We start from the raw sequence: 72,089 nt of genomic DNA on the forward strand, positions 1-72,089 counted from the left end.
TCCCCACCACTAGGCTGAGGAACATCAATAGCAAGCAGCAGTGGGGTCCTGCCAGGGGAGCTGGAAGAGAAAGACTCTCACCGACGCACAGCAGGAAGGACAGGTCTAGACCTGAAATTCAGAGAGACATGAATTAGAACTCTGAAAAACCAACCCCCTACTCTGAACACAAGATATACCTAGATGTCTTGAAGCCTGTGGTATGCTGAGGGTAACCATCCCAATAACAAACCTGAAACCCAGGCCAGCTCCTGACCGGGAGCTAACAAAAAACCCAGCACTGAAGGCCTAGCAGAAGAAAAGGCATGCCCCTTTCCCAGTGTGAAGACTGCTTTCTTCAGTGTGTACTTACTGACACGGTTATCTGACCTGCAATAACAAGAGCAGCAACGAAACCTATAAGGCAGAGACTCAGGGCTGTGGTCTCTGCCACACAGCTGTTGGGGCCGCTAATCACCATGCCCAGAAGAGCCCAGTGTGCTTCTCTTTCCTGTGTTTTCACCCAGGATTCCATCCAGGATACCTCATTACATTTAGTTGTCATGTCTCCTTGCAGAATCCGAATTGTAAATTTTCAAAGTCATCAGTCTGATCCCAGCGTGCCTTCTGAGATACCCCAGGTGGGTCAGGGGTCTGCAGAGTACCCCCACCTCTCAGAGGCTCTGAGGCTTTTCATACAGTCAGTAGGTATCTTTAATGTGTGTGGCGTTCATATTTTAATTTGAAAATTTGTAAAATACATTTTAAAAATAAATGCTAACCCAAAAGTTTGGAACCTATGAAAAACTGTAGAGTTCCATGGAACAGAGTCTGAAAACCTCAGAGCTGTAGAATCTCTCTTATTTCCAATTCTCACATTCTAGAATTCTAAGACATCAGGTAGGGGGATGTAGGTTTTCTCAACAAATGTTTATATTACAGCCACATTTGGTAGAATAAAATGATTCCAAAAGCAAAAGGAACTCAAAGTAATCCAACTGCAAGGTGTATGAACACTTATCCCCCTAGATATTCTTTTTTTTTTTTTTTTAATTATTTATTTATTTCTGGCTGTGTTGGGTCTTCATTACTGTGTGAGGGCTTTCTCCAGTTGCGGAGGGCGGGGGCCACTCTTCATTGCGGTGCGCAGGCCTCTCACTGTTGCGGCCTCTCACTGTTGCGGCCTCTCTTGTTGTGGAGCACAGGCTCCAGACGCGCAGGCTCAGTAGTTGTGGCGCACGGGCTTAGTTGCTCCGCGGCATGTGGGATCTTCCCAGACCAGGGATCGAACCCGTGTCCCCTGCATTGGCAGGCGGATTCTTAACCACTGCGCCACCAGGGAAACCCCCCCCTAGATATTCTGATTTCGAGTTTGTGAAACAAACCAAGGAGTGAGGCAAGCCTTTGCAGCTGCATTCTCAGTAAGCGTTTGCTGCAGTTGCTGTTCAAGGTTTTGATCTTGCCTTTTTCTATGGAGCCCGAGAGCATTATCCTTACAAATAAGGTAGAAAGTTCTGCCTGTTAGAAGTAGGTAAAGAGATTACATGCTTATCTCTATGATATCTCAGCACCCTACAAGTTGGGGAATTGAATACATCCCTGTTCAAACAAACAGTTTGCTCTACTTCTCCACTCACTTTATTCTTTTCTCAAAAATTAAATTGTAATAGACTTTCTAACAAATATAGTGGTTGCTCAGATTAGTATTTTACTGATTCTTGGAGAGTAGATTGTAATCAAGCAAGTCCTTCTTTGATGTTAACAAAGAGGGCAAGGAGAGCACAAAAACTCATTGAAAGAAAAAGTATTCAATCTTCCGTTATGACTACAATTATAAAGTTGGATGGTTATTAATAAACAGCCCTTGGGGAAATTTTCTGTGTTCATTTAGGTTATCTTTTTTTTCAAACTAACCATGCAGTAACTCACTATGAAAGGGTGACATATATCTCTTGTGAATTATGAAACCTCAAACATGCTGATTGAGAAAAACTCCCTTAATGATTCCTGCATGTATTTAATTGTGTATACCTGTAGTTTTTCTTTTAAAATTTTGATTGATAAGATTCTTGTCTTGTGGAATCACATGACACCTTTTCAGGAAAAATGGAATAAGTCCACCATGTTCTTTTGCCTGTTTGTATAGGATGTAGAAACTTTAGGGATGGTCCTTTAGCCAGGACTTTGTCCCTGCTGTTTTCAAGTTTACAAAGTGTGGTCGTCTGGTTATTCATGGCTATATAACAAATTGCCTCAAAACTCAGTGGATTAAATAACTATATTATTTTTGGTCAGGAATCAGGAAAGTTGTAGAAAGCAACAGTACTTACTTAGTGTTTCTCTTAGGCTGCCAATGTTTTGTTCCCTAAGCCTACCATCAACTGAAGGCTTGGCTGGGCTGAAACATTCAAGATGACTCACTCCCATAGCTGGCAGTGAATGGCCGGCTGTTGGTTGGAGCACCTATATAGGACTGCTCCATGTGTAATGAGCATATCACAGCATGAATGTTTGGTTCCCAGAGAGGTGGTCCCAAGGGGGAGAATCTAGAAAACAAGGTGATTCACTCAAGCTTTTATGGAACACTGTGTTCTGTGGCAAAGGGGAGAAACAATAAAACGTATATCAGTATCTGAGTTCAGACACCATTTAAAACTCTTTTACCCCAGCCCCCTGAAAACAAAGGTAATGATGCTTCATTGTACTTGATTTCGATGAACCAATATTCTAAGCGAGGATTAATTTTAATGTATAGCGAGCTTCGAATATGAAGGGGGCAGAATAAGACCAACTGACTTACACGCGCAGAAACCAGTTTGGAAGGGGGGAGACTATGTGAGATTTTTTTTATATCAGAACCATCTGTTTTATAGTCAATATATTTCTGTTGGATCCACAAGGTACTTCCAGTTATTTCTAGGAATAATATTTTGTCCTAATAATTAATAATTAAAAACATTTTCATGCATTCAGGGTCAACTAAGTAATGCATGAAACCCAGTGCAAAATGAAAATGCAGATCTTGTTTAAAAAAGCAAGTAAAAGTGCCATTAAAGCCACTAAAATATAAAGATTTTTTTCCTTTCTTTTGTGGTCTCTCTTATCTTGTCACAGTTATTTGATATTTTAGTGTCTATATAAAGAAAAATTAAAATTTTAAATTATTAGCATGATTTTACCTTTCATCTTTATATTGGGCAGTGCTAGTTATAAATGAAAATATAGGAGTATTTAATTCATAGGTGGACAGATCAAAATTACACAGTTCATATTTTCTAGCTCATATATGCATATGTATTTCATTCTTTTTTTTTTTTTTTTTGTTAATTATTTTATTTATTTATTTATTTTTGGCTGTGTTGGGTCTTCGTTTCTGTGCTAGGGCTTTCTCCAGCCGCGGCGAGCAGGGGCCACTCTTCATCGCGGTGCGCGGGCCTCTCACTATCGCGGCCTCTCTTGTTGCGGAGCACAGGCTCCAGACGCGCAGGCTCAGTAATTGTGGCTCACGGGCCCAGTTGCTCCGCGGCATGTGGGATCTTCCCAGACCAGGGCTCGAACCCGTGTCCCCTGCATTGGCAGGCAGATTCTTAACCACTGCGCCACCAGGGAAGCCCTGTATTTCATTCTTAACAGAAGAACAGAAGCACTACACAAAACTAACTCAACATTCTTTACTTATTTTTTTGATTTGTGCACATTGTACCAACATTATTTTTAACTTAGAGTGAGTAATGGGGGCGGAGAAAAGAAAATAAACTATGGGTTGCCCTATGTTTCCATTTCCTTCTGCGTCACCATTTTTGCATAAGTAGTTGGCTGGCACAGGAAGAAAATATATGATAGGAATCCTTAGCTGTTTGTGTTTCGTAGAATGCTGTTGCCTTTTTATCTTCAAAGCATGTTCCGGTTTGAACAGAAAGTGTAGTCTGTCAGAGCTGTCAGCACCCCACTTACTCAATCATAGAAGGAACATGCTTACGTTGTACTACCTTCAAGTCTCCCTGAGTTCCCACATATCACGGATCCATCAGAATTTTGTGTTTATGGGGCATCAGCACCACGGATGGCAAGGAATAGCAGCGGACAGGCATATTGTGTGTATCTCCTCTGCTCATGTCATCTTCTCATTGTCCCATCAGCCTCACTCACAAAACACAAGTGTAGAGAAAAAATCATTAATAATTTCAAGACAGCAACAACAAAACTTTAAATCAAGAGTGAGGCCCGTCTGAGGGCGGCTGCCCAGTTCGCACACTCATGAAGTCACCTCTGTCTACATCTTACTCTTGTTTTCTGGAGCAAATCTAACTCAAGAGTGGATGGTGGGGGAAAAAGAATGAAACAACCTGACCCCAGATTTACGTCTCATGTCAGGATTTTTAAATAATGTGGACACATTCATCCACTTCTAGAGATAATTTCATATTCAACCAAACATTACTTTGGTGAAAATCTGTCTTATCCTGGAGAAGAATAAATAAATAGAAAGAGCTAGTTAGAAAATACACTGTGCATAAACAGATGTTGCCTAAGTGGGAAAGTTAAAAAAATCATCACAGAAGGATATCAGATGGTTTCTAAGTTATAAATCCAAATTCAGATTGTGTTTAAGATATTTTACTTTTTTCTCTCCTCTTTATTAAATTCCTGGATCCTAAAAAATAATAACCATGTGCCATAAATCCTGACTCACAAACCTTCTCCTATCCTAGATATGAATTATGGTTTACTTAGAAGCTTTGCTCACTGAATGAGGGAAGGTGGCAGGAAACATGTTTAGAGCCATGAATGTCTAGACAGATTGTTCCAGCTTACTTTGGGCATCTCTGACCTATGATTCTGAAAACATAGTAACCCAGAAATAGATTTGTACCTTTTACACCTCATTAGCTTACATTCTCCCTGCCTGTCTGGCAGGGCAAAGATTTATGATTCAGGAATTCTCTGCTTCACTGCTTCTCTTTCCCACCTGGGATTGCATATTTATTTACACCTTCCACCTTTGACCATTGAATTTGACTCAGTGAACCATGTATGACGATGACTGTTAGTACTACAGTTGTATATTGCTCCATTGATATACGATCTTTAAAGGGTTAAAGTGGCAATATGAAAATTAAATGGCATAACACAACCAGGTCAATAAAGCTGGGAATTTTCTGTTCTTCAGAGATATATCAGTGCATTTTGGAGAATTTATCTTTGTCTGTGAAATCAAAGCTGGTGAAATGCAGGTGCCTGGATGGATAATGGGATAGGTCTTAAATTTCAAACACTTAGGCAATTTTTACATATTTCACTTCAGGGGATGTCAGTTTTCTTAGCTCACTGAAAATGATAAACTATTCTAAATAACTTTACTTCTTAAATTTTTAAGTGAAACTTGAGGTAGGAGAATTTGTATCCAATCTTTATATGAAATATTTATTAAATGCAGTAAAATTCTTTGTTGCATTTGCCGTAGTTGAATAGCCAAAGGAGCTTGACCTTGTTTATTGCCATTTTTTTTTAAGCTACAGTGTAATGACCAGGGAATAGGGTATGTGAAGTTCGAGACAATGTTTGAGTCACAGAGAGTCGTTATACTGCATCAATCTTTCAGAGCCTCAGTGCCCTTGCCTGTAAAATGCTCATCATAATTTACACCTTGGTTGTGAAGGCTGAAGAAAAATTGTTGGACGCTGAACTTTGAAAGAGATAGAGCCTCTGGCATCTGCACTCAACCGTCCTTGTGGACTATAAGTGGTCTATGCAGAAACGCGTTTGATCCTCACAGCCATCCAGTGAGTCTGGCTCAGTGTGTTTGACCTCCCGTTCAAAAGGAGACTAAAGTACAGAGAAGTTTAGTAAGTTTCCCAAGTTCACACAAATAGGAAATGACGAGATTGAGTCTGAAGGACTGATTATTTGATTCCAGAGTCTGTAATCATGCCTTTCATATTAGAAAAAAATTAAGTACTTAATTTTGTTTTCAAATCTTCAGAAGTAATTTTGTACTCGTTCCAAGGAAATAGCAGTTATGTGTTTCATGGGCATTCACTAGTCATTTCCCTCAATAAAACATGACCATAACATAATTTATGTGTTGAAAAACCACAAGTGGGAGGTCAGGATAATGCAGTAAATTAAGATTCCAAACACAGCAGAATACTAATTACAACCAAATTGCTAGTTGTTTATCTATACACATTTAAGATTCAGTATAATTTCAGGAACACAGTTTTTGGTTTGTTCATAGATGTGGTGACATTTTAGATTGGCTTTCTCACTTATAAAAACAGCCCTGAAAATAGGCAAACACAGTATTCCAAAATAACTTGATCAAGCTTAAGCCATTTATTCACACAGGTGCAAATTCCTTTGAAGACCGTGTAAAAATAAATGTTGGCAGTTATTTTAGAGCTGAAGTTCAATGGTTAGAAAGGACTCAATTAATGTGAATATATTTTCAATGTCAACGAACAGTGGTAATACGTCATTTAGTTCAAACTAATGTCAAATATCATGACATAAGACATAGTTTGCCTAACAGACTAAAATAAAACCTCCAGGAGAATTTTTGAGAAGTATTTTCCTGGAGAATAAATATGATTACTCATATTTTGGCATATTTATTTTAGCATAGTATTATAGTGGGCTGTAAGAGAGGCTTTAGAAACAAGAAAGCTCACTTGAATTCTGTTGCTTTTATCTATCATTGTCAATGGCAGGTCATTCATTTAGCAAATTAATAAATATTTATTGAGCCATGTGTGTGCCAGACTCTACACCAGAAAATGACTAATAAAATGGTGAACCAAGTGGACATGGTCTTAGTCAGTGATGTTTTGTCAGGGGGGCCTGATAGGCAGTGGGAATAGCTCACCCAGATGCAGGCAGTAAGTAAATGCACTGCATATAGAGAATTTAAAAACAAGAATAAAATGGAATAAAGTTGGTCTGCTTTTTTATCATTATATTCTAGCAATGCTAAACACTGTCAGTCTTAACATAGCCCTCCGTTTTGGGGCAGACTTTTCTATGCACTTTGCCTCCTTTTTATAAAAGGATATTGAGAGCTTTACTCGAAAATTGCAACAGCCTCAGTATCAAATAAGAAGAATGTTCACAGAATGAAATACTACTCAGTAATAAAAAAGAACAAATTAATATCACATCCAACAATATGGATAAACCTGAAAAATAACATGAACTGAAAGAAAACTTACACAGGAATACCTTCTGTATGATGCCATTTATATTAAAGATCAAGAAGAGGAAAACTAGTGTACGGTGGAAAGTGATTACAGTAACAGTTGCCTCTGGAGCAGCTGGGTGGAATTTGATTAGAAGGAGATATGAGAAATCTTTCTTGGATGCTGGTCATGTTCTGTATCTTAATAGGGTTTCACGTTACAGAGATATATGCATTTGTCAGAGTGCAACATATGGATGTTATTGTATGTAAATTTTATGTCAAAAGAAGAAAACTGTAATCAAATACTTAGTTCAGTTATATGAATGTGTATGGCAAAATCCTTTGACCTCTGAAATTAACTTTGAAATGCATACAAATAAGATGGATTGATGAATAGATAGGAGAATGAGTAGATAGTAAAGTAATAAGATATTAGTGTTAGAATGTAGGTGGTGGGCATACAAGTTTACTATAAAATTCTTTCAATTCTTTTATGATTGATAAGTTTGACAATACAATGTTAAAAAAATAGATGATTCATAGATGATAGATAGATAGATACCTAGATGATAGATACATTTAAAAAATTACCTAGCATTCTGGCCAGGTGAATTCCATGTACTGATTATTTAAGGACCTGAACTTACAATTTCCAAAGGGGACGACTTACATTCACTGGTCTAGGGCAACTGTTACCCGCTCCAGAAACTGAGGATCATATTCTGCCAGTGCCCACTGCAGTCCGCTTCATTTCTGAAAACATTTTCATCGTCTGTTTGTGGCTTATTTTGTCTGCCTTTAGCAGCAACCACTGTTCACCTCCAAACCCAGGATACAGAAGGATGCTGATCTTGGTTATCTCCATTTGTAAGCTGAGGTCCAGGTTTTTAGGCCATAGGTCTTTATGCCAGGATCATTCCTTGAACTGAATGGGTCCTCTAAAGCTGCTGGTTCTCCACCTTGCCTTTCAACTCACTGAGTTGGGCTGCCTCTGGGGCATGGAGTAGAAAGAATTTTCTACTTTTTCCTGAGTTCTGAGAGTGCCTTCACCAAGGTACCAGTCTGTGGTTTCCCTTTCAACATTTGTTGTATGTAGTTGGAGGTCTGGAATGGAAACTTTGCAATCTTCGACTCCGTAATGACCCCTTCCTGGCTTTTGTTAGTTCATAGAAATAAGCCTTGTCATTCAGCAAATCACATCTTACTGGCTGGACCAGGCAGGCTTCAGGATAAATAGATCTATTTGTTTCCTCAAGATGTCCTTTTGGTAGCACAGACTCTGAAATAAATGTCTCAGTACATTTCCAGCACCTGAAACCCCGAATTGCCTTTTGCTGGTTCACAGCAATATTTTAGAGTCTGCATGACATATTTGTTCCACATCTGAAAGCCTTACTAAATATAAACTACTTACTGACAATACACTTTTACTTCAGGAGAAGCTTTTGGGGAAAAAAAGAAATAAAGAAAATATACCTCTGCCATCCTTTTCTTAACAAGAAAGTTTTCTCTTGTATTGAAAAATAATTTCCTAAAGTAATGTAAAGGAGAACATAATTATGTCCCAGTATTTTCAGTGGACTGTGTATTCTTGTAAGGACACTAGGATCCTGCACTTAGCCCAGTCCTCCAATGGGCAGGAATGTGGAAATGAGGACAGAGAGAAAGTCTGATCTGCTATTCTGCTTATTGTGCCTACAGAGTTGAGGGCTGCAAAGTTTTATTTTTATTCATTTATTTATTAAATGAGTAAAACCTGTGGGCATCTGTCTGTTAACAAGATATCAACTGACCAATCCTTCATCACTTCAAATATGTCCTGCCACTCCCTTCTAGCTTGCAGAGTTTCTGCTGAAAGATCAGCTGTTAACCTTATGGGGATTCTCTTGTGTGTTATTTGTTGTTTTTCCCTTGCTGCTTTTAATATGTTTTCTTTGTATTTAATTTTTGATAGTTTGATTAATATGCGTCTTGGCGTGTTTCTCCTTGGGTTTATCCTGTATGGGACTCTCTGCGCTTCCTGGACTTGATTGACTATTTCCTTTCCCATGTTAGGGAAGTTTTCCAGTATAATCTCTTCAAATATTTTCTCAGTCCCTTTCTTTTTCTTTTCTTCTTTTGGGACTGCTATAATTCTACTGTTGGTGTGTTTAACGTTGTCCCAGAGGTCTCTGAGACTGTCCTCAATTCTTTTCATTCTTTTTTCTTTATTCTGCTCTGCCTTAGTTATTTCCACTATTTTATCTTCCAGGTCACTTACCTGTTCTTCTGCCTCAGTTATTCTGCTATTGTTTCCTTCTAGAGAATTTTTAATTTCATTTACTGTGTTGTTCATCATTGTTTGTTTGTTCTTCAGTTCTTCTAGGTCCTTGTTAAGCATTTCTTGTATTTTCTCCATTTTATTTCCAAGATTTTGGATCATCTTTACTATCATTACTCTGAATTCTTTTTCAGGTAGACTGCCTATTTCCTCTTCATTTGTTTGGTCTGGTGGGTTTTTACCTTGCTCCTTCTTCTGCTGTGTGTTTCTCTGTCTTCTCATTTTGCTTAACTTCCTGTGTTTGGGGTCTCCTTTTCACAGGCTGCAGGTTTGTAGTTCCCGTTGTTTTTGGTGTCTGCCCCCAGTGGCTAAGATTGGTTCAGTGGGTTGTGTAGGCTTCCTGGTGGAGGGGACTAGTGCCTGTGTTCTGGTGGATGAGGCTGGATCTTGTCTTTCTAGTGGGCTGGACTGCATTTGGTGGTGTGTTTTGGGGTGTCTGTGACCTTATTATGATTTTAGGAGGCCTCTCTGCTAATGGGTGGGGTTGTATTCCTGTCTTGCTAGTTGTTTGGAATAGGGTGTCCAGCACTGTAGCTTGGTGGTCGCTGAGTGGAGCTGGGTCTTAATATTGAGATGGAGATCTCCGGGAGAGCTTTCACTCTTTGATATTATATGGAGCCGGGAGGTCTCTGGTGGACCAATGTCCTGAAGTCGGCTTTGAACTCACCTCAGAGGCACAGGCCTGACACCCGGCCGGAGCACCAAGACCCTGTCAGGCACACGGCTCAAAAGAAAAGGGGGAAAATAAGAAAGAAAGAAAGAAAAAAATAAAATAAAATAATTCAAATAAAAAATAATTATTAAAAATAAAAAATTTAAAAGTTATTAAAAAGAAACGAAAAGAAAGAAAAGAGCAACCAAACCAAAAAACAAATCCACCAATGATAACAAGCGCTAAAAAGTATACTGAAAAAAAAGCAAACGGACAGACAGAACCCTAGGACAAATGGTAAAAGCAAAGCTTTACAGACAAAATCACAGAAAGAAGCATACACATACACACTCACAAAAGGAGAAAAAGGAAAAAAACATATATGTCTTTTGGGAAGTCTGACGTTTTCTGCCAGCATTCAGTAGGTGTTCTGTAAGAGTTGTTCCACATGTAGTTGTGTTTCTGAGGTTTTTTGGGGGGGAAGGTGATCTCCATGTCTCACTCCTCCGCCATCTTGAAGGTCTCTCTTCACTTATTCTTTGAGAGATTATGCCCAAATTATTAACTCTTCTGAGCCTCAGCTTCAATAGCTTTATCAAAGGAGTAATGCTAATATCTGCCACACAGTCTTCAGAGATGATTAAATGGGATTAAACATAAAACACAACGCCAGTAAATGTGTACTATTTTGTTTGGACACAGGAATTTGTTTAATTCACAGGAACATTGATCTTCAATTTGTGAAGATATACCTCTCCAGAATCTAACCTGACTAAATATCTAAGGATGCCGAGTTTTGAACTGGCATGGGAAAGAAAAGAAAGAAAACGATTAATTATTTTGCACCTCATTATATTTAGACATTATGCTGTACACTGAGGAATAGTCACCTCATTTCCTCATCATCACAACATTTTTGTCTCTAAGTGAAGGGATACGAGACACAGAGATGCTAAGGAACTTGCTCAAGGTCTCATATCTGATTAGAGGTAGAGTTTGTTTCATTCCACATCTATTTGATTCACAAATTCCTTCAAATAATGGGAACACTTCCTTTTCCAGGCATGCTAGTGATTTTGGAGAGATTATCCTAAGAAGTCACATGAACTTGAGGCAGTGACGCAGTGCAGTAGAATAGAGAAGTCCCAGGATAGAGAAGGGGGAAATAACTAGAATGAAGCTCTAAATAATAACATTATATCTACAGGAATGGTTCACCCCATCATTTCTCCCCTGGATGATGCTCATTTTATGTAGCCTCTGTCAGGGAGAGCTGGTGTACCAGTAGACTCTATGCCCCAACATGGAACAATGACAGTGCTTCAAAGGGGAACTTACTAGCTCCCACAAGGTCAGTATGAACCTCAAGTAGAAACCATGAAGCTAAATCTATCAGGACTTACATGGAACAGGGTGCCCCATTAGGAATATATCTTTAAGGTCATTCCCAATCCATGTTCCTAAGGGAGTAGGAGACTGAACAAGACTAAGGTGAGGGCTAATTATGATGCATTCAGGAGATAAGAAGTTTTCAATTGTCGTATTTCTGCATTTTCCTCTTGGGCCAATATGCTTTGTTATTTCTTATTTATCTCCAGGAGTAAGCCCAGGGTCTCTGTAGTAATTTGTTCCTGGTTGAAGTAGATTCCATTAGGAAAGAGACTTGGTTGACTACAGTCTGATCATTTAGTTACATGATTCAAGTCGCTAAATGAGTTCATTTGTGAGATGACATCATCTTATTATCAGGAGAAAACTGATTTTTGCCAAAATGTCTATTTCTATCCCAATTCTCAAGGCTTAATTTTTGGATTGAGTGCATGGATTGGTCCAGGGGACAATCACAACTATCTTTCTGGAATGGTAATTTTTCTTGAAGATTTGGAAGAAATTAATCTTCAGAATCAAACAAGTAGAGATATATCATGGAGTCAAATATAAAATTTACCTGCACTGTAGTAGTACAGCAGGCTGACATGGGTCTGTGCCCTCAAATGCTAGGGCTTGGTTTATTTCCATAGCTAAGGTTTACAGAGCATCTACTCTGTGCCAGAGAATAGTGAACGTTGATATTACCAGTACCCAGCACCTGTTATAAGCTTCAGTGGACATATTTAACAATTAGTGATTAAGAATGAAAGAGCATCTAGCTAAACAGGAAGTTTCATTTCAGGAAAGCCTGTGTGAAATTGATCTTTTAATTTCCAAAAGCTCAGTTGATACATTTTGTTTGTTTGTTTAGGCTTTAATAGGCTTACTGTGAGAATTAAAGAAAAACAGGGCATATTTCCTACTCCATCTCAAATATCAACTACCTGTTCTTTTAGGGTAAAGAAAAGTAATGGTGGCTCCAAAGGGTACTTCTTTTTCAGCAACTGAGATATACAGTGGTTTCTGGCTCATAACCAGTGCATTGCCTGTGCAAAGAGAATTTTATGGTATTTCTCACAGTGGGGAATTTCAGAGTTAAAATGTACTTGCTCTTATCAGTAGAGAGCTATTATTTCTGCTTTTTTCCCAAGTTAATTCTTTGTGCCCCTTGGTTTCAAATTTCATGCAATATCCTTGAAAGTCAAAGACCAGTAGTTAGCTCCTCTGTTTCAGAACTAACTATACTGTAATTTTCCAAATTATACATATGAGATCAAGGTGTGAAAACTTGCAATTGTCTCTTGAAAGTGGTTTGAGTCTCAGTTATCTCTGGGCAACAAAGCCACCTCTTTGGGTCTGCCTAGTGCTTCATCATTCATTAGGAGGCTTCAGGTATACTGTCTCATTCAGTACTCACAACAGCACGGGAGGTCTTTTATGATTATTCACATTTTGTGCATTCAGATAAGTTAACAGGCAGCTAGGAAGTAGAGGAGGCACTCCCCAGACCAGGTCTTCTGATTCCAGGTCTGATCTTCCCCCTTAATCACTTCTCTCTGCCATTGCTCTTTCCACCTAATAGAAGCTGACAAGGTGCATTGTGTGATAAATGCTGTGAGTGATGAACAGGCTCCTTCTGAGCCTAAAGTTCATAAACTGGCTGAGAAGAGAAAGAGTGAGATGGTTGATTTTATGTGTCAGCTTAACTGGGCTAAGGGATATCAAGATAGCTGGTAAACATTTGTTTTTTTGGGTGTGTCTGTGAGGGTGTTTCTGGAAGAGACTAGCATTTGATTCTGTAGACTGAGCAAAGAGATACACCCTCAGCATGTAGGCACACCTCATCCAACCCCATGGGGGCCCAAGTAGAACAAAAAGGCAAAGGAAGGGCAAATTCCCTCTCTTTCCTGTTGAACAGAAAGTCCCTGGGACAACAGAGCTCCTGGTTCTTGGGCCTTTGGACGCTGGGATTTACGTCGGCAGCCCCTTGGTTCTCAGGCCTCTGGCCTCAGGCTGAATTATGCCACAGACTTTCCTGGTTTTCCTGTTTGTTGGTGGCAGACTGTGGGACTTCTTTGCCTCTGTAACCATGTGAGCCAATTTCTGTAATAAATCTTCTCTAATCTGTCTATCCTATTGGTTTTGTTTCTCTAGACAACTCTGACTAATATAAAGAGTTATCGGTGATTTGTGTTTTGTGACTTTTTAACGCTCCTCTTCACTCTTTCACATTCATCCCTGCTCCTGGAATCTTCTACTGGTCTTAGTTGTACAAAAGTCCTTGAATTGTAACCTGCTGGCCAGCCCTTCCCTCCATCGTGCTCAAGTCTCAATTACAATGTTTACTTACTGGTATCCATTTTACTCAGGTTTTCACTTCTAAGAAATCAGATAAATAATTTTCCAGCAAAGTCTTTGCAACTAATGGTATAATCATTCTTACTTCTCAGAATGTATTTTAGTTTTGATCAGAAGATGCCTAGAAACTATAATGACTTGACCCAAAGGCATAAATCATTATGGCTTCTTTCCTTCCTCCCTCCCTCTGTCCCTTCCTCCTTTCTTTTCTTCCATCCTCCCTTCCTTCTTTTCTTTTTCCCTTCCTGCCATCTTCCCTCCATCTCTCCCTCTGTCCCTCATACCCTGTCTCCATTCTTTCCTCCCATACATCCATAAATAAGTGATTTTTACTAACAGTGGCTAAACATCCTAAATGTACCAGGCAATATGCCAAACATTATGGATAAAAGAATGAAATGACACAGCTCCTACCTGGAAGTCTCATGAGGAAGGCAGGCATGTTGACAACCATAATACCAGTAAGTGTTCTGTTAGAGAAGCACTGTTGACTTTCATTTAAAGGTAGTGATGCAAGGATCAAAAATAATAAATGAATTCAGATTTTCCAATGAGTGAAATTAAGTGGAATATAAATAAATATATAAATAGCATGAATTAATAAAGCACCAAATAAGGCACAAGAGACTTCTGACCCCCCACCCGCAAATGTTACGGAAAACTCCGAATGAACATTTTGGCCAGCCCAATATTTTTGGTGAAGGGCAACTTTATTTCCTTGAAATAATGTTGTGAGCATTGTAGCGAACTGCCCTTGTAGAAACTACATTTGTAGACTCCCCCCTCCCCACCCCGCTGCTCTTTTCTGAGCAAAGAAATACCAGAAAAATTAACCTGGAATTACTTGGGAGAAGTTTTTCTTAGAAGGATAGGTCATCTATGAATTACTCAAGATATCCTTCCTTAGAAAATTGGACCCATTATCTAGGAAATGGTTATGATTAGCCCTATTGAGTTTTAATTGTGGAGAAGAAAAATCTCATTGGCTTCTACAGATGAATCTCTGGGGAGGGAAAGGAGTTAGGGATTCTGGACCCATAAGGTACAGAATACAAACACCAGTCCTTTTCCTGTCCTCTGTGCTTCCTGGGCCTGCTGATGTGAATGTGAACTGGAAGAACTAAGCAATCTGAGTTGGAACTCCAGGAGTGCTATGCAGGCACCTTGGTCTGGCTTTGGCATTAAGGAAGTGATATTGTCTTCCCTTGGAGATCTGATGATTAGCAATGTGGGTCTCAGGTCACTGGAGTGTTATCTCAGTAGTGAACTCTCTTCCTATCTGGGGCTGGATAGATCCCATAAGTAACAAGAGGGACTTTGTGGCAGCAAAAAACAAAGCAATAGAGGACTGAAGAGATACTTTTTTTTTTTTCCTGATGGGGTATACAGGAAAAAAAAGCCCCATTCAAAGCCTATTGGAGATTATATAATTTAAGAAGAGAGAAACTCAAAGAGGGGTATAATGAACTCGCCACTAATGTGGCATGCATAATTGTGATTACTAAGATTAATACAATAATATGGATGTCTTTTTCTAAAACTAATTTGTGGAATGGTTCATACAAATTAGGTAGATTTGGGGTCAACTCCATAATTTATATTTTCACGTCAATTACTCTGTCCATGGTAGTTGGTGACTCCTACCATGAAAGACAATAACTGGTCTGGGAGGATGTGAAGTAGGTGATAACATTTTCTAACTTGATATTTTACAAGGGACAAATTACACTTCTTTTTACACAGATTGGCCCTCTGAAAGCCTGGCATGTATCATGTAGTTAAAGTCTGAAAAGGGCCTTAGGCATTGAGAACACCTAATCAACCAATTATGATCTATAGCAATTACTTTTAAATGTAAATTCCTATATAAGTGGCTCTGACTAGAGATATTCATCTCTGCCATTAGCCCTCATAATATGCAGTAATGAGGAGAAATACGCTGTGCCTATTTCACCTTTTGACAGGCATTATTTTATTGCCTCATTTCTCTTTCATCTGTTTAGGGCATTCTGTTTCAAGATGGATGAAAATGTGCACTGCCAAAAGGTCCAGGGTGAGAGTCAGACTTGTAATATTGAGGAAAGAATTTCAGGGGTCATCATTCAAAATAATCACCAAATGCCCTTCATGGCTGTATTTGTTGGATTCACAGAGGGAAAGCTCTTATACAAAAACAAAGCAAAAAACAAAACTAAACCTCCTTGCCCTCTTCTGAATGTGTAATTGGTTATCTTCTCAATCCAGGTATTTCAGAAGAATTTGTTCTGACATATCTAGTGCATGGCATTTGGCAGCAAAGAACTTTTAAAAGAGCAATGTCTGAACTACTTACCCCTGCTAGAGGTACCTTAAATAGAGGAGTATATCCCAACTAATCCAGGCATGATCATATGGAGCATGGGAAAAATGATTAGTGTATGAATGTGTGTCCAGTTTACCTTCCTCTCAACCATTAATGAGAATTCTTACTTTGCTACCACATTTCCTTCCTCTCACCCATTCTTCACAGATGACCTTTCCTGGACAGATTTGTTCTTTCGGTTAATGGAAAAGTGAGGATTATGAGTGGAAAACAGGACTATGTAGGTAATAGAGAGAGGGAAGACCTTAACAAAATAAGTTTCAATCTATTTATTAGGAGTGGAAAAAAAGAGGGACTTCCCTGGTGGTCCAGTGGGAAAGAATCTACCTTCCAATGCAGGGGACGCAAGTTCAATCCCTGGCTGGGGAGCTAAGAGCCCACATGCCACAGGACAACTAAGCTTGCATGCCACAACTACTGAGCTTGTGTGCCTCAAGTAGAGGGAGAAAGCCCACACGCCACAACTAGAGAGAACCCCACGCCCAATGAAGAGTCTGCGCGCCGCAAAACTACAGAGCCCATGCGCTCTGGAGCCCGTGTGCCACAACTGGAGAGGAGCCCGCGTGCCACAACTGGAGAGAAGCCCGCGCGCTGCAATGAAAGATGCCGCGTGCCGCAACTGAGACGCAACGCAGACCAAAAAAAAAAAAAAAAAAGTCAGTTATACTAAAAGAAAAAAAAGAAAAAGAGTGGGGAGAAGGAGAGACTACTGACTGAAAGTGGGAGAAAGAGATAAGGAGCAGTTAAACACATGAGGGCAGGGGATAGAGAAGGGATTTTTCAAGAATTTGAAACTAGAGCAGTGATAAAGCAACTGCAATGTAAATACATAAAAGGGAGAGATATCATGAATCTGCTGTGATAGAAATCTTCCCTTTATAGTATTAAAAATTCAAGTTAAGTATGATTTTAAATCTTCCCTTTATAGTATTAAAAATTCGAGTAAAGTATGATTTTCAGGTTTCTGAACTGTCTCATTAATTGCAACATGGCTCTAGGATTAGACCAGGTGTGTGATGCTTTTTAAGGGTTACATATAATCATTTTTCTAGGGGTTATTTAATTGGGGCCAGGGTCTGCAAACTACACACCATGGCACATATCTAACCTGCTGTCTGTTTAGGTGAATAAAGTTTTATTAAAACACAGACATGTTCATCCATTTACTTGCTGTCCATGGATGCTTTCATACCACATGGACAGAGGTGAGTAGTTGCAGCAGAGACCTTATGGTCTGCAAAGCCAAACATATTTATGTCCTTTTTTAAATTAAACTCTTTAATTTGAGCTAATTTTAAATTCATATGCAGTTGTAAGGAATAGTATAGAGATATCCCAGGTAGCCTATACCCCATTTTATCATGGTAGCATCTTTCCACACCATAGTATAATATCACAACAAAGATAAAGTTGATAAAGTAATATAAAGAACAGTTTCATCATTAAAAGGATCCCTCATGTTGCCCATTTATAGCCACATCTGTTTTTCTCCCAGTTCCAACCCCCTCCTTCAACCCTGGAAACCACTAATCTCTTCTTCATTTCTATAGTTCTGTCATTTTAAGAAAGTTATATACATGGACTCATACAGTATGTTACCTTTTGGAATGGGCTTTTTTCACCTACCATAATTCTCTGGAGATTCATCTAATTTGCTGTGTGTATCAAAATTTCAGTCCTTTTATTGTTGAATAGTGTTCCACTGTATGTATATACTGTAGTTTAACCACGTACACATTGAAGTACATCTGGGTTGTTTCCAGCTTTTGGATGTTACAAATAATGCTGCTTTGGATGTTTGTGTATAGTTGTTTTGTTTGTTTGTTTGTTTGTTTTAATAACATAAGTTTTCATATATCTGGGATAAATGCCCAGGAGTGCAATTGCTGGGTCTTTTGGCAGCTGAAAATTTGATTTTTTTAGAAACTGCCAAGCTGTCTTTCAGAATTGCTGTATCATTTTGTAATCCATAAGCAATGTTTGAATGATCCAGCTTCTCTACATCTATGACAGGATTTGATGTTGTCACTATTTTTTTTTTTTATTTTAGCCCTTCTGATAGGTAATAGTGATATCTCATTGTGGTTTTAATTTGCATTTCTGTAATGGTTAAATGTGTAATTTCCTTTCATGTGCTTTTTTGCTATCAGTATATTCTCTTCTGTGAAATAGTTATTCATGTCTTTTGCATATTTTCTAATAGATTGTCTTTTTAATTGTTGAGTTTTTTAATATTCTTTTTATATTCTAGATACAAATGTACTGTCAGATATGCTCTTTGAAAATATTTTCGCCCACTCTATACCATGTCTTTTCATCCTCTTAACAGGGTGTTTCACAGAACCCAAGTTTGTAATTTTCATGAGGTTCATTATATTGTATTTCCTCTATAGATCATACTTTCGTTGTCAAGTCTAAGAACTCTTTGTCTAGGCCTAGATCCCAAAAATTCTTCTTATATTTTTTTTCTAAAAGCTTTATATTTTTACACTTTAAGGTGTTTTTTCTTTTTCTTTTTTGTCTTTGTATGTCTAATTGCTCAGAACTATTTGTTGAAGATGACTACCTGACATTTTACATAAAAGGTTTGCCGACCATTGATCTAGAATATTATGAAACATGTATTAGAAAGTACACTATGGAAAGAGAACCCAATCTAACTTACTATCAATCTATTTAAGCATAAATATATTCAACAAATTTTAAAAAGATATATTAAAAAATTTTCATAAAAATTACTCTCACTCATAAATGAGCAAAAAGAAGAATTAAAATCGGTTAAGTAGTGCCGAATCAAATCCATCCCACATCTTTCCGCCAACATTGTTCTGGCTCATTTGAACCACTTCTGAGGACTCCACAGGTGTTTTCTTTTATATTATACAGGAATTTGTTTTATTGTATCAGGATCATTTGCAAGACTTGCAAACGGTTAAAAGTGCATATATTTGTTTGTGTTCAAAGTTCACTTTAACCTCTGGGTTTTATCACCAGATATTTAACTGAGTACCTGAAGCTCTGAAAAATGTTTGTCTGCTTCATGTATTTATCCAGGTTAGCTTCTCCCTCTTCTTATCTGAGGGTTCTGACATCTTGCTTTCTGATTCCTTAGTGTATTGCAGTGAAGTAGAGGCACTTAAAATTTCTTGAAAAGATGCATGGCCTTTAGGTAAAAACGTGGACAGCATGACACTTTCTGAGTAAACATTATTAATTATTTGCTCCTTCCCATCTCAGCTATATCCCTTCCAAAGTTATTCCACATCAACAATTTAATGACAGTTGCTATGAAGGTCAGAGTCTTATTATCAAGTATTTTATTTATCCCAGGAAAGAGAATTTTTACGTGAGTTTTCCAGCTACCCAAGGCTTTAAGCAACACAACTTTCTTTCACTTTAAACATTGACATCAAAATCTTTCCTAAAGCAGTGCAACTCTTCCCTTTCATTTTCAAAGGAAGATGCTGTGTGAAACCTAACCTTCCTTTGAGAACCAGGAATCATTCTTACGTACATCAGTTATTGTGCCAGATGCTAACACAGTGATTCCTTCAATAGCCACTGAAGTATAAACAGGATGTTCATCCCTCCACTAATTATTCCCAGAATGCTGGAATTGTTGAGATCTTAGGACTGATTTCAATAGTTCTACCATCTGCACTTTCAGTAACACCTTGTTGCTTACCTTTGCCCTGGCACACCAATATGTTGCTTCTACTTTGTTGCGGGGAGTGGTGGGTAGTTGGGGGGCGGGGGAGTGGAGCTTGGAATAACTACAACTGAAATAAAATAGAATTTGTTCTGTAAAGTTCATGAGATTTTAAAAACGATCTTTCTGTCATCTTTTGGAGCCACCAAATGAAAGAAGAAAAGAAGAAACTAAGAAACTTACATTTATTTTTTTGATGATTGTTTTTAATTGAAGTATAGTTGACTTACAATGTTTCAGGTGTACAGCAGTGATTCAGTTATATATATAACATATATATTCTTTTCCATTGTAAGTTGTTACATGATATTGAATATAGTTCCTTATGCTATACAGTAAGACCTTGTTGTTTATCTATTTTACATACAATAGAGTCTATCTGTTAATCCCAAACTCCTAATTTATCCCTCCCCTCATCTTTCCCCTTTGGTAACCATAAATTTGTTTTCTATGTCTGTGAGTCTGCTTCCGTTTTGTAAATAAATTCATTTGTATCATTTTTTTAGATTCCAGATATAAGTGATATCATATGATATTTGTCTTTGTCTGACTTATTTCACTTAGTATGATAACCTCTAGGTCCATCCATGTTGCTGCAAATGGCATTATTTCATTCTTTTTATGGTTGAGTAATATTCTATTTTATATATATACATATATATCTATATAGATATATAGATATGTGTGTCACATCTTCTTTATCCATTCATCTATTGATGGGCATTTAGGTTGCTTCCATGTCTTAGCTATTGTAAATAGTGCTGCTGTGAACAATGGGGTGCATGTATCTTTTTGAATTAGAGTTTTTGTCTCTAACGAATATATGCCCAGGAGTAGGATTGCTGGATCATTTGGTAACTCTGTTTTTAAGAAACTTACATTCTGTTAATTATTATGGCTATTTAAAAATTAGAGTGTCTACTGTTAAAGAACTTCTAATTTAGTAAGAGAGGGAAGAATGAGCTGCAACTAGTTTTCCTCTTTCCCTTCTTTTTCCACATCAATGTATTTTACATTGGGGTTTGCCCCTGACATTATGTGCTAGTGTATGTAGAACTCAAGGATAGGTCCACAAGTCCCTTCACAATTCAATGAAAAGCTCATGTCACTTCCTTTTATTGAGACTGAGAAAATATTTAAAAAATAACAAACACCATAATATTGCTATCAAAGCTGATATAATTTAAATGCTTACATTTAACATATATACAATTTTAACACAAAATATAATACATGATGATGACTGTGCAATTCACATGGTAATAACGTAACTCTTAAAAAGTATTGCTTGTATAGTGGAGGGGTCAGGTAATATAACATATGTTTAAAGATGTATAATGAACATACTGTTCTTTATTCCTGCAAGTGTATCAGTCCTGTAAGTGTATCTCCAATTTTGGAGATAATGTCACCATTGTAAATTTGAAACCCTTCATGAGTATAAGGTCTAAGCTTGTAGTTCTACCTTGACCTGGTAGGTGGGATTGAGTTCAGCCTTTACAGAGCTGAGTGTCCAAGGTAGAGTATAAAGTCCACAAGCAAATATATCCCAAGAGGGGGGGGATAATCCAGCCCAGTCTTAGGTAAAATAAAACAGTTCAGAATTCCCAGGAAAATAACTATGGACCTCTTGAGTATATGATAAAGCAGAACAACAAGAAGACACCTAAGCAGGTGGGGATATTGGATCCCTTAGATGAAATCCTTGCTGCTGTGCATGTTCTAGGGACAAGTAGACATGCTTCTAGAGCCAATGTAGCCTTACAGAGTTGGAACTTAACTAAATGAACTCCTGGAGGATAAATCTTGACAGGTACCTCTATACCAGTTAACACAGTAAGTACAAATTCAAATTGAAATAGCACAACTTACACATTTAGAAATTACATAGTGGTTTGGAGGATGAGCTTTAGATACAGATAGACCTGAGTTCATATTCCAGTTGTGGCTCACAGTGTATATATTTGACATTTTTGAGCAAATGTTTTCTCAACTGTAAAATGGGTATATTAATATTATAGCCTAACTTATAGGATTTTTGTGTGAATTAAATAAGATTCTTCATATAAAACATTTAACACTGTGCCTGGTAAAGTATAAATTACTTATGACTATTATCAACATCTCATTTTAGTTTTTCACATTTTAATAAGATGGATCTTTGTGAAGGTGTGAATAGGTGTTACAATGACTAGTAATTTGGTAGAACTTTGCAGTTCACTGATTGATGGGTATATTTATTTAATAAATACTTATTCAACATTTATTGTATTCAGAAACTCTACACATGTAAAGACTAAATCCTTTAAAAGTGTTTTTCACTTTTGTTTTTTCACATTTCTTTGCTTTATTCTGTGATGTTTATTTTCATATACATTTCCATCTTTGCATTTCTGTTGGGTTATGCAAAGCTCAAGATTTTAAAATAGTTCAGTTTTCCTCAAAAATGAGGAAGATCTTATTTTTAGTGGTCGATAGAAGTATCAACTGAAGGTAGTATGCCATTTCCCATATTGTAATGCTTCAGTTATGATGATACAGCCATGATACAGGTGGCAAAGTCAGATCGTGCCAACCAGTTTTGCCTTAAAGGCATGCTTCTGCCTACTAGGAAGCTCTGATGATGCCTTCAGATCATTCTCATTTCCTCTAATAGCCCCGTGCTGCTTGGAGCTTGAGCCTTAGTGGAGGAGGTGGAAATCAGTGGGGAAATGTCTTGCCTTGCTAAAGCCTAAAGGAAGGGAGATGCAGGGATGCTTTTTGCTCCTGCTCCCCAAATGACAGAACCACCGTGATGGGCAGTTTCCACGATGTGGTGCTGCAGGAGAGCAGGATGCCTGGGGTTTTCCGGTGACTTGTATAACATGCATTTACATGGGGAATTGCTTTTCTCAGAGCAACTATGCAGATGGGAGCAAATAATCCCCAAAGGAACTGGACTCCAAGTTTATCTTCTGAGTATAAAATATGAAGATATAAAACAGATCTCTCAGAATTGGTAACTACTGCATTTTAATGACAAGAAAGCTGGCCAGTGTTTTAACAGGTTGAACACAAGTCCTGACAAGCTGTTGAAAGAAAGCCGTATTTAAAAGAGACCTTGAAAAAGATAAGCTAAATAAATGGAGAACTAGGAGAAAAAGGAAGTTAGTGATAGTATAGATACAAACACAATGGACACATTCTTAAATTTGACAGTGGCATGTAAATGAGCCTGGTGGAAGAGCCAGTCTTAAAGATTCGAAGAACTTTTGTGAATTGGCAGGGTTTTCAAAGCTCGGCGCTACTGACATTTTGCAACAGATAACTCCCTGTTGCTGAGGGCTGCCCTGTGTACTGTAGGATGTTTAGCACATTCCTGGGACCTACATGTCAGAAGCTAGTAAAAACCCTTAGCCTTAAATTATGACAACCAGAAGGTCTGTGGGCATTGCCACATTCCCCTGGGGAGAGAGCAAAATCATCCTCATATTGATAAAGGCATCTAAAAAATGCTGAAAGAAGGCCCACTGCCAAAGCAAACAGAATAGTAATAAATAACTTACGATTTACTTAGGTTTCATGTCTGGCTTGGCCTCTATTCAAGCTCAGAATCTTTAGTTAAATTACTTACAATGTCTGGGATGTAGTGGCCTTGTATGTACCAGCACATGATTTTGATAAACCAAATGAGACAATATACTACATAAGAGGATTCCATATAGCCTGGCATATTAATGTGCTTTCTTTCCCTCTATGTATATATGTATGCATATATATATATGTATGTATGTGTGTTATATGTGTGTGTGTGTATATATATATGTATGTATGTGTGTTATATGTGTGTGTGTGTATATATATATATATATATATACACACAGAGTGGAGTACATATATATGCTCTCTTACATACCAATCCATTTGTTTGTTTTGGAGTTCTAGTATTTAAGAATGTCAATTTTTGTAGTCAAAATCTGCCACCCCATGAAGATTACCCACTGATTCTTATTCTGACTTCTGGAGCTGCTCAGAATGTCTATTCACTCTTCAAAAAGATAGCTGGTAAAATTCTAGAAGACAGTTCTGTGTTGGCTTAATTGTTGCTTTTATTGCATGTGTCACAAAACCTTCAATTGCCAAAAATTAATATTTTATTTAGTTTCATGTAAATGTATAGTTAAATGATTGTCTTTCTGAGAACGACCCTGAGGGATGGATATGGACATGGTTCCTATTATTATTAATAATATTAATAGTAGTACAAAGAATAATAATTGACTACTTACTTTATTTCAGTCACTAAGAAGAACACTTTTCATGTATGAACATCTTCTTTTTCAACTGCAATCTTATGATATATGTGTCCATTATCCTCCTTTTTCATTTTATTGGTTAGGAAACTGAAGCAGAGGATGGTTATAAAACTCTTACAAAATAATGTCTAAAATAGCCTAAGCTGGTGATGAAACCAGTCCTGTCTGGTGCTGAAGCTTGTGGTGTTTACCACTCTATCTTGTCCTGTATGGTCAGCCTCCCTAAGAAGTAGGCACCAAAGTCAGAACCAGAAGAGCATCATGTCGAAATTTAAAGTAAGAGCTTTCTTGCACCAGTCTCGGGAACAGGGTGCAGTGGGAGAGAAATCCCACACCTGGACAGCACTAGCCTTCTAAATGGGACAGACTTTGTCTCACAAACAGACATCAGGGTGACTCTCCATGTAGCTTGGTTATATCTCTTTGAGGATGATTTTGTTCTCTCTCAATCCTAAGTAAAGGTAGTTTTCAAATTAAATGTCAAGGTATTTTCTGTTGAGATAATGAGTAAAGTTTTTTGTTTGTTCGTTTGGTTTCATTCATTGAGTTGCTTTGGTTTTGTTCTTTACTAACCTGGGTCTAAGAATGAGGAGAGGTACTCTAGAGAGGACTGGGGAGCAACAGGCCCTCCCCAAACTCAAAGGTGTGCAGGTGTGCACATGCACACATACACGCACACGCGCACACACAGACACACACATGCACACACAGACGCACATGCACCCGCACACACACGCATGCACATATGCACACACACGAGCACATACACACGAGAACACACACGCACACACCATAAAGGGAACAAAGGGAAAAATTCCTTCTGTTTTTCTGATTCCAAGAGCAGTGCTTCCCAAACTGTGTTGGAAAACTCTTATTATTATTATTTTTAAAATTTCCAATCTGTTTCAGATGGGTACTTTTGTAAAATATAAATATAAAATAACAGAACAATGAAATTAAAATAGGATACCCAAAATACAAGCCCACCCTTTTTATTGTTGAATTCAAGGAACATAAATTTATCCAATTGCTATACAAGTTTCTAAATATGCTCATTTCTGTCCTTATCTTGTTGAAAAAACTTTGTATAGCACTTCCTCAGGGGATTTTGTTTCAGAGGCTGGCAGGTGAACACATTTGTGCATAAAAGATAGGTTATACAGCTTGACTTTATGTATGTTGCTTATTTCTAAATCCTGTGAAAGAGGAGGTGGGGCAAATGAAAAAAAGATGCAAGGAAGAGGAAAAGAAATGGGGCCAGACGGGATACAGTGTGAGTCACTGTTCCCTCTCAACTAACTTTTGTTGATGTTCTTTAAGTTTTGTTTCTCACTTCTATTCCTTATTTCCTAGGCGTAATTCTTTTCCTCTTGCCACTTGCTTTCTTCTATACTATTACCCATCCCTTTTTTTCCCTCTCAGTGTCTTTCCCCTTCCCTTCTTTGTTTATATATGAAGTATTTCAAATATAGAAAATATAAGGAGCAACACAGAAAAAACACCCGTGAACCTCCTCTTGCTTTAAAAATATTAATGACAATATATTTTTCATGATTTGTTGAGGAAATAAAATATTTTGTATATAGAGAAAAATAGTTCATTCCTTTTCATATGCCTCCTAGTAAATACTATGCTGAAGTTGAAATGTTTACATTTTGTCTAGGTGTTAGATTTTTCTCCATAGGAACCATACATAAACCATCACATAATACTGTTTCATTATTTTTGAAAATTGTTCAGAATTTGTGGCATGGTATTGATATATATATATATATACATCATTATGAACATTTCCTTTTTAAACTGTAATACTGTTTGTGAATCATCCAAGATGACACATGTAAATTGAATTCCTTTACAGTTATTGCTACCTAGTATTCCACTATATGGATTTGACACAGTTAGGTTATTTGGTTAGCTATTCCTCTTAAATGTATATTAATATATTTTTTAAAATTTTTGCTGTGCTAGACATTGTTGCAAATAATATCTTTGTGCATGTCTCCATATGGACTTTTAGAAAAGTTTTTCTGGCACAGTTAACAAGGAGTGAAACTAGATATTCGCAAGATATTCTCTAAAAAGTTTGGAGTATAACTTACGTGATCACTGTTCCCTCATTTTATCCAACCCTTGGTGTTGTCAGTTTCCTTGAGTTCTTGCCAATCTGATGGAAGAGAAATGTTACCTTTTTAAAATGTGCATTTCCCTGATTACTACTGAGATTAATATTCTTCATATATTTATTGTCGAAACAGGATTCTTCATTTAAGAATTGTTCATTCATTGTTTGCTCATTTTTCTGTTGGATCATTAGTCTTTTTAGTTCATTTGTATGTGTTCTTCAAACACGACAGTCATTAATTTTTTGTCCGTTACGTGGATTCCAAATATCTTCTCCCAGGCTGCTGCTTGTTTGGGTGCCTGGTAAATGCTATTCTTTGTTCTACAGAGAATTATTTTATATATGTAGTTAAACTTATCATTCTTTTCCTCTATATTTTATGCTTTTAATGGATGCTTTAGAAAATCTTTCCTTATAGTGATACCTTAAGCATATTTCCCTATATTTTGTGCTAAGAATTTTAGAGGTTTTTAAACATTTCAATATATAATCCATCTGGAATTAATTTGTGTTCTCTTCTCTTTTCCATCTTCTATTTTATTATCTTTTACCTTTCCTCAGCACTCTCTTTCATTCCTTCTCTCCTCATTTTTTTGTACCCTTCAAAACTTTCTAGCCACCTATTAGGATATTTGTTAAATAATCTAATTTTGCCATGTTTACCTATTTAATTTTTTTTCTAGAGTGCTGTTGTTTATGGTTCCAGCTTCAAATAATAATAGTAAGTATAGTAATAAGGGCAAGACAAAGGAGACTTCATGGTTTGGTAGCAATTTATATGAAGAAGACATACTAATGTAAGAATCAACAGTCCTATGAGAGACCTGTTACTGTTTCTATTTTTGAGATACAAACTTCCAGCCCCAATTCTCTATGCACTTGCTGTTAACTCTTCCTTATCTGCCCCACTCAAGAAAGCAAACGCATGAATAAGAGAAGTAGGAAGTGCAGCAGATTTGATTAAAAATGAGTTAGAAAAGAGAAGCCTACCCTACTTACCTTTCATAAAATCTTAACATTTTTTGACATGCATGGTATTTAAAATCAAAACAAACTCATTCCCCCCAAATTACACAAAAATATTTCAAACACTGAATTTAAAACCTCACATGCAACACAAATTGCTCTAGTCCTTAGAAGTTGATTAATAGAAACAAATTTCTGATGAATCAGCAATGTGGTAAGTAGTTCCTTAGTAAATTGATTGCATAAGACAAATCTTTGGAGATGTGGTCATTTTGTTCAGTGGTATTTCAGCAAATTGACGCTAATTGCTTGCAATACGTTCGTTATTTGGTGTACTGGTCATGTTTCCTCTACATGAGTGTAGCAAACTCTAGTTTATCCCAGGCTCCACTGAGCTAGCTTATTCATTTATCTTGCCTGCCTTTTCCCTGTCAGCACTTGAGTTTGCAGTCTTTGTCTTAAGCTATTTCAGATATGATGGACCAATTTGGATGTTAAAAATACACCTTGTTATTTTTCAACAACTGAATACCTCTTTATAATTTCAGAGATTCCTTTGTTTGAAAGGCAGTTAGAGAGCTTACTCGAGTTAAACCCATTTTTATAGTAATAACCAGTCTCAAATTTAGCGATACTATCCTCTTTGAGTGGAAGATATACTGCCGTTTCATTAGATGATTCTAAGGTGCTCTTGGCTTTTAAAATAAAACATTTTATTATTGGATGAATTTGAGTTTGTAATTAGTTAAACTCAGGCTTTGTGTAAGTCTGTCTTCTTCATAAGGATTGCTACCAAACTATGAAGTCTTCTCTGTCCTGTACTTATTACTACACTTATTTTTTTTTTGATGTTACAGAAAGAAATGTTTTGTTCTGACTCTTTCTAACTTAAATCACTTATCCGATTAAGATTTTGTCTATTTCCTTAAGTTTATGTATGATTCAGTGGAATGCAGTATTGACAATAGTTTATAAAATATTTTATTCATGTATTCACAATGTGATAGAACATTAAGGTTTAAAAGAATATTTGAGACCACTTTGCTCAAATTCCTCCTACTTAAATATTTCCTGTAAATCCATAGCGAGTGGTCAGTATCATGTCACCTCACTTACTTTTAGCACCTAAGAAGGCAAAGTTTTGGAGAGGAATAGCATGGGTTTGGAAAAGAGGTAGTAAGCCTGGGTTGAATTCTAGTTCCATTACTTGTTCCATTAAGTCTCTTGGCCTAGTTTCTCTGTATTTGAAAATGTAGAGAAACATACCTGGAGTATTACCTGTGAAGATTATACCAGATAAGGATAGGAATGTATGTAATTAGCAACCCATAAATACTAGTCCCTGCCTTTATTTCTTGACAACAGCAGTTAGTGGGATGCAAGAGACCAATGCATGAAGGGTTTGGTGAACCTTTCAGATGAAATGATTTCCCTTAAAAACGGAGCAAGGGTGGAAGCCAGCAACGTCAGAGGTTAAGTGGTTCAGCAATCAAGCTACATATGAGTTAGATTAAGAATAAATGTGAAAATTACAGGCCCCTCTAGCCATCCCCAGCAGTGTTAACATAGGAGGCTGCCTGTTTAAAGAGTTAACTTACTTTGTTGATGGGTGTTCAGCAAAGAGAAGCTGCGAATCAGTGTTGAGAAGCTGTATTTTCCTGGATCAGTGTCTAGGAAGACTTGCTGACAGCTGATTCCACTTTGCTGTGATAGGAAGAGAGAGAATACAAGCGTTGCCCAGTGAAGATTGCTCAGGAAATAAACTGGGCATCCAACAGCCCATGGGTGGATGATGCTTGCTGAGCCTCTCTGCGCTTGATGTATTAGGAAGGTGAATTGAATAGGCGTTTTCAAATTGTAAAAATGAGCATGTTGTTTTCTGAACTCCTTCTAATGAGCCCTATTAGTAGAAGCATTCCCCACTATGTATTGTTTCTCAGGCCTTCAGAATGAGCCCATTACTTTTGAAATACAACTGGCAGGAGAAAGCTGCCAATGACAGCACATCAATACTAGACCACGCAGTGGTGCACAAACTTTAATGCCTTGTTACTCCAAGTGCCGTCTGTATACCAGCAGCATGGCCATTACCTGGGAGCTTTGAAAAAGGCATCGTCTCATGGCGCGCCCCAGACTTCCTGGGTCAGAATCTGCATTCTTAACAAAATCCTAAGATGAGTCCTATGTACCTAAAACCTTGAGAAGCTCTGTTGGAGATATGTACATACACACACACGTATGATTTTGATTTGATGATTCTGCAATAGGACTTAGGAATCTGCATTTTTTTTTTTTACAAGGCAGGTTATCTTCATATCACACTGTAAAGGAGTCTGTTCTCAATTTACTTATTTCATCTTTACAGTGTGGTCATTTCTTCTGGAAAAATTTGGAAGACTGGAAACTTAAAGTGTCTGCATTTACTGGCCAGCCGAGTAGCACCACTAGGTGCACAATGTATAAATGTACCTTAATATATGGCTTTGAAAGTAACAATGATACATATACTTTATGTGTGTGTACGCAAGTGTGTTCACTTTGGATTTATTTTGTAAATTCTCTAGGTACCTGGAAAGAATACACTAGAGGAAGAGAAACATTATATTTTCGAGAAAATAAAGCTCTGTTAAGTAAATGGACACATTTCTTTAAATGTTAGAAGCTCCTTGGAGTCTATGAGTGCCTGTAGAATTAGAGCTTGTCTCTGCAAAGTAAATTGAAAGTGTTTAATCAATTTGCTCCGGGCAGAATCATCAGCTTCTAGGGGGAGGTCACCTTATGTCAGGGTTCCTGATTGCTTGCGAATGCTTGCTTTTATGTGTGTGGTGTTTTTTTAAGAGGAGTGGTTAAAAAAAAAAAAATTGATTTTGCAATATCTATGCCAATCTTCATTCCCAACTGTAAAGCGCCCTGCCAAGTCTGAAAGGGAAAAAGGAGCAGAATCAGAATTAAAGGGGAAGGAGAGGAAATGCATTACTACAGAGAGAAACCTAGAGGAATCACTCTGAGAAAATGTGCAGAAGGGTAAGTTTACTTGTGAGAAACAGTTTGTTTAATCTGTGAAAGGACAAATGTGTGTGAAAGGATATACCCCAATATGAAACAACAGAAATGCAGTTTAAAATTGTAGAATGACAAAGGTGGCAGGATGCTTACACAGCATGGGGTCCTCCTTTTTCAATAGATAAGGTAACTGGGACCCAGATAGAGGTGATCTCACTAAAGGTATCTAAGAGTTTAGAGAGAGTTCAAAGTTGAATCCGCATCTCTCCAGATTCTTTTAGAAATTGAGAGTCATCCTTGTCTCTTTTCTCTCCGTCATGACGATTTAATCCGTCAGTAAGTCCTGCCACGTGGATTTCTACATTTACCTGTGGCTCCTACTCTCTATGCTGAGACCACCCAAGTTCAAGCCACCATCCCAGTCTCCCCTCCGCCTAAGCTCCAGTCACGTAGGCTGCCCTTTATTCCCTCTAACTTGCTAGACTGTTTTTCACCACAGGGCCTTTGCATAAGCTAGTTCCTCTGCCTCCTTGTATGCTGGCCACACTTTCCCTGCTGGTTCCTGCTTACACTTCAGCTTAAATGTCACTTCTTCATGGAGGCTAGCACTAAAGCATCTTAAGTATGTCTTCCCTGTTATTTCTGCCAATGCATGCTTACCGTTTATCATTACATTTATTATAACTTATACATAGTTTTCAGTCTGTTCTACTACAATATATGATAAATAACAAAATAATTAGAGTGACCACATAATTTACTGTTCAGACTCAGATACTTTTGAGAGTGAAAGGGGTGCTGTTAATGAATGACAAGGCAGCAGGCTTAAGGCAGAACAAACTGGGACATATGGCAAGGATAGTAGTAATGATACTCTAATATGGAAATAGTGTTTGTTCATATGTGATTTTTCCTAGGCAAGAGAGGCAGAATAACTGCAGCAGGGTTTAATACTTCGCCAGGAAGGAAAAAGCTCGAAGCTTGAGTGCTGCACAGAAATGTTTCAGCTCTATTTTAGGGCTGAAAGCTTTCAGGCTGAAGGGCTTTAGGGAAGATAGGATGTTTAAAAATAGATGCCTGCACCCAGTCCCCCTCCCCGCAGAGGTGCAACGCATAGCCTTGGATGGTTCTCTGCTGAAGGCAGGACCCGCTTCTTCCCGGGTTCACACTAACAGCAGCCCTGCTGGTACAGACTCCATTTCTGTCTGCTTTTGTTCAACACCTGCAAGCCAGCATTCCAAGACATGTTTTCTGGGAACCTTTAAAGTTCTCCACAGTAGCGTGTCTAGGTTATCTAAGTTATCAACCAGGGTATAAATTATTGTTTTGGTTATTGCCCTAGTTACAAAATTGTATAGGCTTTGAGTGATCTGGTCTGATTTTTATTTTTCCCATGAGCTGTTATTTTTCTGTTCATATATTCCTTTGGCTTTCAAGTATTTTTGACCACAACTCATAGTACAATAGAAAATGTATTTTCTATCATGACCCATTTCACATGTGTGTGTATATATATGTTCATGTGTCATATATAAACATCTATCTATATTTATTTATACATACATAAACATATACATATTTGATATAAACAAACACCCACATATACACGCACACATACACACATATAAACTGAAATCTTTTTACCCCCAAATTTACCCTTATTATGTATGAAGGGGTTGCAAGGGAAGAGGGGATGAGCTTTTATTACATATGTTGAGTTTGAGGTTATGGAGGGATATCGAAACAGAAATTTCCAGCAGACAATTGATGAAGGATTTGAGTTGGGCTAATTTGGGTTACAATCCAACCTGTAAGAATTGAGGAGATCTCAATGGATGGTAGCAGAACAAGGAAAGAGCACAGACATGACATGTGAAACTTGGGAAATATTTATGTCGAGGGGTGGAGGGAGAAGTAGAAGCTAGCAAAGGAACTGAGAGACATTATTGAGAGGTAGAAGGGGGGAGGAGAAGGTGGCTTATTAGAAAAGCAATTTAGAGAAAAGAACTCAGTATTGAGTGTTTATTTATTCAGTACTTATTGAGCATATAGGCTCCATGAAAGCAGGGTATTTGTTTTGTTCCCTGTTTAATCACTAAAACAAAGTGTCCAGCACATGGTAGAAACTCCCTCTTTGTCTCTACAAGCCTGTCAGTTACACACAGAGTTGTTTTTTGTTTTTTTGTATTTTGAGTATAAGAATAAAGTGAATGCCGCTTTGAATTTAGGACCAGGCTAGATATTGAGGAAGTAGGGATGACTAAGGCATATCACTGCCTGTAAGTTCTTCTTGGTCAAGCAGAAATGAAGATGTCAAGGAAGTGTCCAGGTTATTAAGCTATAGTGTTTCCACTCCAAATTCATGCTTTTGCACTCAGCTTTGTGATGCTGGGGCTGAAAGTTTGCAAACCAAACTTTTGCCTTGCTGCCTGGTTCCCTGTTAGATTCTGACTGTTGGAGGGTGCTAGCGGGTGAGAAGGGACTTATTCCCTCGTTTTTTCTTGCTTGTTTCCAGCAGACCCCATGTCTGCTCCCTGCTCCTGAAATCTGCTCCTGTCAGCATCGCCCCAGGCTTGCCTCTTCACCGCAGCAGTGGGTATGTCCATTCTTACAGCAGCACTTGAACCCAGCACACACTTGTTTTTAACACGTGCAGATTTAGCCACATTGCGCATTTCTCAGAAGCATTAGCCCATGTTCCATCCTCAGGGAAGTGGGGTTCAACCTCTGAGCTCAGAGAAACCAGAACAACCTGAGTTGTGCTTTCTCCTCCAAGGTCTGAGTTTCACCTCCAGAGACCTCTGCTCCAAGCTTCTGTTTTTTATTGCTTTCAGCCTCCTTTTCTAGGCGTGAGAGTTTTTTTCCTCTAGGTGTTATCTCTATGATATTTTGATGTTCTCTGTTTGTCTTTTCAGTTACCTGCTAAACAACAGCATCCTTGGTTATAATTCTTCATCTTAAATGATCTCTATTAAAATAACCAGTGTTTTTTCTGTGCCTTGATTGGACCTTGACTAATATAGAAACTGGTAACAGGAGTGGTCCTAGGAAATAGACAGTCATAGATGGGACAAAAGAGAGATTTCTGGAGAGACAGAAAGTAAGAACTTTCCAAAGTCAAATGTGAAATTTATATGAAGGAAAAGGATTTGAGTTTCTGGATGCATCTCTTTAATTTCTGTGTCTGCAAAGGCAATATTAATGGTCAGTGATAGAGTAGATGTTCTGAAGAGCAAATTAATCCTAAAACAAACAAAGTGACATGATTGTATTGTTAGCAATAAGTAATGCCTATTAGATGAATTTTGACTAAAGGTGCAATTTCCCCTGCCTAAGTAGAATCTAACTGTTGAGTTTAATTAGAATGTAACAATTGTTCTGTTTCTGTAACATTATTTATAACACTGTCTAATTATTTTCAGTATCATAAATTGCAGAATCATTATTTTAGAATAAGAATTGTATAGTTATTTACACAACTGAGCTGTGTGTGTGACATGAAATAATCTGACATAGATAGTGATTAGTGATCACCTTAGGAAGAGGAAAGTACAATTTATCCATTTACCTAAATATCCAATCTTTTCAACTCTCTCTGCACTTATCGATTTTCCCAATGAGAGTTTCTGTATCTTCTCAATGATATATAAAGGGAATGCATATTTTTATTGTGTGAATTTTCAGCTATGCATCAATTTTTTACAGTATCTGTACATGGCAATCTATTCTGGCTTTTACCACAGATGCCCAGCAAACATGATTGGTATCTGTTTAGTTGCTTTTGTACTTTGTCTATGATAAAGAAACTAGTAATATTCCACTGGTAGGTTATAGAGTTAAGCACTATAGCAAGAATTTTGTAATCAGAAAATTGTCTGTTGTGTCTTGCTTCTACTCCTGAATGGTTTGGCATTAAAAGACTTTGGGCATACAGTTTAACCTGAGGTTCTCAATATTGTTATTATTTCTTAATGTAAATATTAACATTACCTCATGAGTTTCTCTTGAAGGATTCATTCAGAAGATACATGTCAATAATATGCACAAAGCCTGACATGGAATACATGCTCAATTACTATGGGATAATATTACATTATTTTGGCACTAAAATCCTGAAGAGTTTATTTTCTTATAATACCCAAAATCAACCAATAACTAAAGACTTAGTTCATGTGACACAGGACCACTGCATTTTATTTATTCATACATTTATTCTTGTATTCAATCTGATTCTTAACACTTAAGAAACTTAAAATACACTGAGATTAATGTACCCGAAGAGATGATAAGAGGAAGTTAATAGTATATATGTTCTAAGACATTAGAGAAAGGATTAATTCTAAGGGATGATCAAGAAATTTTTGATGAAAGAAATAGCATGTGAGTTGGATCTGGAAGGATGGTTACAATTGTATCGGGTAATTGGGATAAATCACACAGAATTGTTGGATCAAAGCAAATATAAAGGAAGAGGTGTATAAATTGGTCTTTTGTAATTTGAGGGTTACTATGAGAGGTGGTACAAGGTCTTGAACACTTTTTTCTGGAGTATTTTATATTCTGGATTATTGTATATCTATTAAAAACCCAACCAAGCAGGATGGTGATCATGTGAACTCACTTCTGAAACAAGCACAGTATCAATAGTATCAAAATTAAACATCAGCTTCTATCTCAATCTTACTAACATTCCATTCAACAGTAATACTTATTTAATATAATAACTCTTTCACCTTCTGAGCAGCTCCAGTGGATTAGTAGGAACTAGATATAGAGTTGTGTTGAGGTGGGTTCTGGAGATCAGTAGGAAAGAGTATCAAAAGTTATTAACAATTTAGCTCCACTAGAATCAATGGATTCCATTAGTCTAGCCACTAAGCAATAGCGTGATATTGGTGGAATTATTTTTCCCACATATCCACATCATAAGGATCTGAGACAAGCCATGCCCACTGTACTCTGTCTGAATTTCTGACCCACAAAATCATGAGTAAATAAAATTAAGCCAACGTGTTCTGGAGATAGTGGGCTATACAACAACATATAACTGAAATAGAAATTGGAACCTACTACAAGGGTCCTGCAGTAACAAAAATCTAAAACACCTGGTGTTGGCTTATGACTGGGTAGCAGATAGAGGACTGAAAGGCCCCCAGGAGACTGTTAGTGGAAACAGATAGGCAGTATGGTTACTGCTCTAGGAATTATAAGACAGAGGATCGGGATCGAGGTGATGTACTGGAAGAACAATTAGTAAATCAGAATCAGCTGAAAGTGTCAACAACTTTCTATTAGCTGCCTATAGTAATGTATGAATAATGTATAATAGAGAAATGAGCTAAATTTCAAGCATAATTTAGAGGAAATAGGAAAGAATCAGAGCTTGATGTGTTTTAAAATAAAACTTTCTCATCCTCAATTGTATCCAGCAAAAGACTCCAAAATTCAATGCATATATCAAATACAAAGCGTTACCAATAAAAATGTATCCTTAGGGTAAAGATTACATCACTGTTACAGTTATAAATCTCTTGGTTGAAAGCTTAGAAAGTTTTAAAGCTTCTCCTAGCTGGACAAAAGAGCTTTTAAGAATCTCAAAGGTGTACTTTGTAGACACACTCTGAAAATAGCACTTCTGATAGTCTTAAGAACATTTTCTCACAGCACCCTGACTCAGAGCCCAAAGTAGAAGCAGGGGTAATCCTTAAGAGATTGTGGGTGCGGCTTTTCTCTAATAGAGTGTATTATAATTTAATACATAGAAAACAATTTTTAAAAACAAATTATATGAGTTTGGACTTAAAAAAAAATGAGTAAACAGAAACAGTTCAAATTAAAAACATTTGTTAGCCTGCAACTTATTTTGAAGTAGAGTTGATTTACAATATTATATTAATTTCAGGTATGCAAGATAGTGATTCAGCATTTTTATAGATTATGCTCCCTTTAAAGTAATTACAAAATAATGGCACATTCTCTGTGCTGTACAATATATCCTTGTTGCTTATCTATTTTATATGTAGTAGTTAGTATCTCTCAGTCCCATACCCCTATCCTGTCCCTCCCCCTCCCTCTCCCCACTATTATCTACTAGTTTGTTTTCTATATCTGTGAGTTCACTTTTGTTTTGTTATATACATTTGTTTTATTTTTTTAGATTCCACATATAAGAGATAACATACAGTACTTGTCTTTCTCTGACTTATTTCAGTAAGCATAATACTCTCTAGGTCCATCCATGTTGCAAATGGCAGAATGTTCTTTTTTATGGTTGAGTGTGTGTGTGTATATATATATATATATATATATATATATGGATCATATGGTAGTTCTATTTTTAGTTTTTTGAGGAACCTCTGGACTGTCTTCCATGGAGGCTGCATCAGTTTACATTCCAACCAGCAGTATATGAGGGTTCCCTTTTCTCCACATCCTCACCAAGATTTGTTATTTGTAGACTTTGATGCTAGCCATTCTGAACTGGTGTGAGGTGATCTCACACTGTGGTTTTGATTTGCATTTTTCTAATTTAGTGTTGTTGAGCATCTCTTCATGCACTTGATAACCATCTGTATGTCTTTTTTGGAAAAATGTCTACTCGGGTCTTCTGCCCATTTTAAAATCAGATTGTTTGTTTTTCTGACATTGAGTTGTATGAGCTATTTTTACACTTTGGATATTAACCCCTTATCATATTATTTGCAAATATTTTCTCCAATTCAGTAGGTTATCTTTTCATTTTGTTGATGGTTTCCTTTGCTACTGCACAAAAACTTTTAAGTTTAATTAGGTCTCATTTATTTATTTTTGCTTTTATTTCTTTTGCCTTAGGAGACAGATCCAAAAAATATTGCTATGATTTATGGCAAGGAGTGTTCTGCTTATGTTCTCTTCCAGGAGTTTTATGGTTTCAGGTCTTACATTTAGGACTTAAATCCATTTTGAGTTTATTTTTATTTATTTATTTATTTTTTAAAATTTTATTTATTTATGGCTGTGTTGGGTCTTTGTTTCTGTGCGAGAGCTTTCTCTAGTTGCGGCAAGCGGGGGCCACTCTTCATCGCGGTGCGCGGGCCTCTCACTATCGCGGCCTCTCTTGTTGCGGAGCACAGGCTCCAGACGCGCAGGCTCAGTAGTTGTGGCTCACGGGCCTAGTCGCTCCACGGCATGTGGGATCTTCCCAGACCAGAGCTCGAACCTGTGTCCCCTGCATTGGCAGGCAGATTCTCAACCACTGCGCCACCAGGGAAGCCCTTGAGTTTATTTTTGTATATGGTGTAAGGAAATGTTCTAATCTCATCCTTTTACATGTAGCTGTCCAGTTTTTCCAGCACTGCTTATTGAAGAGACTGCCTTTTCTCCATTGTATAATTCTTGCCTCCTTCGTCATAGATTAATTGACCATAGGTGTATGGGGAGCCTGCATCTTTGTATGGGGAGGAAACAAACTGAGAAAACAACTCAAATACAAACATTGGCCATTCTTTGTGATATGGTGGGTAATTAATTCAATGTTTTTAAAGAATATAAGGCTATTCAGATTTTTATTTCATTTTGTGTCAATTTTAGTAAGTCCTCCTTTTCAAGAAATGTGATCAATTTCATTTTAGTTGTGAATTCATCACCATGAAGTCAGTTCAAAATAATCTTTATTATCTTTTTACTGTATATAATATCTTTAGTTACATAACCTTTTTAATTTCTAATATTGGGGAACTTGTTTTCTTTGTTGTTGTGTTCTTCATCAGTATTTCCAGAAATTTACTTATTTTCAAAACCTAACTTTTGGTGTAGTGATTTCTGTAATGTTTGTCTGTTTTATATTTTATTGATTTCTGTTCTTATTTTTAATATGTCCATTCACCTACTTTGTTTTTTTTATTTGCTCTTATTTTCTAGATAATTAAATTGAAAACAGATAACTGATGCTAAATTGTTATGCTTCTCAAATATATACATATAAAACTCTAATTGTCCAACTAAATAAACACTGCTTTATCTATATCCTCAAAATTTTGGTATGCTGAATTTTTATTATCATTACCCAAAAGATTTTCCAACTTCCCTTGTTCATTTTTTATTGACCCTTTGGCTATTTAGATCTGTTTTATTTAAATTCCAAATATTTGGGCTTATAAAAATTCTTATCCTACTTATTTCTAATTTAATACATTGTATTTAGAAAAAAGTACTATGTAAGATTTCTATCTTTTGAATTAATTTACACTAACTTTATGACTTGGCATTTGGCCTATCTGAAGAATTCCCAGTATTCCCTTGAGAATAATATGTATTACACTTCCAGGCCAACCATGGAGGAGTAATTGCTTTGAAAATTGTCTGTCTACCATAAACAGCTAGAGCACAAGAAAAATTGTATGAAGCGGTGGTTTTCAGGAATTGGACAAGAGGAGGTGCAACACTGTGATCCCTGAGAGAAGGGAAACAGGAGGTGAGCCCTATGCCTCACCAAGCTTACTACCTGGAGGCAGTTTCCAGGCTTCAGAACAGGGAGCGGAAACAGAGTCAGTAGTCTCATTTAATTAAGGAGACAAAAAACAGAGTGTGAGGTAACTGAGGGGGCTAGAATTTGAAAGGCAGAATATTCATAAGGGGGCAGTTCCAGAGATCAATTCAATCGTCTTCTTGAGTCGTTGGCATGAGAAGAAACTTCCCCTAGAAAGTAGTAGGCCAAACAATTCCTGACTGTCACACAACACTGAGAAGAATTTACATTCCCAGTAGCCAGAATAGAGAAACTTTGTCATACATGGGGCATTGATTAGTGTATTTATTTCCTAAGGCTGCCATAACCACGTACCACAAACTAGGTGGTTGAAAACAACAGAAATGTATTGCCCCAGAGTTCTGCAGGATAGAATTAAAAAATCAAGATGTCAGCAGGGGTATGATGCTCTCTGAAACCTCAGGAGGGAATCTCTACTTACCTTTTCTAGCTTCTGGTGTTCACTGACAATCCTTGGCATTCCTTGTCTTTTGGGTGTCTCACTCCAATCTCAGAACGCATTGTCACGTGACAATCTCCCTGAGTGTCTCTTCTTCTCTTCTTATAAGTACACCAGACATACTGGATTAAGAGCTGACTCCACTCCAGTATGATCTCATTTTACCTAACTATATCTGCAATGACTCTGTTTCCAAATGACGTCAGACTCAGAGGTATGGGGGGTTAGGACCTCTGCATCTCCTTTTTGGGGGACACAATTCAATCCATAACAAATAGATTCCTGAGAATAATCATTCCTTACGAGTAAGACCAAGTTAGTTCAAGAATAAAGGATTCTTTAGGCCAACCACAACAAAGTATAAAAGCAAATCTCAAATAATAAAGTGACTAACAAATTAGTTAGTTGAGGGCCAAAACAAAATCCAATACTCTTTAAAGAAACAGAATAAGATCAGCAGCCACACATAAAAGTTACAACATCCAGCATCTAATTAAATCTTACATGCTATGCAAACAGGCAGGAAGATACTACCCATATCTAGGAAAATAAAAGCAATCAATAGAAACATACTCTTAATTGATACCATATAATTAGTAGCGAGAGTTCTTAATGAATTTATTATAAATATGCCCACAGATATAAAGGAAAATGTGAGCATAATGAGGAGAAAAAAACAAATTAAAATTTTAGAGGTAAAAAAATATGTGCAATAAAAATACACTGTATGAAATTTACAGTATATTAGACTATATAGATGAAACATTCAGTGCAATTGTAGATATACCAATAGTAACTATCCAAACTTAAATACAAAATGTTTTAAAGTCTAAAAAATAATAGCAGCAGTGAGCTGTGAACTGTGGGCCAATATCAAGTGATCTATCATAAATGAAATTAGAGTTCTAGAAATTGGGGTTGAGGAGTAGCAGAAAAAATATACTGGAAGAAATAATAGCTAACATTTTCCCAAATTTGATGTAAACTAAAAACTCACACATTAAAGATGCACAATGAACCTCAAGTTGAAAATAAAGAAAATAGCAAAACATTCAGAAGGGTGAAGAGCAGTAATAAACAGAATATCATAAAGAGATGTCCAAGAAAAAGGACACATTATGTACAGAGGAATAAATATAAGACTGATTATGGACTTCTCATTTAAATCTATGGCATCTAGAGGAAAGTGGAATGACATTTTTAAAGTGCTGAATGAAAAAAAGAAGTCAATTTAGAAATCTCTAACCCTAAATGAAGACTTTTTAAAACAAATAAATGTCAGGTGAATTCACTGTCATAAGATTTGCTATATAAGGAATACTGAAGAAAATTATTTAAGCAGCAGGAAAATAAACAAGATGAAAATTTGGATCCACCCAAAGGAGTAAAAAGTCCCCAAAATGGGAAATATGTGGGTAAATACAAAATACACTTCTTCTGTATTACAATAAATACAATATATAACAAATTATTATTTAAATAATAATACATTAAAATAAATATTTTAAATAATTTATTATGGTGTTTATAACATTGAAATAAGTTTTATAAATTCAAATACATGACAACAGTAGCATAAGGATGGGAGGGAGGAAGTGGAATTATACTGTTGTAAGGTTTTATCAATAAACATGAAGATACATAATAATAAATGAATATAGAGTTTGATAAGTTTATGTATACTATAAACCCTAAAAGAACCACAAAAAAACAGCCTAAACAAATATAATTAGTAAGCCAGCCATGGAGATAAAATGGAATCATAAAAATAATAATTCAAAAGAAAACAGGCAAAGAAAAAAATTGAACAGTTAGGAGAAACAAAAACAAAGAGCGATATGATAGATTTAAATCCAACCATCTCAACAATTAAATTAAATATGGACAATGTGAACACTTTTTTTTTTTTAAAGTACTTTTAGATTATTGAGAATGATACACTTTTTTTTTTTTAATGGGAATTATTTATTTATTTATTTATTTTTATTTTTGGCTGTGTTGGGTCTTAGTTTCTGTACGAGGGCTTTCTCTAGTTGCGGCAAGTGGGGGCCACTGTTCATCGTGGTGCGCGGGCCTCTCACCATCGCGGCCTCTCCCGTTGTGGAGCACAGGCTCCAGACACGCAGGCTCAGCAAATGTGGCTCACGGGCCTAGTCGCTCCGCGGCATGTGGGACCCTCCCAGACCAGGGCTCGAACCCGTGTCCCCTGCATTGGCAGGCAGACTCTCAACCACTGCGCCACCAGGGAAGCCCGAACATTTAAATTAAAAGACAGAAATTATTGGAGTGGATTAAAAACAAGATCCATCTATATCCTGTCTATGAAAATTGCTGATCGATTAAAAAGTAAAGAGGTGGGAAATGTACACCATGCAAACACTCATCAAAGGAAAACTGAAGTGGCTATATAGGTATCAGACCATCAGACCAAGTGGATTTTATAATTAGAAATATTGCCAGAAGTAAAGAAGAGTAATGAAAAAGCATCAATTCTTAAAGAAGACATAGCAAACCCAAATGAGCACACACAGAAGAATGGAGTCTTAAAATACATGAAGCAAATCTAATAAGATCTAAACAAAAAGTAGATAAATCCATAATTATAGTTGGAGGTAAGACTATTCTTACAGAGATTGATGGAATAAGTCAACAAAAACTCAGCAAGAATATTGAGCACTTAAACGACACTATTAACTGACTGGACTCAATTAACATTTATAGACTAATCAACGACAGGAACATAAACATTTTTTTCAAAATCAGCTTTACTGAAATCTATTTTGTTTGAAATAAATAGACCCACCCCAGCTTTCTTGCACTTACTGTTGAAATGGTTTAGTTTTTTCGGTCCTTCGACTTTCAGCCCTCTAGTTCTTTACATTAAATTGCAGCTATTTTAGTAGGCACATAGTTGGGTCTTACTTTTTATCCAATTGTCATCTCTTTTGAAGATGTGTGTATTTCATTTATATTTAATATAATTATTGATATGACTGACATTTGTCTGATCTTTTAAAATGTGTTTTCCCTTTGTTCCATCTGTTCTTAGTTTATCTGTTTCTCTCTTTCCTTTTAAATTAATTATTTTAAGTATTTTATTTAATTTTAGCTTTTTACCTCTATTTGTATGTTTTTAGCGGTTTCCCTCATTATTCCAATATGGATCTGTAACATATCACAGTCCACTTAGATTTAATAGTATACTGGGTCTCATAAAACATTAGAACCTTAAAATATTTAACTCCTTATTGCTCCCATCTTGTGCACTATTATGTCATGTATTTACACTTACAAACATTAGGCACCTCATAATAAAATGGTATAATTTTTAAAATTTTAATAGTCATTTGATCTGTAAAGAAATTGAGATGAAAAAAGTACAAGATATGTTATATATACTGCCTATTTATCCTTTCTGATGCTTTTCTTTCTTTTATTTTTTTTGTCTATATATATGTTTCATTTTGTATCATTTTCCTTCATCCAGAAGAATTTTCTTTAGGGTTTCTTGCATTGCAGGTCTGCTGGTTGTGGATTCTGTCAAGTTTAGTTTATCTAAAAATTGTTATTTTACTCTCATTTTTGAGTTATTTTTCTTCTGCACACAGAATACTGAGTTGATGATTTTAGATTTAAAATATCGTTTCATTATTTTCTAGCTTTCATTCTATCTGATGAGAAGTAAGCTTACAATCAAATTGTTGTTGTATTCATAATGAATCTTCTTTCTCTGGAAACTTTCAAGAATTCTTTGTCTTTGGTTTTCAGCAGTTTGATTGTGATATTCTAAGATGTACTTTTCTTTGTATTTATTCTGCTTGGAGTTTGCTAAGCTTCTTGAATTTTGAAGTCAATATTTTTCACTAAATTTGTATTTTTTTGCCATTATTTCTTCAGTACTTTTTCTCTACCACTCATTTGTCTCTTGATGAATCCAACACATATGTATTAGACTATTTAACATTTTCTTAAAGGTCACTGACTCATTGTTCATTTTTTTTCAGTCTTTTCTCTATGTTTCTCATCACTTAATCTTTATTTCTCTTTCTTGACATTCACCGTTCTGTCCTCTTAATATCCAATATGCTAATAATTTTATCTATTTTTTAATTTTACATAGTGTACTTTCTATTCTAGGCTTTCCATTTCGTTCTTTTTATAATTTTCATCTCTTTGTTAAAATGGTTTCCTATCTGTCCATGATTCTTTTGAAAGCTTGAGCAAAATAAAAATAAATAAAAATAAATAAATAAATAAAAGCTTGAGCATACTTCTAATAGCTATTTTAAAGTTCTTTTCTGCTAATTTTAAAATGTGGTTAATCTTAGGATCCATTTTTATTGACATTTTCCCTCAATGAGTCAAATTTTCTGCTTCTTTACATGTCTGGTAATTTCTTTATTGTTTACTAGATATTTAAAACATTGGGAAGACTCTGGGTCATATTATCTTTCTGTGAAAGGTAGTGGGTTTTTTTCCTTTCAAGTATTTAATTTACTAGATAATCACCTTGAACTAAGCTTAGTTTTATTATTTGTTAGGGAAAAAATTCAGTACTTATTTACTAAAATGATATAATTTGGCAGGATTCAAACTCTATACTTTTTTTCCACAGTGGTTGGTAGCAGCTGAAATCTCTGTTCTGGATATTGTCTTCCATTAGTTGTTTCCCATTGAGCATTTTAGAATGTCTCCCACAGGTGAACAGTTTATGTGTCAGTCAAGAATTTGAGGGAAGATTAAAGTTGGATTTGGGGCTCCCCTCAACTGTATTTCCTTTCTTTCAGGCTCTTTTCCTATATCAGTGTTCAGACACTTTGGCAGCACAAATTCCATTTTCTGAAATCCAAAGCAAATCAAGACTGTATTTTTGCTTAAGATTAAGCTGTTCTTCACAATGAGCACTGGGGGCTCTTGCAGGGGGGGAAAACCCTGTAAAAATGGATCTCTCCCAAGTGGTCTGTTCACTTCTTCCAAGGCTTAAATACCCTCCAATTTATGACTCCTTTTATTCCCTCTTCAGTTTCTTCAAAGCGTTATATTTTATATTTTGTCCAGAGTTTATAATTGTTATCTGCAACATGATTATTCTGACATAAGATACACTGCCATTAGCAGAACCAGAAGTAGGGTCTAAGTTTTATTTATCTTTGAATTTCCAGCCCTAGCAAGGTACTTCATCATTAATAGATCATCAACAGATGTATACTGAGCAAATGGATATGGATTTGTACAAAATGATCTCACCTGGGAGCAAAGGATGGTGTGAAAGACATTAGGTGATTCCCACTCAATGCCAGGCCCCCTTGCAACTCATTTTAGGCCTAATGATACCACTATAGGCCACTGCGTACTCTTTAGGCGTTTGGATCTCCTCCTAGTAGTTCCATTTTGGACAATTTCTCCCATTCAGGCTTTTCAGTTAGTTTTATATACTTGCAGACGATCCACCTCTTCCACTTTGCTCTCTGTGAATTGAAGAGACATTCCAATTTTCAAATGAACCTGAGAGACAAACATAGCAACAGTTCTTCTTGAATCATGCTGAGTTTCTCAAAGGAGAAAGGAGTAGATTTAGAAAGCCTTTGCTTTCTTTTGATTGCTTTATTCAACGCCAGTGGTAAATGTTTAAAAAATAATTTGTCTATCACTTTGGTACAGGTTTTATTCAATGGAGAGGCTTTGTATCATTTCACTTTCCTTAAATGAAACAGCAGTTTGAGGTGAATTAGGCTTTTGAGTGTTGTTGTTGATACTTACCTTGTTTAGAAATACCATTTCTATTTCCCCCTTTCTTCCCTCCGGTGCCACCCTTTGATTCCTTTGCTATCTATCAGCCTGTATTATATATTTACCCTGGGCTTGTGAACAATCCAAGTTTATGTCATTGGTTTCTATGTTTATTTGTTTGCTTGTGTTTCTTGCCAGTTTTGTTTTTAATAGATTTGAAATTCCTAGAGACCAGAGAACATGTTAATCGACTTGCTTTGTGGATTACCTTGTAATTGGGTTATACACTGAACGTCGTGAAATTTTTGATAATGGCTTCTGGGATGTAAAATGATGGAGTTCACTTAAAATTAACCTTTTCCTATTACCTCTCTCTACTTTGAACCACCTATCTCCTGCCAGTAGATTAAAATTCCTAAACCAACTCTTTCATTATTGTTTCATTATTTATTGAATTATTTTCAGCAAATATTTATGGGGGCTTTTTCTCTCTTAGGCATTATTCTAGGTCGAGGGGGTCAGTGATGATACTGAATTAAGTATGATTCAGTGAAAAAAGACACAGTTCCTGATATTGAGACCCTCATTCTTGAAGGGAGGCAAGAAATTTGGGATAACAAAGAATAAAGAAATAAATGAAACTGACAAGAAGGGGCCTTGACTATGGCCAGGTGCACTTGAGAAGACTCCCAGAAGAGACAATGATTGAGATGCCATTAAATATAGCTGAGTATTTTAGTTGAGGCCGAACCAGGTTAATTTTTGGTCAGTGAACCTGGTGAGCTTATATTTCCATGGTGGTTCTCCTTGGCATTTTTGTACATTGTCTGAAGTAGGAATAAATGGTCTGAAATGGGGAGGGGGAGTGAGGATGGTGTTTGGAGGGTTTTATTGTTCTTGGTGGGTTGAGAACAGAGACACAACGATGATGAATAGTATGACATAACGTTTATCTTCCCCTTTTCTCTCTTAGACTGTTGGGTTGCTTTTGATTAATTTCTCTGGAAAAGGGATTTAGGGTCTGTAGAAGAAGGAGAGCTTGTAAGATAAAAGACTTTGAGAGACCCTGGGCGCAAATGGTATTGCTCTGAAGCAGTAGTGAACAGCTATTATTTATGTTTCTGTAACATCCATTTACTAATTTTCTGTAAAATGTTCCCAGTTTTCTTTTTATTATTAGAAAGCAGCTCTCTTATAGTCTCAGGCCAAATGCTTCATGGGGCACTCACCTACCCTAAATCCATGGGTGGAACATGATAAAGGCCTATTCCATCAATATATTCTGTCTCTGCTATCCTTGGTTCAGCGATGGGCATGGTAGAAAGCAGGTAAAACAAAGACCATTTGTACATTTTTGGAGTGATTGTGGTTAAGGAAGTTTCCTCTGCCGCCACTGATGCCAGCTATATGTGCGCCTGAGCCTAAAGCAGACAAAAGAAAAGCAAAGCCAAGACATGGAATGAGTGAGCAAGATCAACATGATGTCAGGCAAGTCTGGGACCAGCCATGCTTGAATGAACTTTTCAGATATGAAAGCCAGGGAATTATTTGCATGGCTTAATAATTTTGAGTTAGGTTTTTCCAAGAAGACTTAGGCAAGAAAGTTCAATACAGAATTAACAGTAAAACCTGTCAACCCATATCACCCCTTCACCAACCCCACTATTCCCAGTACAGGGCTCTGGCCCTTTGAGAGCTTAGCAAGGTCATTACTGAATGATCACAAAGGACAGCTCGGTGCAGCAGTGGAAGAGATGATTCCCACTGAAGCAACTGTCCTGTGGACAAGAAGTCAAAGTCATAGAAATTGAATTGTAAATATTTCTCACGAGAAACCCTCAGAAATAGCTGAAAAGATGTTGAGAGGGAGCTGATAATCTGTTGCTCACATAGATGGGGCTGAGTACTCTGGCAGTTTGAACACTGATGTGACACGTTACATTGACGTTACATTTGTACTCCATGATAGGTTGGCTGGAATATTTGAATTGCATAAACCATAGGATGAGGTCAGTGGGCTACAAAGTTGGAAAAGACATTCCAAAGAGTGAGAATAGCATTGACAGAGAAAAGCAGGCAAAAACATGGTGTATGTGGGTAACAGCAAACAGTTGGGTATGACTGAAGCAATGGGATTATGTTTTTAGGGGAGGAAGATGTAGCATTAGAGATATGTGAGGCTAGCTCTCTTCCCTCTTCAGAAAACACTAATGTCTAAATTGTATTCTTTAGCCTGACATCCAAGATTTATTTCCACTTTAAATTTCCCTCTCAAACTTTTCTTTCTCTCTCCTTCACTGAGCTAGTGTATTACTTCCTCCCAGTTTTTGCTCAAAGCCATTCTCTTTGCTTGAACTGTCATCCTCTAGCAAATGCAACCCATTCCATTCACCTGATGGTAATGATAAATTGCTTTGCACGGTAGTTTATCTTTTTAAAATGCATCCATCTTATCTCACCAAATTAGTTTGTAAGCTCATTGAGGGGCAAAGAAGAGAGCATTATGTTCCTCATTTTTTACCTCCTAGAGGGCCTGGTATAGTCCCCAGAATGTAGTGTCTGATGAATAAATGTGTGACGGTTTGTGGGTAAGATCAGAGAATATCAGCCTGTGCCTTTCCTTCAGCTTTTTATGTTTCAGGGCAATTCCAGGAGCAGGCCGTATGCCTCGATAGCATATCTTCTTGCAAGGGATTTGTAAGGTATCAGACTGATCACCCTGCAGAGACAGACACCCTTGCTCTCACCATCCCAGTATGTCCTGGCAAAGCCTCAGAGGCTCCCTGTCACTGTTCAGTGGCATCAGCTGTGGGTCTTTCACAGCCTGGCAGGTGTGAAGAGAGGTCCCATGGTGGGAAGCTTGCTGCCTGCCTGCTAGAAACTGAACTGAATAAGTTTCCCAGGAGCAGTTGTTTTTTGTTTTCTCCCCAGCCCACAAAGGCACTGTTCGCCTCCCGGCAGCCTTGTAGTGGACTCAGCTGTGTGACCTGCTAACAATCCCCAGGGCCACTTCCCCTTCGGGGACCCCTTTCCAGCACACAACTGAACAGGCCGGGAAAGGGCAGTTAGGGAGATGAAGTGTTGCTGCCTGGATGCCCATGAGCTGGCATTACAGAGGGCAAGGGTCTTGCTTTTGTGGCCTCTGGGGATTAAAGACTCACTTCGGAAGTTGTGTTTTTCCTTTGTGAAAGACCTTAACTAACCCCCTTATATTTTGAATAATAGAAAGAACACTTAACAACCTAATCACATAAAGCATCAAAAGGGAACTGGCTAACACCCTGATGGATAAGAATCATGTAGAAGATTGTTTCCCAAATTATGTGCCTTGGATAACTAGTTCTTCCAGAGGCTAATTGCTGTTATGGGACAAAACACTTCTGTGACCAGATAGACTAGGGATTTTCTGGGTTTTCGTACCATAAGATTTTTCAGAGCCTATAATTTGCCTATGTGGCTGATGGATCTCTAAGAGATATTATAAAGTATAGTATTTGCTAAGTTTACTTGACCACACAAACCTTTTCATAAAGAAATAGCAGTTCACACATTTCTGGAATTAACATTGATGGAAAAAGCCATTCTGGATGTTCTCCTGTGCAGGGGAGAAGGGGAATATTAGTTCTTTTGCTAACGAACACTGTTCCTAAGTATTCTTAGGGTATCTTCCCAGACTATAAACTAACAGTCCCTTTCTCTTACTATATATGTAACTGTACACAGACTCATTCATTCATTTATTCATTCATTCAATAAAAATTCAGGCAAGCACTCACTATATGGGGCTTCACTTTTCCTCTAGACCCGTTGTAAATGCTCCATACAGTTTATACCAAGACATTTCTCCTCTGGTTCTGTTGGCCTCTCTACCATAGAGATCTATAGTAGAGCTATATGACCCCTTTAAATGACAAACTTTCATTTGTATTTTTTACGATCTGTTGGTTGAAAAACTATATAATAATAGGATATTGTGAATTTATTAAAATATTAAATTTGTGTTTATTCTTAACAGAATACTAAAATTTTGTCTTAAAATAACTCCACCCTCCCCAAATCTCTCTCATCTTCCAACACATAGAATGAAAAACATTGCTGTAGAGTATGGTTTTCTGCATCAAAGAAAACTGGGTTTTACTCTGAACTCAGCCACTGACAAGCATTGTGAATCTGAATAAGTTAAGTAATTTATTTAAACCTCATTTGTTAGGATGATTTGAGGATCAGATAAGTTAATATAAACAGATACACTGCCTGATAAATGATAGATGTCTTAGCCTTCTCTTTCAATGAGAGCACACATAAAACAAAACAGTAGTTAGAAAACATATGTTGAGGCAAAAATGTCACTACTATGCTAGTCGTCTTTACTTTTTGTCATTCCATAGCAAATGCAGAAAGGGATAATTCTCATAATTATTGATGTTCTAAATAAATAAACCATAGGAAGTTAAATAAATTATATTGAATACTGTATGCCAGATATTATTTTAAGTGCTTTATGTGTCTTAAGGCATTTGATCTTCACCATAGTCTTACAAGATCCCTTTCTTATCCCCAATATTAAAGATAAGGAAACTAAGGCAAATGGTTTATATACTTTGCCCAAGGTTCCACGTCTTGAAATTGCTAGTGCTAGCTTCCAAACTCAAACAATATTTTGTTAGCAGCTATGTTCTTGTTTTCTCATATATTTATCATGTGGAGGGTTCGTTTGACATGTTTTACTAACTCATTGTTTTCAAGGACCTTGTGGCATTTGAACATTGACAGGCCCTGCTAACTGCCTAGGAATAGTAATCCTACCATTAGAAAATTAGTATATGTGTTTAAATTTGCCAGTCCATTGCTATACCAAAATATAGAAACTACTATGCATAGGCTAAGAAATGGTCATTTTTCATTTATATTAAAGCTGAATAATAATATTTTCTAAAGTTTGAACTGCATTACTAAAATGAGGCATTTCAGTGTTTTAAATAGCTACCAAGAAGAGGAAAGTCCCTGTGAAGACCTGTGTTGAGGAATAATAAGGCTAGGAGATACTCCAGAGGTCTTCTTGCTTATCCTCCTGAGCATTAGTAGAAAAATTTACTCAAAAATCATTTACTCATTGTGTCTAAGACTATGCTTCCAAGACTGTGCTGGAGACATAAGAATAAAGAAATACACCTGTCTTTGGAAACCTCAAGATCTAAAAAGAGGAACAGGTAGGTAAACAAATTATAACCTTGCCTTCCTATTGGAAGCATGTGTGAGGAACCTGTCAACGTAGAGGAAGACAGGTATATCAAAAATAGTTCAAAATATTATAGAGTGGTCTTCACAACTTTATTTGATAACTGGTCATGACATAAAATGATTAATCTAATTGTAAGAAGTTCATTCTTGAGCACAGTCATACTTAGTCTTGATTTTATCATTGGTTCAGATCTCTATTCTCATGGTCATAATAATGTAGTCATTATATCTGCTTTGGATTTGGATGGCATGGGTTTGAATCCACTTCCACCAATTAATACCCCTCTGGCCTTGGGCAACTTACTTAGCCGCCTCTGAGCCTTTTTAACATCATCTCTGAAGGTGGGATAATAGATAAGATAGACCTTGTAAACAAAGTCAATAAATGTTACTTGCAGCTTTTACTGTTATCGTTGTTGAGAGTAAAATGAAGAGGTGTGAGGTTGACAACAAATATTTGTACATTCAAGTTCAAAGTTTATTTTAATAGATAATAACAAAGGAAAGAGAGATTTTTGATATATAAATTTAAGCTTGTATTCGAGAATATTTGGGGCACTTCTCCCACTGACACTGATCATATATGTGTGGTTAATACCTCACCTAATTGCATATCTGCATTGTGCACTGTTCACTAGTCAGAATTACCATAGACTCGCTGAGGAAGAGGCTCCTTCTTCTGGTGTCTTGTGTGAGTTGGCCTGCCATTAAAGCAGTCATGAAATCCTATTGCTTGCTCCAGGTTGTTCTCCCTGCCCTTGCCATGGTCCAGCCTATCCGCAAGAGTGACCAGAAGAGATTCAGTGAATTTTGACAACATATTTGCTTGTCCTGATGGCTTTGTTTTAGTTTGAAGTACATAGATTTGGGGTACTACCTAGATAATTTGCTGGTGCTAGGTTTACCAAACATTCTCACCGAAAGAGGAAAGGGAGTAATTCAGATCATTTAGAAATTTGGGTCTAGCTATAATGATCCAAGTGTGGTTATTGGTGTTCTTTAAAATAATATTGGCAGCTTAAATAATGGACTCAATCAAATTGACCAGATGTTTTGCACTTGGTTAAATGCATTCTAAGTAGCCAATCAGTACAAAAAACTGATAAATCTTTTGGTAAAGAAATTCCATTAGGGCTTCCCTGGTGGCGCAGTGGTTGAGAATCTGCCTGCCAATGCAGGGGACACGGGTTCGAGCCCTGGTCTGGGAAGATCCCACATGCCGCGGAGCAACTAGGCCCATGAGCCACAACTACTGAGCCTGCGCGTCTGGAGCCTGTGCTCCGCAACAAGAGAGGCCGCGATAGTGAGAGGCCCGCGCACTGCGATGAAGAGTAGCCCCAACTTGCCACAACTAGAGAAAGCCCTCGCACAGAAACGAAGACCCAACACAGCCATAAATAAATAAATAAATGAATAAAAATAAGTACATTAACCTTAAAAAAAAAAAGAATTTCCATTAAACAAACAAGAAAATAGTTCAAGCAAGTTTCTTGTGCTTTCTTCTACTTGAAATTGTGAGCTTGTGAAGGGAAACCACAGATGTACTTCTACCCCTAATCCTGTGAGGTTCCAGATGACCTAAGACATTATCTAAGAATAACTTTAATTCTGATTAAAAATGAAAGTTTCAAATGGATGGGCTACAGTATTCTGAAAACTTTGATAATGACTTTGTGTACACTTTATTGCCTTGTGCACTACAGTTATGAAAAATAGAGGTACTATATCTTAAACTTGTATAAAATGTTTTAACTTTTTAATATATGATCACATATAATACCCCAGTTCAATCAATATACTATAATAATTAATCTACTATATTTGATACATTTAGATAAACTCTGCATTTAATCGTCGTAACATCCCTGGGTGCTGAGAGACAGGAATTATTAACGCTTTGTTACAAATCATAGATTTCTGGCACAGAAATTGAATGACTTGCCCAATATCATCTAGCTTGGTAAAGCTGGTTCTAACCCCAGATCTCTCAGAGCTTAGCCAGTACTTCTTCCCACGGTCAGCTGAATAGCAGTTTAGTCAAGATAACATGTTGATCCATTTGGGAACATAATTAGAGATAGGACTCTTTTTTTCATAATATTCTTTTATTTCACAAGTTTATTTATAGGTAGTGTGATCCTTATGTAATTCAATAGCTGACATCCACCTTGGTATAACATTTGAATCATGTAGGAATTCTTTAATATCTTTTTGCCTGATCTTTGTAACTTTTCAGCCTTACGCCCAGTAACAGGAATTCAGATTTCCTAGTTTGGCAGATGTATACCTAAGATACCAGCTCTGTTTGGAATGTGTACTTCTGCCTAATTTTTAAAAAAACAAAACAACTCCCCCAGTTCTTGCTAAGTGTTTGTTTAATATATACAAAAATGATGTTAAATAAGAATATAGAATGAGAGTTAATAGATAAATCTGCCATAACTTGAAGTCTGGTTTATGGGAGTTTTCCTCTTGAGAATATATATAATGAAGCATGCTCAGTGCCATGTTAAAGAAATAAAAATTAAAACATATTGTATAGAAATGCACATAGAAAATAACTTACCTTTTGGTGGTTGGAATAAATATGGGTTTTGTTTAACTTCTATTATCCTGTATTATCCACATTTGTATAATAGTTACCTGTTAGTTTTATTATTAAATATTCAATGAACTTTATTTTTATGGACAAGGCAGCTCTGAACTGACCACTTTGTGACCATAACATGTGCACAACTCTAAGGCCACACGGTATTCATTTATTCTTGCCTGGGCGTCTTTGTACCAGAACGAACTGCTTGCTTTGCCGGGAATGATGTTTCCCAAAACCCCCAGGAAATTAGGTCTCATCTTTTCATTTGCAGTCATCCTCATGAGGCCTCACAGGCCATTCTATAGTAGCTCTACAATTTTTGTCATATCATCACATATCATGTACCTCATAATTATAATCACTACCTGACATTTATCCTTCTGTTTCTATATTAGATTTTTGTCTAATAGAATTTACACATCACAGTAAGATTGACCGTGAACAGTTTTATTTATTACTACTTTCCCAAGGCACATGACAGTGCATGGTGAATAGTATTTGTTGAAGAACTGAGTCAAAATGAATTCATTGAGTGAATGAATTAATTGAGCTAAAATGTTAATCTAGTAGCCTCATGGGCTGTATCCCCTATCCAAATCCCAAGTCTGTACTCAGAGATGATTAGGTCATTTCAGTGGACACCTTCATACCACAGAGTGACAGAGGATGTTGTCTTGTGTCATTTGACTCCCCTTCTTGTGGTAGTGAGGACTTTACTGGCTTGATTTTTTGAAGACACAGACCATACCAAGCAGACATTTGAGTTGTAATCCATTTTACCTGGGATTAGTTTATAAAGTTGTCGGATTGGAACTAGTGAATGGGAGACAAAAGCCTGCAGACTAGTCTGTAAGCTAAGTCAATCCAGCAGAGCGTATAGAGTGTGATCATAAGGGATTTTTCTCAAACAGAATTCACAAGAAGGAAAATATGCACGGCAACCAATTTTCCACTTCAGGTCCCCTAACAAAAGCTTTCAGAACTGACAGCTTATACTTTATTAAATATAATATAAATTAATAAATACACACATACAATCTTGTGACTAATTATATTTACTAGCATTTCAGGGTCAGATAAGAGACAATGTCTCTATAAGAAAACCTCTTGATTCTTCTTTCTCCTCCAGCAATTTTTATATGTCTGCTTACCTTTGCAATCTTTAAATAATGTTAATGCATTTTTAAATTCAAGAAATATGTATTGAAAACCCACTGTGAGCCAGGAACTATTCCAGATGCTGGGGATACTGCAGTGAAGGAAAAAATATATGAAAAATCCTGTTTTATGGAGTTTACATTCTAGTATGTGGAAGGAGACAAATACATAATAAAAAAAATAAAGTATATCGGATAGTGTTAAATACTAGGGAGAAAAATAAAGCAGAGATGGGGGTTATAAATTGTCAGCAGGGTATAGGGATGAGGAATAAATGCAATGGCCCTGAGGTTCAAACATTCCTAGATGCTCAAACCAAGAGCAGAATAGCTGAAACAGATCGAGCAAGGAGGAGAGTAGTTAGAGGTGAATCACAGAGGCACTGGAAACCAGATCATAAAGAGAATTACAGGCCAATGTAAAGACTCAGCTTCTGAGGTAAGAAGGCATGAAAGGAAGAGGATCAAGCTAAATTAAACATTTTTACCCAAAGCAACAAGATGGGAGGAGTTGCCATTGCCTGGGATGGGGTATATTGTTGGGGGGATCATGTTTCGGTGGAAGATAGGTGTCAGGAGTCAGATTTCACACATATAATTTTTTGAGAAGACTGTGAATAGTTGGTTGTATGAGTCTGGAACTCGGAGGAGAATATGGGAATCATGGCATAGAGATGGCACCGAAAGCCATGGGCTTGGGTGAGATGACCAAGAGAGTGAGTGTGGAGCCCCATGAAGTAAGCCTGAGGTACACTAAAGTTTAAGGGTCAGGGAAAGGAGGAAGAGCATCTAGTAAAGTAGGAAGAAAATCAGCAGAAAGTATAATGTCCTAGAAGCCTGCTGAAGAAAGACTTAGGAGAATGAAGTATTCACTCTAAGTGTTGCTAATAGATCAGGTATGAAAAATAAAAAAGATGCTGAAAATTGACCATTGAATTTAGCAGGATGGAGGTTGTTAGTGAACCTGACAAGAGAAATTTCAGTTGAGTGATGGAAGTAAAAGGCTAATTGCAGTGAGTTCAGGAGAGAATGTAGAGATGGTGACAACTCTTTTGAGAAGTTTTTCTATAAAGGAGAACTAAAAAGTGAATTGATGCCTTAAGGGAAATGTGGGCATCAAAGGAAGAAATTCTGAGGATGGAAGAATTCACAGCATGTTTGTATGCTAATGAGAGTGATCCAGTGGAGAGGGGAAAATGGATGGATAATTTTCATAAAGGACACGATAATTGCTAGAGTGACACTCTTGAGTGGATGAGAAGAAAGAAGATCTAGAGCAAACGTGAGCATGTATATTTATCTCTAGTAACAAAAGGAAAATTGTCAATTAGAATTGAAGTTATTGATTATATTGACATGACAGTAGTGGGTAGAAAGAGCAGTGGTGGAATTGTGGATCTTCCATGCTTACTGCTTCTTTATTCTAAGTAAAATCAGAAACAAGGGCTTCAGCTGAACGTGAGGATAAGGGAGGCATCATTGAAAAGTTGAGAAGAGGGAGAAGATTTAAAATTTTCTTCTAGAAGAATGGGAGATTGAATGGATGAGAGAAGAGGTTGGCAAACTTTTTCTATGAAGGACGAGATAGTAAATATTTTAGCTCTGGGCTATTTGGACTCTGTCACAATTTCTCAACTCTGCCTTACAGTGAAAGCATCTATAGACAATATATAAGCACAAATGGGTGTGGCTGTGTCCCCATGCACCATTATTTGTAAAATCAGACATTGGGCTGCATGTGGCTGATGGGGCCACAGTGTCCTTACTGAAAAAAAAGCACTAAGGGACCATCTGAGATTAGTGGTCAGGAAATGTAATGCCGTTTAATACATGGCGTGTTTTTCTTCAACCAGTTTTTCTGTGCTGAGTACATGGAAAATCTGGCTTAACTAAGGTTGAGATATTGCAAGGTAAGAGTAATCAGTAGAGGGAGGTAAAAAGGAATTGAGTGTGTATACAAAGAAACTGTTATAATAATTAGTAGTGGAATCTAACTAGGCTCATTAAAGAAGAGGAAAGGATAGGAACAGGGTGAAAAAGAGTAAGAAGTTGGGAGGCTCAAAGGACCGCGACTGTAGTTGCAGAAATGTTGGAGTAGGCATATTAGAGGGAGCAAATTTAAAAAGATAGGAAACGTCCTTACCACAAAAAAGAAATGGTAATTGTATAACACGATGGGGGTGTTAGCTAATGCTGTGTGGCGATCACTTTGCTATGTATAAGTTGATCAAATCAACACATTGTCCACTTTAAACTTACACAATACTATATGTCAATTACATCTCAATTAAACTGGAAAAAATTAAAAGATGGGTGTTATTTGGTGAATGGGGTGGTTACATCGATATTATTGAGGGAATGCAGTTATTCGTAATAACAAGGCCAAGAAACAGTGAGAGAGGATCTCTGAGGGAAGGACAGGATCTCTAGAGTAAAGGAGGTCAAGGAGTTGAAAAGCCAGGGAGTTAAAAGAATTATTCACAGGCATACTTAATTCACAAAGAATTGAGAGGGGTAATTCTAGAGAATGACTGTAAGCCAGGTGATAAAATCTCCAAGAAATAATATTGTAGAATGACTAAGAAAGGATGGGTGATGGGTGGTGTGGTCTGATGGATGAAACTTCAGTCTGTGGTGGTTTTTAGGTAGAAGGGAGGGAGATGTCTGAGAGCAACAAGGAGGAGCAAGGAGGACCCTTGCACACTTGCAGATAGAGACAGGGACACGGAAGGAAAAAAAAAATCCACCGACTGAGAGAACTGTAGGGAAGCAGCATCCTTACAGGAGGATCAGGTCACAGAGAAAGAAGGTGAAGTTAATGATCATAAGAGAGGTTGAGAAGTATGAGGTTTTGTTTGAATCTGACCCTCAATTAAAGGTTTGGGGGTAGAAACTGGCAGGAGAAGGACACAGAAAAGGGGATGCGTAGAGAGAAATTTGAAATGAAACTGTGGGATTATGTGACTACTAGTGACTGACCAAAACAAGAATAAAAGGTATGATGAAATTAGTCCTGATGCGCAAGACAGATAGTGGTGAGGTGGTGCTTGCTAGAGAGGAAGGGGAGATGGTGGTATTGCCCAGACATCCCAAAACAAGGGCAGGGCTGTGTACCTCAGTCTTGTCCAACATTTGGTTCCTAGTTCTGGTTTGCAGCTTCATTTTTGCCTTCTGGTCAAGACCTCTGAGAAATTTTACAATATGAAGAATTATGTACTTCACTCCTCAGGAGAGATCTAATACATAAAAGTCATCCCCTCCTCCCAGACCAGGGCTGGTCTCCTCCCTTGCTCTTTTTGGTTAACTCTTGGCCGTGACTTCACTGTGCCCATGGAATTGTTGGCTTTTCTTGTTTTTGATAGGCAGGTAATCTTCAAGTTGAAAGCTTCTGCAATTTTGAGATGACAGTACGGTTCTGAAAGCCATTTTTTTCAAGAATGAGGATTGTGCTGAGCTGCTTTTTTGTCCTGTGCCTTTATCTTCAAAGGCTTTGTAGTTTGTCCTGTTTCACTTTCAAAACATAAAAAAAGCATCAGTCTCTGCCCTTCAGGTTGTTCAAAGGTGACAATACTTTTTTATAATAAACAGTGTTCTTGAATGGTAATGCTTATTGGGGCAAAATATTTCTCAAGGTAGGGGAATGAGCTCGCAATATAAAAATAACCTCTTGTGTGTATAGAGCTAGGGTGACTGTGTCATTTGTCATCCAACCCAGGACACTTTTGAGCATGAAAGGGGGTGATGTGAATAATTAACCTGGGATAGCAGGAACTGTATTGGTGTGCTGCTAAGCTACTTTAACAAAAACATCCCAAAATACAGAAGCTTAAATAACACAGAAGTTTATTTCTCTCACATAATGAATCAGAGGTAAGAGTTTGAAGGATGGAGAGTGGCCCTGTATTCTTTTATCTCAATAAGTCTAAGGGCTGATCCATCTGTAACAATTTTGCGGAGCACAGGAGGAGGAAGGAGAGGGTGGATGGGAGGCAAACAGAAACTTTTTAAGAACTCAACTCAAAAGTTGCACACATCACTTGACTCATGTGGAGTGGCATGTGCCATTGGACAGAAGGGAGCCATATGGCCACACCTAGCTGCATGGAAGGCTGGTCTGCAGTTGGTGGACACTTATCTTAAGAGCTGATATTGTTTGAGAAATGGTTTCGACTACCTCTAACTGATCCATTTACACATTGGTGAGATAACTTTTGTCCTAGAATACCAGTGCTGGAAGAAAGAACAGTGAACATTTTAACCAAAGTGGGCAAACATTTTCAGTAAAACACCAGAGGATAAAATATTTTAGTTCTGACAGGTGATATGGTCTCTGTCACAACTACTTCACTCTGCTATTGTACTGTGAAAGCAGCCATAAACGATATATAAACAAATGGACATTGCTGTGTTCCAATAAAACTTTATTTACATAAACAGGCAGCACCTACCTTTGGCTTGTGAGTCACAGTTTACCAACTCCTCATAAAAGTCAAGCCTCCTCTATTTTTCAGATGAGCAAGCAACCCAGAGTTTGAGTCTTGCTCTCAAAAGGAAAACTTTTATTTTATTCACACAGACACTAACTTTCCATTTTACATTCTGTCCAGACCTCTATATGCCATAGTAAGGCTCTTATTTGGTGTTGTCTATTGGGTACCTGTAGTAGAATGTAGCAATCAGTCACCTGACCAGCAAGCACATTGGCAGCTAAGACCAAAATGCTAAGGACTACTGTGTACATACTTGATAGATATATGCCTGCATTTACATAGAAATGATGTTATATATGCATTGAAATTTAAAATTAGTAGTATATTTACACTTATTTTTGCTCACTAGAACACCATAAGAACATTCCAAGCTTGGTAGGATCCATGAAATTATTCTCATTTCACTTGTGAAAGCGTTGGCATTTGAAGAAATTATCTAAAATCAACCTACACAAGAGTATCATATCCCATAAAACCTGTTTCCTCCAAACTTCAAATTAAAGTTCACCATAACTGATGGATTTATTTGGTTTTTTTTTTTCTTGGATAATAGAAACAGAATTATACTCTTAAGATTCTAAGGACAGAAGGAAATTTAGAGACCACTTGGTAAATCTTCCTCATTTTATATTTGGAGAAATGAAGGCACAGACATGCTGAAACCTGACCAAAGTTTTTGAGCTAATTAATACTAGAAGCAGGGCAGAAATCTGTCACATGAGTCCCTAATTCTTTTGCCTATTTAATAATTCTTTCTGTAGTGAAAACACTGAATGACAATATCATAGTGACTTCCAAGTGGCTGACTCTAGCTGTTGTTCTGTTTTGTACCCATGGCTTCTCGAATTGGCTTCACTGAAGAGACCAACAGACACTTGTAGCACTACAAAAGAAAGAAAATGCCTTATACAATGTTTTGCAGACCTAAGTAGCACACTTATTTCAAGACTTTCAAAATCAAGTTAAAGTATACTGCCTGTTCTTAACTTGAGATTTCTACCATGAACATTCCAGTGAGAGGCAAAAATAGCTTAATGTATGTTTTACATGTTTTAAAGTATAGGAATACCTTCTTTTATTGTACTTTGCTTTATTGTGTTTCACAGAAATTTCATTTTTTACAAACTGAAGGTTTTGGCAACCCTGTGTCAAGCGAGTCTAACAGCGCCATTCTTTCAACAGCATTTGCTCATTTCATGTCTGTATCACATTTTAGTAATTCTCACAATATTTAAAACTTTTTCATTATTCTATTTTTTGTGGTGATCTGTGATCAGTGATCTTTGATGTTACTATTACAGCTTGCTGAAGGCTCACATGATGGCTAATGTTTTTAGCAATAAACTTTTTAAATTAAGGTATGTACATATTTTATTAGACAAAATGCTATTACACACTTACTAGACTACAGTATAGTGTAAACATAAATTTTACATGCACTGGGAAACAAAAAAATCTGTGTGACCCACTTTATTGCAATGTTTGCTTTATTATGGTAGTCTGGAACCGAACCCACAATATCTCCGAGATATGCTGGTAGATGGCGCATGTACACACACACACAAACACACACACATATTAATAGCTTTTACAGGCTTCTGGAATAAGTAAGTGAGGTTGTGTTTCTTCATGCTTTTGAACAGTATATAAGTTTTCTGTATGATTTTGTGTCAGTTCTTTCTGACATGAATTATAAAACACACACCAGGGCTTCCCTGGTGGCGCAGTGGTTGAGAGTCTGCCTGCCAATGCAGGGGACACGGGTTCGAGCCCTGGTCTGGGAAGATCCCACATGCCGCGGAGCAACTAGGCCCGTGAGCCACAACTACTGAGCCTGCGCGTCTGGAGCCTGTGCTCCGCCACAAGAGAGGCCGCGACAGTGAGAGGCCCGCGCACCGCGATGAAGAGTGGCCCCCGCTCACCGCAACTAGAGGAAGCCCTCACATAGAAAACGAAGACCCAACACAGCCAAAAATAAAAATAAAATAATTAATTAAAAAAAAAAAAAACAGAACAAAAAAACGCACCATTTAAACCTTTGGATAGTACAAACCAATCAATAACATCGTGCTTTGAGCCAGAAAGTGCATGCAGGGAACAGCAAGGGCCCCTTAAGAAAAAGTACTATTCAGAGACCCAAGAATAGCACTACCACTTGCCAAGATAATGCTGAGATTAATCTCAAGGCGGAGTGAAAATTGCTTAATGTTTGTGGCAGTGAGAAGTCTCTGCCATCAAGTGGAGTCCATGTCTCTACAATCAAAGCCAAGATGCACATAGAGAGTGAAGTGAGAGTCTCTCCTCAAGGTTCGTGAAGATCATTTCTACCCAAGTGGAGTGTAAACAGAATGGCTTCCAGGAAAATCTACTGGAATTGGCTTTGACACAGGGTTCCTCTGCTTTTTGTGGGAAAAAGGCTCAGAAAAGTGAAAGACTTCCAGCCTTTCTGGAAGAGAAGAAAGCTTACATTGCCTTTTAAAGAACAGTTCAAGAAGGTAAGAGTAGGAGGAGTTAAAAAAATAGACCTGAAAAACAAAAATCACATTGTTACATAAAAGTAGTAGAATGGAGGCAGTTTGAAACCTAGGTACAGGGGAAATGAGAAGCAGGTCAAAATTAGGTGCTTAAAGATGTTAAAGAAACTGAACAAAGCCTAAAACATGCTGTGAATGGTGAAATTACACTTACTTATTATTTTCCATTTACTGGGAGCTGATCTGTATTTTCTAAATTTTCTACATGCAAATGAATATTTCTTTTTTCTTTTTTGCCTTTCTTTTGTAACATCTTTATTGGAGTATAATTGCTTTACAGTGGTGTGTTAGTTTCTGCTGTATAACAAAGTGAATCAGCTATACGTATACATATATCCCCGTATCCCCTCCCTCTCGCGTCTCCCTCCCACCCCTCTAGGTGGTCACAAAGCACCCAGCTGATCCCCCTGTACTATGCGACTGCTTCCCAGTAGCTATCTATTTTACATTTGGTAGTATTTATAAGTCCATCCCACTCTCTCACTTCATCCCATCCTACCCTTTCCCCTCCCCGTGTCCTCAACTCCATTCTGTACATCTGCGTCTTTATTCCTGTTCTGCCCCTAGGTTCATCAAAACCGTTTGCTTTTTTTTTTAGATTCCATATATATGTGTTAGCATACGGTATTTGTTTTTCTCTTTCTGACTTGCTTCACTCTGTACGACAGACTCTAGGTCCATCCACCTCACTACAAATAGTTCAGTTTTGTTTCTTTTTATGGCTGAGTAATATTCTATTGTATATATGTGCCACATCTTCTTTATCCATTCATCTGTCGATGGACACTTAGGTTGCTTCCATGTCCTGGCTATTGTAAATAGTGCTGCAGTGAACATAGTGGTACATGTCTCTGTTTGAATTATGGTTTTCTCAGGGTATATGCCCAGTAGTGGGATTGCTGGGTCATATGGTAGTTCTATTTTTAGTTTTTTACAAAACCGCCATACAGTTCTCTGCAAATGACTCTGCAAATGAATATTTCTGTAATATAAAATACAGTACTGTTGTCCATAGTGGCTGTGAAGTAAATCAGAAAGAGAAAAACAAATACTGTATGCTAACACATATATAGGAAATCTAAAAAAAAAAAAAAATGGTTTTGATGAACCTAGGGGCAGGACAGGAATAAAGACGCAGATGTACAGAATGGAGTTGAGGACACGGGGAGGGGAAAGGGTAAGCCGGGATGAAGTGAGAGAGTGGCATGGACATATATACACTACCAAATGTAAAACGGATAGCTAGTGGGAAGCAGCTGCATAGCACAGCTGCATAGCAGCTGCTTTGTGACCACCTAGAGGGGTGGGAGGGAGACACAAGGGGGCGGGGATATGGGGATATATGTATACGTATAGCTGATACACTTTGTTATACAGCAGAAACTAACACACCATCATAAAGCAATTACACTCCAATAAAGATGTTAAAAAAAAAAACAGATGTCATATCCAAAAAAAACTTTGCCAAGACCAGTGTCAAGTAGGTATTTTCCTATGTTTTCTTCTAAGAGTTTCATAGTTTCAAGTCTTATATTTAAGTCTTAAATCCATTTTGAATTAAGTTTTGTGAGTGATGTAATAGGGGTCTAGTTTCATTCTTTTACATGTGAATATCCAATTTTCCCAGCACCATTTATTGAAGAGGCTGTCTTTTATCCATTGAGTATTTTTGGCTCCCTTGTCAAATATTAGTTGATTGTATATGCTTAGGTTTATTTCTGGGCTCTAACCTCTGTTACATTGATTTTTGTGTCTGTTTTTTACCCTACTCTTTTGATGAGTATATCTTTATCGTAGTAAAGATATCCTGTTTGAAATCAGGAAATATAATGCCTCCCACTTTGCTTTCTCAAGATTGTTTTGGCTACTTGGGGTCTTTTGTGGTTCCGTATATATTTTAGCATTGTTTTTTCTATTTCTGTAAGAAATACCATTGAAATCAATTTAATTATAACATGTCTCAGTATAGTCCTATTCGGGTTCAACCTATTTGTTGCCCTTTGGGCCTCTTGAGTCTGGATATCTATTTCTCTCCCCAGGTTTGGGGAGTTTTCAGCCATTATTGTTTTAAATATACTATCTGTCCCTTTCCTCCTTCCAGAATTACCATAAAGAGAATATTATTTCTTTGCACTGTGTCTCATAATTCCCATAGACTTTCTTCATTCATTTTCATTCTTTGTTTTTCTTTTTTCCCTCTGACTGGATAATTTCAAATGTCCTATCTTCCAGGTCACTTCTTCTTCTGCATGCTCAAGGCTGCATTGAAGCTCTCTGTTGAATTCTTCCTTTCAGTTACTGATTTCTGTGAGGTGTTTTTTTTGTTTTTTTTTTTTATGGTTTCTGTTTCTTTGTTGAGCTTCTTGTTTTGTTCATGCGTGGTTTTCCTTATTTTGTTTAGTTGTCTGTCTTTGTGTTCTTGCATTTCACTTAACTTCTTTAAGAGGATTATTCTGAATTCTTTTTCTAAGAGTTCATAGATCTCTATTCCTTAAGGATCAGTTGTTAAAGCTTTATTCGTTTCTTTTGGTGGTCTCATATTTATCTGGTTTTTCATGATCCTTGATTCCTTTTGTTGGTATTTGTGCATTTGAGTAAGTTGTCTCCTCTTCCAGACTGTGCAGGTTTGCTTTGGCAGAGACAGCACTTCACCATTCAGCTCACTTTGGGCTTCCGGACATGTCTGCTAGTAAATACAGTAAGTCCCTTACATACAAACAAGTTCCATTCTGAGAGTATGTTCGTAAGTCCAATTTGTTCCTAAGTCCAACAGAGTTAGCCTAGGTACCCAGCTAACAAATCGGCTATATAGTACTGTACTGTAATAGGTTTATAATACTTTTCATGCACTTAATGCATAAAAAATAAACAGGCACAAAAAATAAAACATTTTTAATCTTACAGTACAGTACCTTGAACAGTACGGAATACAGTTCAACAGCTGGCGTACAGGGGCTGGCATCCAGTGAACAGGCAAGAAGAGTTACTGACTGGAGGAGGGAGAGGAGGTGGGAGATGGTAGAGCTGAAGGATCGTCAGCAGTAGGAGATGAAGGGCAAGCTGCAGTTTCACTCATGCCTGACGTTGATGGCACAGGTTCTGACTCCTTGCTGGAGTCAATTCTATCTACCCTCTTGAAAAAACTATCCAGTGATAACTGGGTAGTAGTTCTTTTTTTCTCATCATAGATGACACGGTAACACTGGATTGCATTCTGAACGGCTGCTGCAACCTTCGTGTACTGTTCTACGTTCGGGTCCCGTGCCACAAAAACTAACAGTGCCTCTCAAATGAAGAGAATCTCCTTGCTGTACCCTGCGTCGTGAATCTCTTCAGTTCTGCGGTTACTTCTTCTTCCTCTTGTCGCTTCACTCTCTCAATTATTTTCCCTTTTGTTTCTATCGTTATTGTTTGACACTTCTTAGCAGAACCAGCTACATCACTGCTACTTTTACGCTTGTTTCTGGACATCTGGGGCTTGAAATAAAAATACTATACTACTGTACTCTATACAGTACTGTACCGTAAAGTACACAAAAGCACAACCACTTGCAGAGGATGCATGCACGTGACAATGTACCCCAGACATGTGAACTAACTTATGTGATTGGACATGGGAACGCACATTCGCATCTTTGAAAGTTCGCCGCAACTTGAAGGTTCATATGTAGGGGACTTACTGTACTTGGGCAGATGGGGCCTGCTATTAGGGTCTATTTTGGGGTGTGGTAACTGTTTGAGCTGGGGTTGGAATGCCACTGGCTGAGATTAACTGGATAGAACTGCTGGCTTTGTTCCCTGCCCAAGGGAGGCTATAGGAGGGGCTTTGCAGTTGCCTGGATTCTCTGGCCAGGAACTGGGTCCTCTACTCAGCAGTGGATGGGGCTCTAAATTACCTTTTCTGCCCTGGAAAGGGATCAGGGCAGGACCCAGAGCCAGCACAGCTCATTGTTTGGGGATCCAAATCAGGCAAGAGTCTGCACTAAATTCCTGGTCAGGTGAGGCCACCAGTTTTGCTCTGCAGACAGAGAAAGCCACAGGCTGTGCTCTCTGTTAGTGTCACTGTAAGCAGCGCTGTTGATGGGCTATGCAGCTTCCCATGTACTCTGATACAGTTCCCTGGCTCAGTGGTCTGAAAGCTGTATTTGGCAATAAGTAGGGCTACTAATTCATTTCCTTGCCCTGGCACAGAGGGAGTAGTTCCAAGGCCACTGAAGTTCTTTGTGGTCTTGACTCGAGCCAACCCATGCCCCACGTTTCCTGACTGAACAGGGCCACTGGCTCTGCGTTGGCGATGATCAGCTCTGTTGCCCACCTCTCGGCTCAAGAGTTGCTGGGTTATGCAGCTCCTAGGTGTTCTTGCCAGTCCTTCCTGTTAGGTGGGACTGGGAGCCATGCTCTGCAAAGAGTGAGGCTATGTCTCAGGGAGGGCCCACTTCAGGCAACTCCCCAAATTTTCCAAACAGGCTTTCTGGTCAGGAGGGTCCAGGAGCCACGATCCACAGCAGGTAAGGCTCTTGTGTCTGGGCATGGGCAGATCAGGTGACAGGATGGGCACCACTCCTCATCTGGGGACCCAAATCAGGCAGACCTGCACTATGCCAAGCTCCTTGGTCAGCCTGTGCCCTGACCTTGATTCTGCAGATGGGCAAAGCCGTGGGTTGGGACTACTCCCTGGGCTATGCATGTAGGGACTTGGTCTCCTGGTTGTTGGAATCCCCTCCCTCCTTCTCCATCCCAATCAGATTCCCAGTGGTGGAACCTCACAGATTTCCCTGCAATCTGCATGGGGAAAAGCCAGATTAGGGGCTCCCACAAAGCAACCCACAATGCTGGAGGGGGCTGTATGTCATCCCTGGGCTCTCTGTCCCCACTGGGGGAACCTTAGGCCTGGGAGAGACCTCTCAGTGTGATGCTGTGCCAGCCTGAGGGGGGGCCATTGTGGGTCCGCTCCTCTTACCCTTCTAATACAGTCTGTCTGAGTCACTGTGGTGCAAGGGGGTGCTTCAGCCTCATTCTCAGTGGTGTCTTGTCCATGAAAACTTGTTAGTTTTTCTCATGAGGGGGAGCAAAGTCAGGAACAACTTACGCTACCATCTTGGTGACGTCACTCCTGTGATATTAACTTTTTTAAAAGCTAAAATATACTCTTTAGGAGAAATTTCACAGTTTGTGACAAATTTTAATGGCTATTAAATAACTAAAATTTATAGAAAATTCAGTTGGAATTTATACATCCAAAATGACTACCCAAATTAAACAGGACAGATGTAAGACTTTTTATATGAATATTTCCACTCATGCAATTCAACTTTATACAGACAAAAGAGACTATTATTATTTCTTTGGAATAAGAAAGATTTTTATTGGGTTTACTCATGATTTTAAATTCATGTGTGCCCTTCAGTCTCTGAGGGCTCAGCTACCACCCTACCTTGCAAAGGACATTATTAAGTCATCACAAAGTAACTTGTTCTTTAAATACCTTCAGGGAGTTGAATATTTTATTCAGTCACTCAAATATAAGAACTGAATTTACCTGCTTTTATTGAATACTAATGCTGTTGTTGTTCAAACTTTGTGATTGTGCAAACACTTAAGCAGTTGTGAAAGCCATTCAAATGATGTTTGACTATGTTCTAAACCTCTTAGCTCACTTCCCCCTCCTCCCCAATATGGAATATGACACAAGTAGATAAAGCTGCCATTGTCAATATTGTAATCTAGAGAATATAATGTTTTCTGCTTAAAAGGATGCAAAATGTTTTATTATTTGAAGGTTTTAAAATATAATTCTTCAAAAGATATATTTCTTAACATCACAGTGTTTAATATTTTTATTAAACTATAGTTGATTTATATTTTATTAATTTCAGTTATACAGCATAGTGATTCTGTATTTTACAGATTATACTCCATTAAAAGTTATTACAAGATGTGCTTTTCCTTGTTGCTTATCTATTTTATATATAGTAGTTTATATCTCTTAATTCCATACCCCTAATTTGTCCCTCCCCCTTTCCTCTCCCCATTGGTAATCACTAATTTGTTTTCTATACCTGTGAGCCTATTCCTGTTTTGCATATACATTAATTTGTAATATTTTTTAGATTCCACATATAAGTGATCTCATACAGTATTTGTCTTTGTCTCAGTTACTCAATATTATTCTCTCGGTCCATCCACATTGCTGCAAATATATATCATATATACATATATGCCACACCTTCTTTATCCATTCATCTATTGATGGGCATCTTGGTTCCTTCCATTATCTTGGCTATTGTAAATAGTGCTCACAGTGTTTAATATTAATGAAATAGATAGTTTTAAGAGCTCAGAATATAAATGAGAATTGTAAATTTATATTCATTGTAATGGTGGTAATATAAACAAATTGGCCATTATGAGATTGACATCACAATAAAGGGTTAGAATAAGGAAACCATGTTATATTATGTGACACTGAAAGGATATTTAATTAGTTGATCATATTGTATTCTTCATCGAAAATCAGCCAGAGAGATATTGGCATGAAGAATTTTTAATTTAAAATATTTGATCTTGAAGTATGACTACAAAAATAACTGGAAACATTGAGTTGTAGCTAACTTTTAAGCGCATATACTTGGGGTAATTTCTTCCTACAAGTTTAAGTGGTCTTTAGAAACTTTACTGTTCAAAGTAATTTTTAGTTTTTTCAGTTTTCAATTTTACTTAGTGGTAATTAAAAACCTTATTTTTATAGTAATGGATTTAGCATGAAGCAGAATGAAAAACTTGAATTATTTTTCTTTACTTTTTTTTTTTTAAAGAAATTCACGTTCTTTTATTTATTTATTTATTTATTTATGACTGTGTTGAGTCTTCGTTTCTGTGCGAGGGCTTTCTCTGGTTGCGGCAAGTGGGGGCCACTCTTCATCGCGGTGCGCGGGCCTCTCACCGTCGCGGCCTCTCTTGTTGCGGAGCACAGGCTCCAGACGCGCAGGCTCAGTAATTGTGGCTCACGGGCCCAGTTGCTCCGCGGCATGTGGGATCTTCCCAGACCAGGGCTTGAACCCGTGTCCCCTGCATTGGCAGGCAGATTCTCAACCACTGCGCCACCAGGGAAGCCCCTCTTTAATTTTTGAATTTTATTTTATTTTATTTTTTTACAGCAGGTTATTATTAGTCATCTATTTTATACACATCAGTGTATACATGTCAATCCCAATCGCCCAATTCATCCCACCCCCACCCTCACCCCCTGTTGCTTTCCCCCCTTGGTGTCCATACTTTTGTTCTCTACATTTGTGTCTCAATTTCTGCCTGGCAAACCGGTTCATCTGTACCATTTTTCTAGGTTCCACATTTATGCGTTAATATACGATATTTGTTTTTCTCTTTCTGACTTACTACAGTCTGTATGACAGACGTGGACAGATCCATCCACGTCTTAACAAATGACCCAATTTCGTTCCTTTTTATGGCTGAGTAATATTCCATTGTATATATGTACAACATCTTCTTTATCCATTCGTCTGTCAATGGGCATTTAGGTTGCTTCCATGACCTGGCTATTGTAAATAGTGCTGCAATGAACATTGGGGTGCATGTGCCTTTTTGAATTATGGTTTTCTCTGGGTATATGCCCAGTAATGGGATTGCTGGGTCATATGATAATTCTATTTTTAGTTTTTTAAGGAACATCCATACTGTTCTCCGTAGTGGCTGTATCAATTTACATTCCCACCATCAGTGCAGGAGGGTTCCCTTTTTTCCATACCCTCTCCAGCATTTGTTGTTTGTAGATTTCCTGATGATGCCCATTCTAACTGGGGTGAGGTGATACCTCATTGTAGTTTTGATTTGCATTTTTCTAATAATTAGTGGTGTTGAGAAGCTTTTCATGTGCTTCTTGGCCATCTGTATGTCTTCTTTGGAGAAAAGTCAATTTAAGTCTTCTGCCCATTTTTGATTGGGTTGTTCCTTTTTTTTAATATTGAGCTGCATGAGCTGTTTATATATTTTGGAGATTAATCCTTTGTCCGTTGATTTGTTTGCAAATATTTTCTCCCATTTTGAGGGTTGTCTTTTCATCTTGTTTGTGGTCTCCTTCCCTGTGCAAAAGCTTTTAAGTTTCATTAGGTCCCATTTGTTCATTTTTGTTTTTCTTTCCATTACTCTAGGAGGTGGATCAAAAAAGATCTTGCTGTGATTTATGTCAAAGTGTTCTTCTTATGTTTTCCTCTAAGAGTTTTATAGTGTCCGGTCTTACATTTAGGTCTCTAATCCATTTTGAGTTTATTTTTGTGTACGGTGTTAGGGAGAGTTCTAATTTCTTTCTTTTACATGTAGCTGTCCAGTTTTCCACGCACCACTTACTGAAGAGACTGTCTTTTCTCCATTGTATATCCTTGCCTCCTTTGTCACAGATTAGTTGACCATAGGTGCATGGGTTTATCTCTGGGCTTTCTATCCTGTTCCATTGAGCTATATTTCTTTTTTTGTGCCAGTACCATATTGTCTTGATTACTGTAGCTTTGTAGTATAGTCTGAAGTCAGGGAATCTGATTCCTCCAGCTCCATGTTTTTCCCTCAAGACTGCTTTGGCTATTTGGGGTCGTTTGTGTCTCCATACGAATTTTAAGATTTTTCGTTCTAGTTCTGTAAAAAAAATGCTATTGGTAATTTGACATGGATTGCATTGAATCTGTAGATTGCTTTGGGTAGTATAGTCATTTTCACAATATTGATTCTTCCAATCCAAGAACAGGGTATATCTCTCCATCTGTTGGTATCACCTTTAATTTCTTTCATCAGTGTCTTATACTTTTCTGCATACAGGTCTTTTGTCTCCCTAGGTAGGTTTATTCCTAGGTATTTTATTCTTTTTGTTGCAATGGTAAATGGGGGTGTTTCCTTAATTTCTCTTTCTGATCTTTCACTGTTAGTGTATAGGAATGCAAGAGATTTCTGTGCATTAATTTTGTATCCTGCTACTTTACCAAATTCATTGATTAGCTCTAGTAGTTTTCTGGTAGCATCTTTAGGATTCTCTATGTATAGTATCATGTCATCTGCAAACAGTGACAGTTTTACTTCTTCTTTTCCAATTTGTATTCCTTTTATTTCATTTTCTTCTCTGATTGCCATGGCTAGGACTTCCAAAACTATGTTGAATAATACTGGGGAGAGTGGACATCCTTGTCTTTTTCCTGATCTTAGAGGAAATGCTTTCAGTTTTTCACCATTGAGAATCATGTTTGCTGTGGGTTTCTCATATATGGCCTTTATTATGTTGAGCTAGGTTCCCTCTATGCCCACTTTCTGGAGAGTTTTTATCATAAATGGGTGTTGAATTTTGTTAAAAGCTTTTTCTGCATCTATTGAGATGATCATATGGTTTTTCTTCTTCAATGTGTTAATATGGTGTATCACGTGGATTGATTTGCGTATATTGAAGAATCTTTGCATCCCTGGGATAAATCCCACTTGATCATGGTGTATGATCCTTTTAATGTGTTGTTGGATTCTGTTTGCTAGTATTTTGTTGAGGATTTTTGAATCTATATTCATCAGTGATATTGGTGTGTAATTTTCATTTTTTGTAGTATCTTTGTCTGGTTTTGGTATCAGGGTGATGGTGGCCTCATAGAATGAGTTTGGGAGTGTTCCTTCCTCTGCAATTTTTTCGAAGAGTTTGAGAAGGATGGGTGTTAGCTCTTCTCTAAATGTTTGATAGAATTCACCTGTGAAGCTATCTGGTCCTGGACTTTTGTTTGTTGGAAGATTTTTCATCACAGTTTCAATTTCATTACTTGTGATTGGTCTGTTCATATTTTCCATTTCTTCCTGGTTCAGTCTGGGAAGGTTATACCTTCCAAAGAATTTGTCCTTTTCTTCCAGGTTGTCCAATTTATTGACATAGAGTTGCTTGTAGTAGTCTCTTAGGATGTTTTGTATTTCTGCAGTGTCTGTTGTAACTTCTCCTTTTTCATTTCTAATTCTATTGATTTGAGTCCTCTCCCTCTTTTTCTTGATGAGTCTGGCTAATGGTTTATCAATTTTGTTTATCTTCTCAAAGAACCAGCTTTTAGTTTTATTGATCTTTGTTATTGTTTTCTTTGTTTCTATTTCATTTATTTCTGCTCTGATCTTATGATTTCTTCCCTTCTGCTAACTTTGGGTTTTGTTTCTTCTTCCTTCTCTAGTTCCTTTAGGTGTAAGTTTAGATTGTTTGAGATTTTTCTTGTTTCTTGAGGTAGGCGTGTATAGCTATAAATTTCCCTTTTAGAACTGCCTTTGCCGCATCCCATAGGTTTTGGATTGTCGTGTTTTCATTGTCATTGTCTCTAGGTAGTGTTTGATTTCCTCTTTGATTTCTTCAGTGCTCTCTTCGTTATTTAGTAACGTATTGTTTAGCTTCCATGTGTTTGTGTTTTTTACGTTTTTTTCCCTGTAATTCATTTCTAACCTCATAGCGTTGTGGTCAGAAAAGATGCTTGATATGATTTCAATTTTCTTAAATTTACTGAGGCTTGATTTGTGACCCAAGATGTGATCTATCCTGGAGAGCGTTCTGTGTGCACTTGAGAAGAAAGTGTAATCTGCTGTTTTTGGATGGAGTGTCCTATAAATATCAATTAAATCTATCTGTTCTATTGTATCATTTAAAGCTTGTGTTTCCTTATTAATTTTCTGTTTGGATGATCTGTCCATTGGTGTAAGTGAGGTGTTAAAGTCCCCCACTATTATTGTGTTACTGTCGATTTCCACCTTTAAAGCTGTTAGCAGTTGCCTTATGTATTGAGGTGATCCTATGCTGGGTGCATATATATTTATAATTGTTATGTCTTCTTCTTGGATTGATCCCTTGATCATTATGTAGTGTCCTTCCTTGTCTCTTGTAACATTCTCTATTTTAAAGTCTATTTTATCTGATATGAGTATTGCTACTCCAGCTTTCTTTTGATTTCCATTTGCATGGGATACCTTTTTCCATCCCCTCACTTTCAGTCTGTATGTGTCCCTAGGTCTGAAGTGGGTCTCTTGTAGACAGCATATATATGGGTCTTGTTT

This window comes from Balaenoptera ricei, chromosome 11 (assembly GCF_028023285.1).
Source record: "Balaenoptera ricei isolate mBalRic1 chromosome 11, mBalRic1.hap2, whole genome shotgun sequence".
Lineage (NCBI taxonomy): Eukaryota > Metazoa > Chordata > Mammalia > Artiodactyla > Balaenopteridae > Balaenoptera > Balaenoptera ricei.